The sequence below is a fragment of the Hyperolius riggenbachi genome, chromosome 1, assembly GCF_040937935.1.
Source record: "Hyperolius riggenbachi isolate aHypRig1 chromosome 1, aHypRig1.pri, whole genome shotgun sequence".
Classification (NCBI taxonomy): Eukaryota; Metazoa; Chordata; class Amphibia; order Anura; family Hyperoliidae; genus Hyperolius; species Hyperolius riggenbachi.
The window spans coordinates 172,893,591-172,965,679 of NC_090646.1; the positions used below are offsets into that span (position 1 = coordinate 172,893,591).

Genomic DNA, 72,089 nt, shown 5'->3' on the forward strand with positions numbered 1-72,089 from the left:
CTGCCACTCTGTGTCTCTGCTGGGAACAGTAGTACACCGCTCACCCACCACTGTATAGCATTGTGCTCTGTGTCGCTGCTGGGGACAGTAGTACACCGCTCAGCCACACTATATAGCATTGTGTTTACTGCCACTCTGTGTCTCTGCTGGGAACAGTAGTACACCGCTCACCCACCACTGTATAGCATTGTGCTCTGTGTCGCTGCTGGGAATAGTAGTACACCGCTCACCCACCACTGTATAGCATTGTGCTCTGTGTCGCTGCTGGTAGTAGTAGTACACCACTCACCCGCCACTGTATACCATTTCTGTACTGCCACTGTACTGCTGCCAGTCAGCGTGTACTTTAAGGATAAGTGAAATAAAGAAGAAATCCTGTGAAAGAGGGAGGGGCAAGGGAAGAGGTGTTTCCCCTGACGGTTCACGTACAGGCCACAGTGGAGCACCGAAGAAAACCCACTCAATACCGCCCATGTTGTCCAGGAAATCAACCCTCACAAATCCAAAAGAACAGGACCAGATAATTACTTGGATGACCTCTCAAGCGTCCAGCAGTGGGTTAAGCAGCACCAGCACATCACGTACGAGGTCCGAGTCCTCAGCCAGTTACAAGGAGCCAGTGGGCACAAAGCTGACACAACCGGCAGCGACACCACGCACACAACTGCCAAATAACCAGTCCGAAGAATTTCCTCAGGACACAATGGGGTATTCGCAGGAGCTATTCCCAGCCCAACAAACTTCTACCTTTCAAAGGTCAATGGAACAGCCAGAAATGTTGTGCCCGGATTCACAACCATTGACTGTGGGAAATGCCCCGCGCACTGAAATGCAAGGCGAGTCCGAGGAGGACTTTGAAACCCAAATCCCAGAGCAAGTTGGGCAGGAGGGGTTTCAATTGCAGGAGGTCGGCCGAGAAGATCTTGAAGACGAGGTTGGAGTGTGCTGCGCAGAGGTTGTTGTGGGGAGCTCTACTCCACGGCGGCGGCCCACAATCACATATGACGAGTTTGAGGAGATGGAAGAGGAGGAGGGTATGGACAATGTTGACAGAGACCCAGATTTTATATGTGAAGGAGAACATCGCCGTCGTAGCAGCACAGATGAGTCTGTTGAAGAACCCACTGCTGCACGAGTTCGCCTTTTGCCACAAGGTAGGCGGCGCGAAATTTCAGGCACCACAAGCGTGGAAGTTACAGTGAGACGCAAAAGAGGCACAAACAGAAATCGCCAGCAAGGCAGGTGCTCCAAAGTCTGGCCTTTCTTTGAAGACTGCAGTGAGGATGGTACCATGGTGATTTGCAAGGTGTGCAAGACCCGCCTGAGCAGGGGGAAACATATTAACAACCTCTCCACCACCAGCATGACCCGCCACATGGTATCCAAACATCCCACTCTGTGGCTGCCAGGACAGGGTACCAGCAACACTGCCTCCCTTGGGGTCACCATACTCACCACCAGACCCTCCTCAGCAGCAGCAGTAGCCCAGCCATTGCGTGGTTCACAACAACATTCACAAACATCAGACGACGCTGACACTGTCACTTTCCGGAATAGTGCTCTTGAGGTCTCCCAGTCTTCATCAAACACAACAACCAACAGCCCTTCAGTGTGCAGCCCTACGGTTCAGTTGTCTGTCTCGGAGATGTTTGAGCACAAGAGGAAATTGCCAGCAAATGAGCCCCGGGCCGTGGCACTAACAGCCAGCATAGCCAAGCTTCTGGCCTGCGAAATGCTGCCATATCGAGTGGTGGAGACAAACAGCTTCAAGGGCATGATGTCAGTGGCCATCCCACGTTATGTGGTTCCCAGCCGCTACCACTTTGCGCGCTCTGCAGTGCCTGAGTTGCATGAGCACGTGGTCAGCAAAATAACCCGAAGCTTGAAGAATGCCGTTGCCTGCAAGGTTCACCTCACCACTGACACCTGGACGAGTGCGTTCGGCCAGGGTCGATACATCTCCCTTACCGCGCACTGGGTGAACCTTGTGGAGCCTGGCAGCGATTCCTCACCTGCTACGGCGCGGGTGTTGCCCACACCGCAAACAGCTGCACCGCCGTCCCTCCCACTGGATAACAACAGCAGCACCTACCTCTCTGACTCCTTCTCCTCCAACGCATCTCAAAGCTGTACCTCATTCAGAAACGCTAACCCAGCAGCAGTAGGATTGTGGAAGCAGTGCAGCACAGCTGTTGGCATGCGTCAGCAAGCGTTGCTGAAGCTGATCTGCCTTGGGGATAAGCAGCACACAGGGGAGAAAATTTGGAGGGGAATAAAGGAACAGACGGATTTGTGGCTGGCACCGCTGGACCTGAAACCGGGCATGGTTGTGTGTGATAATGGGAGTAATCTCATTCGTGCTTTAAGGTTGGCTAAGCTGACACACATCCCTTGCCTGGCGCACGTGATGAACCTAGTAGTTCAGCGGTTCCTGAGGACATACCCAGGCGTGGCCGATCTTCTGTTGAAGGTGCGACGAGTGGCCAAACATTGTAGAAATTCCAGTACTGCTTCGGGGGCACTCGCCAAGATGCAGGAGCGCTTCAATCTCCCCTACCATCGCTTGCTGTGTGATGTCCCTACGCGCTGGAATTCTACGCTGCACATGCTAGCCCGCTTTTGCAAGCAGAAGAGTGCAGTGGTCCAGTACATGACAGCGCAGTACCGAGGCGCATCCGGACAGCTGCCAAGCTTCTGTGGATCCGATTGGGCCAACATGTTGGACCTCTGCCAAGTCCTCCAAAATTTTGAGCAATCCACGTTGCTTGTGAGTAGTGACAACTCTTCAGTCAGCATTACCATACCACTGCTGTGTTTACTGAAGAAGTCAATGTTGAAAATTAAGGAAACAGCTGTCATGATGCAACTGGGGAAATCTGAAGGAGAAAACGATCAGCGTGATGATACCAACATCAGGCCATCTGCTTTAGGAAACGCTGGCCCCAGCAGCTATGACGAAGAAGAGGAGGAGGAACAGCTGGAGTTGGAGCAGGAATTTCATGCCACCACTGATGAGGGCCAGAGCGGTGCACGTTGGACTTCCACAATTCAGCGTGAATGGTCAGCAGAAGCAGACCAGGAAGAAGGTGACGACTATGATGCATCACAACAACTATCACAACGCTCACAAGAGGATGATGAGGATTCTGGCAGGACTCTGGCACACATGGCTCAATTCATGCTAGACTGCATTGAACGCGACCCACGCATTGTGCGCATTCTGGACAACATCAATTACTGGGTTTATACCCTTCTGGATCCACGGTACAAACACAATGTTCCAAAACTGCTTGAAGAAACAGGTCAAAATGGAAGAATACCAGCAGGCCCTTGTGAAGACTTTAGAGAGGAGATTGACATCCTCCCCCTCCTCTAGCCAGTTGTACGCCGACAGACTGACTTTCGCAAACCCAGGACGACCAGGAGGGCAGCAAACAACACAAGCCGTAGCTAGTGCCCAAAAGGGAATGGTATCGGCAGTGTGCTTGGAGTGGGAACATTTTCTGACACCCATGCAGCAGCCCACAGAACAGCAAGCGTGCAGATCCACCTCCAACACCGATCGCCTGGAGAAGATGGTCAAGGACTACATGTCAGATGGCGTAGCTGTGTTGAACAATCCATCTGCACCCTTCAACTATTGGGTATCGAAGCTAGACACCTGGCACGAACTGGCAATGTACGCAATAGAGGTGCTGGCTTGCCCGGCAGCCAGCGTTATGTCGGAACGCTATTTCAGTGCTGCCGGAGGCATCGTCACAGATCGGCGTATCCGCCTCTCCACAGAAAATGCAGACCGTCTGACTCAAATTAAAATGAATCAATCCTGGATTGGAAATGACTATGCAACACTCCTGGACCCCAACCAAGTAACATGAACAATGACCATCTGTGATGGGTTAGCGTTTCCGGTCCCTGTTTATTGAACCTCTTATCTGTATTACATTTATGACTGCATGGCGGCAAAAAGCATGCTATCCGCACGCTTTTTGTCCTCATGCAAGGCCTGGGTTGTTGTGTCTGAAAGCGTGGCCTTCTCCTCCTGCGCCTCCTCCTGTTCCATCACGTGTGCTGCTGCTGGGTTAGCGTTGCTGGTCCCTGTTTATGGAACCTCTTATCTTTATTACATTTATGACTGCATGGCGGTAAAAAGCATGCTATCCGCACGCTTCTTGTCCTCATGCAAGGCCTGGGTTGTTGTGTCTGAAAGCGTGGCCTTCTCCTCCTGCGCCTCCTCCTGTTCCATCACGTGTGCTGCTGCTGGGTTAGCGTTGCCGGTCCCTGTTTATGGAACCTCTTATCTCTATTACATTTATGACTGCATGGCGGTAAAAAGCATGCTATCCGCACGCTTCTTGTCCTCATGCAAGGCCTGAGTTGTTGTGTCTGAAAGCGTGGACTTCTCCTCCTGCGCCTCCTCCTGTTCCATCACGTGTGCTGCTGCTGGGTTAGCGTTGCCGGTCCCTGTTTATGGAACCTCTTATCTTTATTACATTTATGACTGCTTGGCGGTAAAAAGCATGCTATCCGCACGCTTCTTGTCCTCATGCAAGGCCTGGGTTGTTGTGTCTAAAAGCGTGGCCTTCTCCTCCTGCGCCTCCTCCTGTTCCATCACGTGTGCTGCTGCTGGGTTAGCGTTGCCGGTCCCTGTTTATGGAACCTCTTATCTTTATTACATTTATGACTGCATGGCGGTACAAAGCATGCTATCCGCACGCTTCTTGCCCTCATGCAAGGCCTGGGTTGTTGTGTCTCAAAAAGCGTGGCCTTCTCCTCCTGCGCCTCCTCCTGTTCCATCACGTCTGCTGCTGCTGCTGCTGGGTTAGCGTTGCCGGTGACGGTCCCTGTTTATGGAACCTCTTATCTTTATTACATTTATGACTGCATGGCGGTAAAAAGCATGCTATCCGCACGCTTCTTGTCCTCATGCAAGGCCTGGGTTGTTGTGTCTCACAAAGCGTGGCCTTCTCCTCCTGCGCCTCCTCCTGCTCCATCACGTCTGCTGCTGCTGGGTTAGCGTTGCCGCATGGTCCCTGTTTATTGAACCACTTATCTTTATTACATTTATGACTGCATGGCGGTAAAAAGCATGCTATCCGACGGTCTGACTCAAATTAAAATGAATCAATCCTGGATTGGAAACGACTACGCAACACTCCAGGACCCCAACCAAGTAACATGACCAATGAACATCTGGGATGGTTTAGCGTTTCCGGTCCCTGTTTATTGAACCTCTCATCTGTATTACATTTATGACTGCATAGCGGTAAAAAGCATGCTATCCGCATGCTTCTTGTCCTCCTGCAAGGCCTGGGTTGTTGTGTCTCAAAGCGTGGCCTTCTCCTCCTGCGCCTGCTCCTGTTCCATCACGTGTGCTGCTGCTGCTGGGTTAGCGTTGCCGGTCCCTGTTTATGGAACCTCTTATCTTTATTACATTTATGACTGCATGGCGGTACAAAGCATGCTATCCGCACGCCCCCGGCAGCACTGAAACACCGTTCCGACATAACGCTGGCTGCCGGGCAAGCCAGCACCTGTATTGCGTACATTGCCAGTTCTTGCCAGGTGTCTAGCTTCATGCCCGGTTTCAGGTCCAGCGGTGCCAGCCACAAATCCATCTGTTCCTTTATTCCCCTCCAAATTTCCTCCCCTGTGTGCTGCTTATCCCCAAGGCAGATCAGCTTCAGCAACGCTTGCTGACGCATGCCAACAGCTGTGCTGCACTGCTTCCACGATCCTACTGCTGCTGGTGCTGGGTTAGCGTTTCCGGATGAGATACAGCTTTGAGATGCGTTGGAGGAGAAGGAGTCAGAGAGGTAGGTGCTGCTGTTGTTATCCAGTGGGAGGGACGGCGGTGCAGTTGTTTGCGGCGTGGGCAACACCCGCGCCGTAGCAGGTGAGGAATCGCTGCCAGGCTCCACAAGGTTCACCCAGTGCGCGGTAAGGGAGATGTATCGACCCTGGCCGAACGCACTCGTCCAGGTGTCTGTGGTGAGGTAAACCTTGCAGGCAATGGCATTCTTCAAGCTTCTGGTTATTTTGCTGACCACATGCTCATGCAACTCAGGCACTGCAGAGCGCGCAAAGTGGTAGCGGCTGGGAACCACGTAACGTGGGATGGCCACTGACATCATGCCCTTGAAGCTGTTTGTCTCCACCACTCGATATGGCAGCATTTCGCAGGCCAGAAGCTTGGCTATGCTGGCTGTTAGTGCCATGGCCCGGGGGTCATTTGCTGGCAATTTCCTCTTGCGCTCAAACATCTCCGAGACAGACAACTGAACTGTAGGGCTGCACACCGAAGGGCTGTTGGTTGTTGTGTTTGATGAACACTGGGAGACCTCAAGAGCACTACTCCGGAAAGTGACAAAGTCAGCGTCGTCTGATGTTTGTGAATGTTGTGAATCACGCAATGGCTGGGCTACTGCTGCTGCTGAGGCGGGTCTGGTGGTGAGTCTGGTGAACCCAAGGGAGGCAGTGTTGCTGGTGGTACCCTGTCCTGCCGCGTTTGCCCACAGAGTGGGATGTTTGGATAGCATGTGGCGGCTCATGCTGGTAGTGGAGAGGTTGTTAATACTTTTCCCCCTGCTCAGGCGGGTCTTGCACACCTTGCAAATCGCCATGGTAACATCCTCAGTGCAGTCTTCAAAGAAAGGCCAGACTTTGGAGCACCTGCCTTGCTGGCGATTTCTGTTTGCGCCTCTTTTGCGTCTCACTGTAACTTCCACGCTTGTGGTGCCTGAAATTGCGCGCCGCCTACCTTGTGGCACAAGGCGAACTCGTGCAGCAGTGGGTTCTTCAACAGACTCATCTGTGCTGCTGCTACGACGGCGATGTTCTCGTTCACAAACAAAATCTGGGTCTATGTCCACATTGTTCATACCCTCCTCTTCCATCTCCTCAAACTCGTCATATGTCATTGTGGGGGGCCGCCGCCGTGGAGTAGAGCTCCCCAGAACAACCTCTGCGCAGCTCACTCCAACGTCGTCTGGTTATATGGCAGTTGTGTGCAGTGCGTGGTGTCGCTGCCGGTTGTGTCAGCTTTGTGCCCACTGGCTCCTTGTAACTGGCTGAGGACTCGGACCTCGTGCGTGATGTGCTGGTGCTGCTTAACCCACTGCTGGACGCTTGAGAGGTCATCCAAGTAATTATCTGGTCCTGTTCTTTTGGATCTGTGAGGGTGGTTGTCCTGGACAACATGGGCGGTATTGAGTGGGTTTTCTTGGGTGCTCCCCTGTGGCCTGTACGTGAACCGTCAGGGGAAACACCTCTTCCCTTGCCCCTCCCTCTTGCACCGGATTTCTTCCTCATTTCACTTATCCTTAAAGTACACGCTGACTGGCAGCAGTACAGTGGCAGTACAGAAATGCTATACAGTGGTGGGTGAGCAGTGTACCACTATTGCCAGCAGCGACACAGAGCACAATGCTATACAGTGGCAGGTGAGCGGTGTACTACTGTTCCCACCAGACACAGAGTGGCAGTAAACACAATGCTATATAGTGTGGCTGAGCCGTGTACACAGAGTGGCAGTAAACACAATGCTATATAGTCTGCTATATAGCCACCCCGAACGGGATAATGTTCTGCAGAACCAGAACAGTGGGGAACACTGTTCGCCCAACACTACTGGGAACGCAGATTTTAGTACCTAAACACACGATACAACATGTTTTCCGGGGTCGGACTCTGAGGCACATACAGATGGTCCCGATCATCATCCTCATCATACAACTCTTCTCCTGAGTCTGACCCACCCACCACCTCTGCCACCCCAACATCCCCAGACACAGACCCCTCATCGTCCTCAACATTAACTTGGGATGCTGGCCTGAGCCAGACCTCCTCCTCCACATCAGGCCCCATCATCTCCTCAATGGCAGCCCTCATTAATCGCTCTGGCGACGGACCGATGGACACAACGTTCTCCTCCGGGGAGGGCTGCTGCTGACCACTGGCTGCTGGGGTGGATGTTATAGCTTGCGTGGGGCGTTGGCTGTTGCTGTTGTTGGGAGTGCTGCTCACAGCGGAGGTCTCTGAGGAACTCATGGTGAGCTCATATAGTGGTTGGCGGTGAGTGGAGTATTACTGATCCCAGCAATATACACACTGACTGGCAGAGTACGCAATGCTATATAGTGTGGCTGAGCGGTGTACACAGAGTGGCAGTAAACACAATGCTATATAGTCTGGCTGAGCGGTGTACACAGAGTGGCAGTACACACAATGCTATATAGTCTGGCTGAGCGGTGTACACAGAGTGGCAGTACACACAATGCTATATAGTCTGGCTGAGCGGTGTACACAGAGTGGCAGTAAACAATGCTATATAGTGTGGCTGAGCCGTGTACACAGAGTGGCAGTAAACAATGCTATATAGTCTGGCTGAGCGGTGTACACAGAGTGGCAGTAAACAATGCTATATAGTGTGGCTGAGCCGTGTACACAGAGTGGCAGTAAACAATGCTATATAGTCTGGCTGAGCGGTGTACACAGAGTGGCAGTACACACAATGCTATATAGTCTGGCTGAGCGGTGTACACAGAGTGGCAGTAAACAATGCTATATAGTGTGGCTGAGCCGTGTACACAGAGTGGCAGTAAACAATGCTATATAGTCTGGCTGAGCCGTGTACACAGAGTGGCAGTAAACAATGCTATATAGTCTGGCTGAGCGGTGTACACAGAGTGGCAGTAAACAATGCTATATAGTGTGGCTGAGCCGTGTACACAGAGTGGCAGTAAACAATGCTATATAGTCTGGCTGAGCAGTGTACACAGAGTGGCAGTACACACAATGCTATATAGTCTGGCTGAGCGGTGTACACAGAGTGGCAGTAAACAATGCTATATAGTGTGGCTGAGCCGTGTACACAGAGTGGCAGTAAACAATGCTATATAGTGTGGCTGAGCCGTGTACACAGAGTGGCAGTACACACAATGCTGTATAGTCTGGCTGAGCGGTGTACACAGAGTGGCAGTAAACAATGCTATATAGTGTGGCTGAGCGGTGTACACAGAGTGGCAGTACACACAATGCTATATAGTCTGGCTGAGCGATGTACACAGAGTGGCAGTACACACAATGCTATATAGTCTGGCTGAGCGGTGTACACAGAGTGGCAGTAAACACAATGCTATATATAGCGTGGCTGAGCGAGGTACACAGTGGCAGTACACACAATGCTATATAGTCTGGCTGAGCCGTGTACACAGAGTGGCAGTAAACAATGCTATATATAGTGTGGCTGAGCGAGGTACACAGTGGCAGTAAACAATACTATATATAGTGTGGCTGAGCAAGCGGTGTACTACTGTTCCCAGCAGCGACACACAATGACTGGGGGGGACCCTGGCTAGTGTGGCTGGAGAGCGAACTACCCTGCCTGCCTACCCAAAGCTAAACCCACAGAGAAATGGCGGAGATATGACGTGGTTCGGGTATTTATTTACCCGAACCACGTGACCGTTCGGCCAATCAGAGCGCGTTCGGGTCCGAACCACATGACCCGTTCGGCCAATCACAGCGCTAGCCGAACGTTCGGGGAACGTTCGGCCATGCGCTCATAGTTCGGCCATATGGCCGAACGGTTTGGCCGAGCACCATCAGGTGTTCGGCCGAACTCGAACATCACCCGAACAGGGTGATGTTCTGCAGAACCCGAACAGTGGCGAACACTGTTCGCCCAACACTACTCCCTGGTACATAAAGTTTGTGGTTTGAGCCCGGGGACACTGCTTTTTCTTCAGAACAGCACAGAGGGTGCCTTCGCATATGAGGCAGTAGAAGTGTGATTCCTTTCTGACTTTTTTCACTTTGCTATCAGTTGTTGGCGGCAGGCAGAGAGTAGTCAAAATTCAGGCAGAGGTCGGTACAGGTGACAGACAGAGATTAGTAAAAATCCAGGTAGAGGTCGGTATAGGCAGCAGGCAGAGAGTAGTCAAAATCCAGGCAGAGGTCAGTACAGGTGGCAGGCAGAGAGTAGTCAAAATCCATGCAGAGGTCGGTGCAGGCAGCAGGCAGAGAGTAGTCAAAATTCATGCAAAAATCGGTAACAGTAAGGCAGATCATCAGAAGCACTTAGCTCAGAAGCACTTAGCTCAGAAGCAGTTGAGAACCAAATGGCTGTATTGTTAACATCCTGTGCTTTCATATGAGCTTATCTTCCATTTCTGCCATGGCAGTCAGCTGACACAGGAAGAGATCAAATTACAACTTGTTGTTAGAGACAAATGAGGAGGAATAAGACAGGCTAAACTCTCTAGATACATACCAGGTGCCTTTCTATATGTTTGCCTTTTGTCCTGTGCAAGAGTTATCCCACACGTATCGTTGGTCACTGGAGATCTGCACACTACCCTATAGTGAACAATAACAAAATCTAAAAGTTGCTGAGTGGTACAATAGTGTGAAACTGATTGTTAAATGAAGTGCTAAAATGTGCATTTTTAAAACTTTTCTATAAAAAAAAGAAAAAAAAAAAAAGCTCGGAAATTCTATGAAATTCTAATTCATTTTTAAAAATCCAGTGTTCCCTCTATTGGACTTACATAAAAATCAAAAATCATCTTACAATAGGCAAGATCCTATGTGTCTTTGTGAGTTTACACTCAGCTGTGAAAAACCTGTTGAATGATACCCTGTGCCCCTATAGCTCATTAAAACGCTGGTGATCTAGACAGGGGTGTAGCAATAAGGGGTGCAGAGGTTGCGACTGCATCGAGGCCCTTGGGTTTACTGAACCATAAACTGTGAAATGTAAATAAGTACAATTTTCTATTTGGAATGCATTAGTAAACCCCTTCATTTCTCACTACTGCAGCACAGTGGCACAGTGGTTAGCACTCTCGCCTTGCAGCCAGGGCACTATCTGCATGGAGTTTGTAAGCTCTCCCCATGTCTGTGTGAGTTTCCAACAGGCCCTCCAGTTTCCTCCCACATCCCAAAAACCTATAGATAATTTAATTGGCTTCCCCCTAAAATTGGCCCTATACCGTGATACATGCACTACACGATATATACATAGACAAATAATTATGGTAAGGATTAGATTGTGAGCCCCTCTGAGAGACAGTTAAGTGACAAGACAATCACTAACAAGACAATATACTCTGTATAGCGTTGTGGAAGATGTCAGTGCTATATAAACACTAAATAATGATACATCAAATATCTAAAATTAGAATCAAGTGTATATTGAAATGATGAGAACAGCATCAGAGACAATCTTATTTGATCTTAAAGGGATACTATAGGGGGGGTCGGGGGAAAATGAGTTGAACTTACCCGGGGCTTCTAATGGTCCCCCACAGACATCCTGTGCCCGCGCAGCCACTCACCGATGCTCCGGCCTGCCTCCGGGTCACTTCTGGAATTTCAGACTTTAAAGTCTGAAAACCACTGTACCTGCATTGCCGTGTCCTTGATCTCGCTGATGTCACCAGGAGCGTACTGCGCAGACACAGACCATACTGGGCCTGTGCAGTACGATCCTGATGACATCAGCAGGAGCGAGGACATGGAAACGCAGGCGCAGTGGTTTTCAGACTTTAAAGTCTGAAATTCCAGAAGTGAACTGGAGGCGGCGCCGGAGCATCGGGGAGTGGCTGCATGGGCACAGAATGTCTGCGGGGGACCATTAGAAGCCCAGAGTAAGTTCAACTCATTTTCCCCCGACCCCCCTACAGTATTCCTTTAAAGCAACTAGTTTAATGTGCACTTTGCCGTTAAAGTGTTTGGTATCATCATGAATAGTGTAAAAGGTTCCCTAAGCCTTCAGAAACAAGTTAATTGATGCCTCTGGGGAGGGATTTAAAAAGGATCACCAAACATTTGGATATCAAACTTTCCTGTGCCTACAAGTGCAAATGATTTCAAGCAAGTACCATCTTGCCCTGGTCAAGAAGAAGAAGACTGAACATGACAGCATAATGAAAAAATGCTGTAAAGATATTTAGAACTCATTACATGACTACTATCACTGAAGTCATAATGCTAGAGTTTACCATTAGCTGCACAAACTAGATTTTTGGCAATCTTTGCTGAATAAAAGTATCAGGGCAAGGCTAAAGATTATTTGTGCTTGGAAAATGGGGAAATGTTACCAAGAGCCCAATATAGTGTAGGAAGTTTGTGTTATTGTGTGGTTGTAGAGTTAGAAGAGGAGTAATACAAACATGGGTTACCTCAAAGGTAACCACTGTGTAGGCAAGTGGGGGGATAAAGCCTGATCCCACTTGGGTTAAAACACTACTCTTCGTAGAATAAGTAAAAATGGGATAGCACCCGTCCATAAGGTGCCACTTATGCTAAGCAGGGCTGGATTTACAACTGAGAGGCGTGTAGGCAAAGGCGTTCTTGCACCATAAACTCCGCCCCTGAACACAGGCCACACCCCCAAGTAAAAATATTCTGAACTCTAATCCCTGCCTTATGTCACTAAGGGCTGGTTCAGACGGACGTTTGGAGGCGTTGCGTTCATTGGCGTCGCGGCGGCAATGCGTTCGGGCTTTCAGCAGCGTTTGCATTGCGTTCGGATGCGGTCGCGTTTTTTCTTCCCCTAGGGGGACATTACCCGTCACAGTTAACCGCCCCTGGAAGCTACATGTAGCTTCCAGGGGCTCCTTGAACGCCAGGGAAAATTGGGATCCGAACGCCGCGTTCGTGTAAACGCATATGAAAGCTTGGTACAAACGCTCCCATTCACTTGAATGGGAGAGTTTAACGCCAAGCCCCGAACGCTGGCAGTGAACGCTCTGCAAGCGTCCATCTGAACCAGCCCTAACTGTCCATAGAATTTTACATTTGAATCACTGTCTCATATCATCCTTGGTGACATGAGGCAAGGATAAGGGTGTAAGTGCCTGAGGTCAGTGATATGAGGCAGGGATTAGACTGCAAGCTCCTGAGGTCAGTGATCTGAGGAGGAGAGGCTGCCTTTCCTACATAAGGCGCCTGTAGGCTGGTGCCTACAGTGCCTTATGGAAAATCCGGCTCTGATGCTAAGTATACACAATGCAATTTTCCATCAATTTCTGACATGTCTAGTCTGTTCCTGATTGATAACGGCATTGATTTTCAGATCACTACTGTACAAAATTGATCACCTTAGAGCAGATCAAACATCTCAGAAATGATTGTTGCCTTGCGCCGATCTGACAGAAAATTGCATCGCATCTACCTAGCATTAGGATAAGATACAGTAAAAAATTTAAAAAAACTATAGTGGTGGCCTTTCCTCTAGGTATATTTTCTAAAATAGCTTTTAATGATGACATGATACAGTCTAACTGCAACACGTTTCAAATAAATTTTGTGTTTCCTCACGCAAAAATGTAGGAGTTTGTAGCACAGCAAGTGTAGGCTCCATGATGGAGGCCCTGAGCCAAACGCCAAGCTGATTGTGTTGCAGTTGGAGTGTTTTTATACATTTTTTTCATAATTAAATGCTATTTTAGAAATTTGACTACCCGCGTCATATACCCAGAGGTAAGTCCACCACTACTTCCTTTCTAACCAGATTTTAATGTATCTTACCCTAAATGGCACCTCTGTTTACCTACGCTATTTTGTTTAAAGAATAAAGATTATTTATGAAGATATAGTCACTATGACTTCTGAAATAATGCACTGTAATAATGGACAGACAAGGCAATTATAGAGTTCTTTGGCAACACTATCAGAAGACATCTTTTCAAACACTGAAAACAGCATTTTCTCAAAACAACCTGATATTATCTATAAAGAAAGGTATAAATGTTATGATTTAGGGCTGCCTTACTGTTTCAAGACCTGGATATTGCTGTTATTTCAGTAGAAACCACAGCACTTTTTACACACCCATATTGATAAAAGTTGAAACCACCAACACTTTTAAAAGAGATCAGTACTTTTCTCATTGTTGCAAATTCTTCATAAGTGCTATTTTTGTGGTTATCAACACATTTATAAAGAGACAATCATCCCAATTGGCTGGGGGGTTAGGGTTGGGGACCATAGGGGTTAGGGTTAAGCAACGCTGGTGGGGGGGTTTTGGGGGTTAGTTTTAGGCAGCACCAAGGGAGTGGTTAGATTTAGGCACCACCAGGGGAGGGTTCTGTGTGAGAGTATGGATGGGTTAATCTGTATTGTTGAATTATGTAATGATTTTTAAAGTTAATATCTTTTCGATTTCATCTCCCATGTGCTTTAAAATGGTATTTATCGTTAATGATGTTTATCGTTATTGAGATTTCGTTATCCAGCCGTGCCAATTTGTTATCCAGCCGGGCCCTTTTTTATCATAGGCACCCATTACAAACTTCTTACAGTGATCCCTTCCCTTCCAGTTCTGACAATATTTTGTCAGAATTGAAATATACCAGTTGCTGTCAGTTATATATCAGCTGCTGTCAGTTACAACTGAATGTGCAAGGTAATCCATGTTTCCCTATGGCGCAACTGGGTGATATTACAGTTTAACAGTGTGCTGACCAGGAAGCTGTTGTGGGGTAATGGCCATTTTTAAAATGAAAGACGAAGAATTCCATCGATCACAGTGGACAAATGGGATGCAGGAGAGGAGAAAGAGATTGAGGAGTAGACTACACGGTAGGTAAGTATGACCTGTTTATGGTTATTTTGACTTATTATTTTCAGTTCTGGTTGTCTTTAAAATATAGGTCCCTCTATAGCAGGGGTGTCAAACTCAATCACGTAAGGGGTCCAGAATCTGAAATATACTCCAAGTCATGGGAAAAATGTTTATTAAGATTTAATATTTATTAGTCTCCAACTAAGTGACGCAACTGTAGCTCCCATGGGGGACCACTCCTTCTCCTTCTGCAGATGCAAGGAACATGCTTTACTACTTACTGTGTCTGTGCATTTGAAAATACATTTATAATTAGTAAGTAATTCGGATTAATTACAACCTTGCTTCTTTCAGTTATTCATAAAAGTTTGATTTTTTTGTTTCCCAGTAATTTTTTCATCTGTAAAAATCACAGTGACCAAAATAAAAACTCAGTTATTACAGGTGTGTAAAATAAGCTACAACAGTTCAATTTATTCACACAGGAAAAGGAAACAGCCTAGACTTTTTTTTAAACTGTAAATTACTAAAAAAAAGTACAGATTCTATATTTAAAAAGTAGTGCTTACAGTTAGGTTTGGAAATTCAGGGCTGGCTGCAAATTGGAGTAGAAAGGTAATTAAAATAAATAATATTACAATAAAAATAGAATGATTACACACTAAAAAATGTGAAGGAAATTTGCACAACCCTCACTGATAACTGCTTACAAGCAATGAAAACCTGGCGTGACAAAGAACAGCCTCTGATTGTAGGGAATAGATAAAAAAAAACTCAATAGTTAATAGAATGTGGTTCTAGAGTTCTAAAAGACTGCATCACTTAGCTGAGAAAAAAAATAACATTATTTTTACACACAAAAATAAATCTGCGTGATTCCAAAAAAAAAAATCATATTTAGGATTGGGAGAATAAGTATACAATTGTTTATTTTCTCAGTTTATTTTCAGCTTAGGTTTCCTTAATAAAGAGGCAGCAGCTGAGGATTGGGGATCTCTGTACAAACAGTAACTTGTCACCTGAAAAGATTATACATATGGAGACTCTAGTCTGCTGTCAGCTTACCGGTACTTCTTGTGGTTAGAGATGGCCCAAACGGATCGCCGGTGAAAGGTTCCAGGTGAACTTCTGGTGGTTCCAGATCGCGGAGAACCGCAAACTTTACCGGAAGATTGATTCGCCCCCGTAGCGCACCATTAGGGTCAACTTTGACCCTCTACATCACAGTCAACAGGCACATTGTAGCCAATTAGGCTACACTCTCTCTTGGAGCCACTCCCCCCTTATAAAAAGCAGGCAGCGCTGGCCATTTTACTCACTCGTGTGCCTGCAGTAAATAGAGAAGGGATAGCTGCTGCAGACTCTCATAGGGAAAGATTAGGCTTTTGTAGGCTTCTTAGCTTGCTCCTTGCTGATTCTTATTGCTAAAGTAGCACCCCACAACAGCTCTTTTGAGAGCTAATCTTGTTCTTGTGATCTATTTTTTTTTCTGTGTGTCCCACTTACACTTGTGTTGCACAGACAACCTTGATAATTCATACTATGTGTGCCACTGCCAGGCCCAGCACATTCAGTGACTACCTGTGTGTGTGACAGGTGCACATTGTAATACCCATTACTGCATATACCTACCTACCTGTTGTTCACAGTGCACCCACCTACCTACGTGAGCTGAGCGCATGCAGTGTCACTGTGCCTGTCCGCTACCTGTCTGTGTGTGACAGGTGCACATTGTAATACCCATTACTGCATATACCTACCTACCTGTTGTTCACAGCACACTCACCTACCTACGTGAGTTGAGTGAATGCAGTGTCACTGTTAGAGTTGGGCCGAACGGTTCGCCTGCGAACGGTTCCATGCGAACTTCCGTGGTTCTCGTTCGCGTCCCGCAGGCGAACGTTTGCCAAAGTTCGGTTCGCCCCATAATGCACCATGGAGGTTCAACTTTGACCCTCTACATCACAGTCAGCAGGCCCAGTGTAGTAAATTAGGCTACACTAGCCCCTGGAGCCCCACCCCCCTTATATAAGGCAGGCAGCGGCGGCCATTGCGGTCACTCATGTGCCTGCATTAGTGAGAGTAGAGCGAGCTGCTGCAGACTGTCTCTCATAGGGAAAGATTAGTTAGGCTTAGCTTGTTCCTGGCTGCATACCTGTTCTGTGAACCCACCACTGCATACCTGTACTGTGAACCCACCACTGCATGCCTGTTCAGTGAACCTGCCACTGCATACCTGTTCAGTGAACCTGCCACTGCATACCTGTTCTGTGAACCCACCACTGCATACCTGTTCTGTGAACCCACCACTGCATACCTGTTCAGTGAACCCACCACTGCATACCTGTTCAGTGAACCCACCACTGCATACCTGCTCAGTGAACCTGCCACTGCATACCTGTTCAGTGAACCCACCACTGCATACCTGTTCAGTGAACCTGCCACTGCATACCTGTTCTGTGAACCCACCACTGCATACCTGTTCCGTGAACCCACCACTGCATACCTGTTCAGTGAACCCACCACTGCATACCTGTTCGGTGAACCTGCCACTGCATACCTGTTCTGTGAGCCCGCCACTGTATACCTGTTCTGTTCAGTGAACCCGCCACTGCATACCTGTTCTGTTCAGTGAACCCGCCACTGCATACCTGTTCTCGCCATGGTGCGCACCAGTCCAGCACGGCCGTCACTACACAAACAGCTGTTTGCGGTGCGTTACACGATGAGTTTGGTGTGTCAGTGTGAAGCAGTACCTTAATTACACTACTTGATTGATGTATACACATGCAAGATGTTTTAAAGCACTTTAGGCCTGTCATTTAGCATTCAATGTAATTTCTGCCCTTAAAACGATGCTTTGCGTCAAATCCAGATTTTTCCCGGGGACTTTTGGCATGTATCCCACTCCTCCACCTGGGGGTCCAGGTGTTAGACCCCTTGAAACATCTTTTCCATCACTTTTGTGGCCTGCATAATTTTTTTTTTTCAAAGTTCGCATCCCCATTGAAGTCTATGGTGGTTCGCGAACTTTTACGCGAACCGAACCTTCCGCGGAAGTTCGCGAACCCGGTTCGCGAACCTAAAATCAGAGGTTCGGCCCAACTCTAGTCACTGTGCCTGTCTGCTACCTGTCTGTGTTTGACAGGTGCACATTGTAATACCGATTACTGCATATACCTACCTGTTGTTCACAGTGCACCCACCTACCTATGTGAGTTTAGCACATGCAGTGTCACTGTGCCTGTCCGCTACCTGTCTGTGTTTGACAGGTGCACATTGTAATACCCATTACTGCATATACCTACCTGTTGTTCACAGTGCACCCACCTACCTACGTGAGTTGAGCGCATGCAGTGTCACTGTGCCTGTCCGCTACCTGTCTGTGTGGGACAGGTGCACAGTATAATACCCACTGCATATACCTACCTGTTGTTTACTGTGCACCCACCCACCTACGTGAGTGCACACAGTGTCACTGTGCCTGTCCGGTACCTGTTTGTGTGTGACAGGTGCACACTGTAATACCCACTGCATATACCTACCTGTTGTTCACTGTGCACCCACCCACCTACATGAGTGCACACAGTGTCACAGTGCCTGTCCGTTACCTGTCTGTGTGTGACAGGTGCACATCGTAATACCCATCACTGCAGATACCTACTACTACCTGTTGTTCACTTCAGTGCACCCACCCACCTACGTGAGTGCACGCAGTGTGATATACCACTCCGTGCAAACCTGTTAACTGCACCTGTGTGACTGCACATTGTATTAGTCAAGTCAGTGCATACCTTTCACTTCATCCCCCCAATATGTACAATACTGACAAAACAGCTAGAGGCAGAGGTAGAGGTAGACCCAGAGGAAGGCCACCCGGCAGGTATGTGCGAGGTCATGTTGATGTGATTTTGTGCGGCCCTGGACCAAAGTACAGTGCTCAGAAGAAGGCACATCCCATCAACTCCCGAAAATTATCAAGACGTGGTTGACTATTTAACACTGAACACCTCAACTTCCGAAGCCATCAGCGCTACTACAAGTACCACATCCGCTACATTTGACAGTTCACAGGAGTTATTTGGTGGGGAAATCACTGATGCACAGCCATTATTGTTACAACCAGATGAAGGCGATAAGCAAGTTACACCACCTCATATGTCTGAGTTAGGCGACACTATGGACGTAACATGTGCGGAGGGGGATGATGAAGTACCTTATTGTGTGTAGTTGCCACGACTACAGCTATTTCAGGTGTACTCAACCTGATATTTTGCCAGTGCCAAGTCTCAAACCGGACGGCTCACACGGTTTTGAGGTAACCTCCAACCAAAGAAAAGAGACGGCACTCCACTGGCTGCAATTCAAATTGATATATTCAGGAACAAGACATGTCTTGTTCCTGAATATAGCTATTTGAATTGCAGCCAGTGGAGTGACGTCTTTTTTCTTTGTTTGGAGGATGATGAAGTACCTGCTGTTGGTGCAGTTTTGGAGGTGTCTGAGGCAAGCAAAGCTGGGCAGGATGATTATGATGATACGGATCCCACATGGGTTCCTAAGAGATAAGATGACCAAGGGGAAAGTTCAGAGGGGGAGTCAGAGAGGAGTAGGAGGAGACAAGTTCCTGAAAGAAGCAGGGGGAGCTCATCCTCAGAAACAGCTGGTGGCAGTGTCCGGCGCCATGTATCGCCACCTATGTACAGCCAGCCAACATGCCCTTCAACGTCAGCTGCTGATGCCACCATAGTGCCATCACCCCAGGGTGGCTCAGCGGTTTGGAAATTTTTTAATGTGTCTGCCTCAGATTGGAGCAATGCCATCTGTTCTCTCTGCCTCCAAAAATTGAGCCATGGAAAGGCCAACACCCACGTAGAGTCAAGTGCCTTACGAAGGCACATGGAGAAAAGGCACAAACTGCAATGGGAAGAGCACCTGAGCAAAGGCAGCAAACAAAAGAAAAGCCACCCTTCTTCTACTCTTCCTCCTTCAGGTGCATCATCTTCAGCCGCTTTCTCCCTTGCACCTTCACAGCCACCCTCCTCCACTCCGCTTCTGACCTTGAGCGGTTTCTGCTCCTCTGCCCAGAGCAGCCAGGTGTCTGTGAAGGAAATCTTTGAGCGGAAGAAGCCAATTTCTGCCAGTCACCCCCTTGCCCGGCGTCTGACAGTTGGCTTGGCGGAACTGTTAGCTCGACAGCTGTTACCATACCAGCTGGTGGTTCCTTCTGTAAATTTGTGGCCATTAGGACACCGCAGTGGAAGATGCCAGGCTGCAATTATTTCTCTAAAAAGGTGATACCCAAACTGTACCGTGAAGTTGAGAGGCAAGTAGTGTCATCTCTGGCACACAGTGTTGGGTCAAGGGACCGCCTGACCACGGATGCCTGGTCTGCCAAGCACGGTCAGGGCAGGTACATTACTTACACAGCCCATTGGGTCAACCTGGTGACCGGTGGCAAGCAGAGAGTACGTGGCTGTGCAGCGGACCAACTTGTGACACCTCCACGGATTGCAGGCAGGCCTCCTGCCACCTTCTCTCCTCCTGCTACATCCTCTTCGCTGTTGTCATCCTTTTCCTCCTCCTTGGCTGAGTGTCAGTTCAACTATACTGGTGCTGCGATCTCCTCTCCAGCTACAAAGCCCCAGCTCCCCAGGGCCTATGCTGCATGTCAGGTACGACAGTGTCACGCCATCTTAGACCTGTCTTGCCTCAAAGCGGAGAGTCACACTGGACCAGCTCTCCTAGCTGCTCTTAGCAAACAGGTGGATCAGTGGCTGACCCCACACCAGCTGGAGATCGGCAACGTGGTGTGTGTCAATGGCAGCAATCTCATTTCCGCTTTGAATTTGGGAAAGCTGACACATGTACCCTGCATGGCATGTGCTGAATCTAGTCATTCAAAGATTTGTGTCAAAGTACCCAGGCTTAGAGGATGTCCTGAAGCAGGCCAGAAAGTTGTGTGAGCATTTCAGGCGGTCTTACACGGCCATGGCAATCTTTGCCAAGATTCAGTGGAGAAACAAGTTGCTGGTGAGACGCCTCATTTGCGATAGCCCAACTCGCTGGAATTCGACCCTCTTTATGTTCTCTTGCCTGCTAGAACAGGAGAAAGCCGTCACCCAGTACCTCTACAATTTCAGTAGAAGAACACAATCTGGGGGAGATGGGGATGTTCTGGCTTAACAACTGGACACTGATGCGAAATGCATTTCAGGAGGTGACCAACCTGGTGAGTCGCAGTGAAGGCACCATCAGCGACTTGATCCCGTATGCTTACTTCCTGGAGCGTGCCGTGTGTAGAGTGGTGGATCAAGCTGTGGAGGACTGTGAAGAGGAACAGTTATGGGAGGATTAGTTGTGGGAGAAATTTTCAGCAGAACCAGTTGTTTCCTCAACACCTGCGGCAGCACAGAGGGGGGAGGAGGAGGAAGAGTCGTGTGGGGAAGAGGAGTCAGACTCAGATGACGTGAAAGGTTTTTCTTTGGAAGAGGAGGCGGCTGCAGAAGAACAACTGCAGCAGGCGTCACAGGGGGCTTGTGCTGCTCAACGTTCGCGTTGTATTGTTTGTGGCTGGGGGAGGAGGAGGACTTACCTGACGTCACTGAGGAAGAGCAAGAGGAGTTGAATAGTACGTCTGCAGATGGCATCTTTCATGCATTTCAGCCCCTGTCCAGTCCCTGTTGAGGGACCCCAATATAAAAAAACTCAAGGGGAATGAGCTGTACTGGGCGGCCATGCTACTAGACCCTAGGTATAGGCACAAAGTAGTGGACATGTTACCAACTAACCTGAAGGCAGAAAGGATGCAGCACCTGCAGAACAAGCTGGCAACTATGCTTTACAGTGCGTTTAAAGGTGATGTCACAGCACAACGTTACAAAGGTACCACTGCCAGTAATCCTTCTCCCATGTCCACGCAGGCAAGGACAGGACGCTCCAGCGATCTCATGGGGATGTCGGACATGCGGACATTCTTTAGTCCAACGTCTCGCCTTAGCGCTTCCGGATCCACTCTCCACCAACACCTGGACCGGCAGGTAGCCGACTACCTGGCCTTAAGTGTGGATGTAGACACTGTGAGCAGCGATGCACCCTTGGACTACTGGGTGCGCAGGCTTGACCTGTGGCCAGAGCTGTCCCAATTTGCCATCCAACTTCTGTCTTGCCCTGCCTCAAGCGTCCTATCAGAAAGAACCTTCAGCGCAGCTGGAGGCATTGTCACTGAGAAGAGAAGTCGCCTAAGTGTTCAGTACCTGACTTTTATCAAAATGAATGAGGCATGGATCCCGGAGGCCTACTGCCCGCCCCAAGACTAAGTCAGTCCCCACACACAGCATCTCAGCCTGCACGCTGTGTGACTGCCTGCCCCAAGACTAAGTCGCTCCCCACACAGCACCTCTGCCTGCAGGCCACTTGACTGCCTTCTCCGCCACCACCAACAGGGTCTAGGACTCCAGGTGGATTCCTGAATTTTTAAGGCCGCTATAATAATTTTTCTGGTGTGTGCACATGCCTGCCTAATTTTTATGGCTGCACTGCAACTGCAACAACAAAACAAAAGGCATGTACATGTGCCAATTCCCCTTCATGATCATTACCTTGCCGTGGTGAAGGGGCTTGCGTATCACAATGAAGCAATGACCGCAGGCTATATGAGTGTCTCAGAGGGGGGGCACACCCAAGATAATAAGGTTGTTACTTCATTGTGGACAGACCAAATTTGATCAGCTGGACAGTCACTGTTCTGTCATTCAGCTACCTCAGCCCGGCGACCATATGGGCTGGAGAGCCGCCTTTACCTGCACTCTCGTCATGATGTTGCGCACCAGTCCAGCACGGCCATCACTACACAAACAGCTGTTTGCAGTCACTGCATACCTTTCACTGCATCTGTGACTGCACATTGTATTATACCTGGCAGTCAGTGCATACCATTCACTTGAATGGATGGCAGACTTGCCCTCCATAACTGATTCTCATTACAGGTAGTAAAGTCGATCAGTGTCATATACAGCAGGGCCTCGAAAGTCCTCCTGTATTGTTATTTATGGTCACTACCTCAGGACGTGCATGCCATGCCTGCTGCCTTCCTTGGATGTGTGGTAGCTGTTCCTGCTCCTTTGCCCACAGCGTGCCTGCTGCCTTTCTTTAATGTGTGCTGGTGGTAGCTGTTTCTTAGGCTCCCACTCCGGACCGGAATCGAACCCCGATTCCCCGGCCATTACCCGTGGTCACCCACAATGGCAGACTTGCCCTCCATAACAGATTCTTGTTGCAGGTAGTGAACAGCAAACAGCAAGTATTTGAAAAAATAGATGTAAGCTTTAACAATGGTAGAGAAAGAACCATCGAAAGTTGATAAGGCAGTCAGACATTACCTGATATCACTGAGGAAGAGCAATCTCGCCATGGTGCACACCAGTCCAGCAAGGCCGTCACAACACAAACAGCTGTTTGCGGTGCGTTACAAACTGAGTTTGGTGTGTCAGTGTGAAGCAGTACTCTAATTACACTCCCTGATTGATGTATACACATGCAAGATGTTTTAAAGCACTTTAGGCCTGCAATTTAGCATTCACTGTGATTTCTGCCCTTAAAGAGAACCCGAGGTGGGAATTACTTTTACTATTGGGGCACAGAGGCTGGTTGTGCGCACTAAGACCAGCCTCTGTTGCCCCATCGTGTGTCTCCATGTCCCCCCTGCTCGCCGCTATACCCCCCGCATTGCTGGCGACACGCAGCGTGTCGCCAGCTCAATGTTTACCTTGCGCTGTCAGTCAGCGCTGCTCCCCTGCCTCCTCCGCATCGGCGCACCCGCCCGTGTCCCTTCCCTCCCGCTGATAGGAGGGAAGTGACGCGGCGGGTGGCGCCGATGCGGAGGAGGCGGGGGAGCGGCGCTGACTGACAGCGCAAGGTAAACATTGAGCTGGCGACACAGCCAGCAATGCGGGGGGTATAGCGGCGAGCAGGGGGGACATGGAGGCACACGATGGGGCAACAGAGGCTGGTCTTAGTGCGCACAACCAGCCTCTGTGCCCCAATAGTAAAAGTAATTCCCACCTCGGGTTCTCTTTAAAGAGACTCTGTAACAACAAAAACCTCCCCTGGGGGGTACTCACCTTGGGTGGGGGAAGCCTCCGGATCCTAATGAGGCTTCCCACGCCGTCCTCTGTCCCACGGGGGTCTCGCCGCAGCCCTCCGAACAGCCGGCGACTGTGCCGACTGTCAGTTCAATATTTACCTTTGCTGGCTCCAGCGGGGGCGCTGTGGCGACTTTCGGCACGGAAATAGACGGAAATACCCGATCTCCGTCGGGTCCGCTCTACTGCGCAGGCGCCGGAAACTTGCGCCTGCGCAGTAGAGCAGACCCGACGGCGATCGGGTATTTCCGCCTACTTCGGCGCCGAGAGGCATCAGAGTGCCTGCGCAGGAGCCAGGAAGGTAAATATTGCGTCACGGCTGTACGGAGGGCTACAGCGAGACCCCCGAGGGACGCAGGATGGCGTGGGAAGCCTCATTAGGATCCTGAGGCTTCCCCCACCCGAGGTGAGTACCCCCCAGGGGCCGTTTTGTCGTTACAGTTCCTCTTTAAAACGCTGCTTTGCGTCAAATCCAGTTGTTAGACCCTTTAAAACATCTTTCCATCACTTTTCTGGCCAGCATAAGTGTTTCTAGTTTTCAAAGTTCGCCTCCCCATTGAAGTCTATTGCGGTTCACAAAAGTTCGATCGAACCAAACTTTTGCGGAAGTTCGCAAACCCGGTTCGTGAACCGAAAATCAGAGGTTCGGGCCATTTCTACTTGTGGTGTCTGTTGTGAGCATGAACTTTTTAAACAGTTTATTGTAGTACCTATTGTAGTTAAAGCAAATCAGTCTGCTCATCTCTGCTAAGGCTAGGTCCACAATTGTCCATTGTCTGATCATTTTGTTTTCCTCCATTTTATACTCTTGTAATGCATTTGCAGCATACGTTTCCAGTCCGTGGAAACATATACCCTGGCCGAGGTGGGGGCGCCAAACTGGAGGCAGAAGCAGCCAGGACGGGGGTGGCAGCGGATGACGGGGAGAGGTTCGTCCCCCCCCCCTAACCTGGGTCCCCCGTCCCTACTCCCCTCCAGCTATTTGCGCAAAAGGTATTAAAATGTAGCAGCGAGTGGGAATGCTTACCTTCCTCTCTTGTGTTCCACCACTCGCTGCTTGACTTCCTGCAATGCTGCTCTCTATACTTCAGAGGGCTGCATTGCAGGATGTGACGTGGCGAGCAGAGGAAGTAAGAGAGAGAAGGTAATCTTCCCCGCTCGCTGCTACATTTTAATCTTTTTGCGCAAATAGCTGGAGAGGGAGTGGGGGCAAGGTGAGGGGGTGACCCCCTCCCCGCCGACCGCTGCCACCAACGTCCCAGCTGCTTCCCCCTCTAGCCTATACCTGGGGGGAGCAGGCAGTAGTGGGAGATCTGCTATTTTGCATTGCCTGCCACTACGCCTACGTGTATCCGGTTCCATGTGCGGTCCGTGAAGTCCGGACAAGTCCAAACCCTGCGTTCAGTTTTTCAAACCGTATCCCCCGGAATGCACATTGATCCGTTTTGAAACTGAAGACTACTGCTATTTTTAACATTGTATACGTTTTTAAAATAAGTGTGAACCTATTCTTACACTAGAGACTGTTAAAGGGAACCTGAAATGCAGGGGTGCAACTGCAGGGGAGCAACCCCTGAGACCACAGGGGGTCCAGAGCTCTAAAGGGCTAACTGTTACGTCACTCTCACTGATCCTTCAGATCAAGTGTCTTTATGATTACACTTGTAATGGATGTGAAAATTATGATGTTCAAAGTTTTGCTGGGGGCTCATGATTTGTAGTTACACCCCTGCTGAAGTGAGAGGGCATATTTATTTCCTTTGAAACAATACACAATGGGCTTGATTCACTAACGGCGCTAAGCCGGTTAGTGTGCCTTATCACTTAGTGGGCACAAACTACAGTGCTAACCTTATCTGAGCTTAGTGTGCCTTATCTGAGGTATAGACTAACCAGCAAGCCCATGGTGACCCAGAACTTATTGGAGTGTGTAAGGGACTACAATGGTCCCAAAAGCCCCCTTACTAAGATGTTAAGAAAAACAAAAGTTTGCTTTCTTAAAACAGAAATAATTTCTGTTCTGTTTTAAGAAAGCAAACTTTTGTTTTCTTATCTGAGTTAGTGTGCCTTATCTGAGGTTAGTGTGCCTTATCTGCAGTGTGCGATGCAGCTTTGTGCATCTTTTAGTGTGCACAAAGCTATTTAGTGTGCACAAAGCTACTTAAGGGGCACTAAGTTCAGATAAGGCACACTAACCTCAGATAAGGCACCCTAACCGGCTTAGCGCCAGAAAACTCTTTTTTACTCCTGTGCTAACACTTAGCGCCAGTTAGTGAATCAAGCCCGTTGTCTGCTGATCTTCTGCCTAAATACTTTTTACCTTAGACCTTGAACAATCTTGCACATCAAATGGTTTGACTGGATCTGCTATATGCTTGTTTCAAGTGTGTGATTCAGACACTACTGATGCCAGAGAGAACTTGCTGATATAGGAATGAAAAGGTTGTTTAACCACTACAGTTGTACCTGTATCAATTGCTGGTCACTCTAACCTCCTTCTCCCCCTCTCTCTGGCAAGCCAAACATTCAGGAATGGAACACATTAAGCAAAAACGCTAGCGTTGCAGAAAATGTTAACGTTTTGCTAATGCAAGTCTATAGGTCACATGTAAAACCGCATACAAGTGTGTTTTACATTGGGTGTTTCTGAAAACGCACAACTTGCTGCAAAACGCTTGTAAAATGCACACAATGTATCTAAATGGGGATGCAGGTGGATACATTTTTAAATATGCTACTTTTTATGTCATTGATTATTGCATACAGTAAAAAATGCAAATGTGAAAAGCAACAAAAAAATGCATAAAAAGCATGACAACTGCACACACAAAACTCAAATGCATAGAAAATGCAGCAACAAATGAAAAGTACACACTGCAGAAAATGCATGATTTTCTGCACTGCCTAGTGTGTGCCCAGCCTCAAGGTTGCTTGGCAGTACTTGCAATTCATATCTCCAGTTCATACTTCAGGTTTGATAAAGCTGAATGTGTTGTACTTAAGTGGAAAAGCAAGATCTGAAAATAGAGAAAGAAATAGAACAGAGGAAACATTTGTTGTTAAAATAAACAGAAAATGTTTTCTGTGTGAAACAGAGCAGCATACTGTGACAGCACTCATTATAGATCGATAACATACTGTATGTTTTCAAGACAACTGTCTCTTTCTAATATAACTTTCTGAGAACACTCACTATAAACTGACAAATGTGGCAATCTATACAAGATACAGACATAAGCAGCAAGGAACACGCTTTACCATTTTCATACTGTGTCTGTGCATTTAAAAGTACATTTATTTCTGTTTTTGCCACAAAAATATAGCTGCATGTGAACACTTTTCAGTTGGTTACTTCTTTCTGAATGAGACCAATAGAGATGAGCAAAATGTTAGAATCTTTCTTTATTCCGTTTTTTATAAAAGTTAGATTTTTTTTGTTTGCTTGTTTGTTTGTTTCCTAATACTTTTTGCATCTGTGAAAATCACATTGACCAAAGTAAAGACTCAGTGACAACAGTTCAGTGACATCTAACCAGGAAGAGGAAACTACATGGGCTGTCTTAAGGGCCCGTTTCCACTATCGCGGACCCGCATGTGTTGCCCGCATGCAGATTCGCACAACCAATACAAGTGAATGGGACTGTTTCCACTTGTCAGTTTTGCTGTGCGTTTTTCTGTGCAGGATTTTTCTGCACGGCAGAGCCCTCAGAATTCGCTTGCGTGTGGAATGCAGGCGAATCGCACGCAATGTATTTAATAGGGAAATCTCATGCGTATTCCCCATGCATTTTTTGCCGCGAATTCGCATGCGATTTCGCATAGGTACCCATGTTAATTCACACAGGCAGTGACATGGTTAAAATCGCATTACCCTAACCTATGCGAAATCGCATGCAAAATCGCACCCGCATGCGATTTCGCTGCAGTGATTCGCCGGCGATTCTGCAACGCAATAGTGGAAACGGGCCCTAACTGCAAACTACTGAAAAAAGTACAGATTCTAGAATTAAAAAGAAGTGCTTAAAGTTAGTTTTTAGAATTCAGGGTTGGCTGCAAATTGGAATAGAAAGGTAATTAAAATAAATAATATTAAATTAAAAATAGAATGATTATACACTAAAAAGTAGAATTTCAGTCAGGGAGGAAACCCATGCAGACGCAAGGACAATATACACACTCCATGCAGATAGTGCTCCGGCCCAGATTAAAATTGGGGACCCTATTGCTGCAAGGCAAGAGTGCTATCCACTATGCCACAATGCCAACTATAGTCTTAAGATAACTATTGTACATGCAGAACACATGCATGTAGTCAAGCAACCATTGCAATAATCATTGTATCAAGCCATTATGATTTATTTCATACTTTCAATCTGAGATGGGGTCCTGAAGGGTGCAAACAGGAGCCCACCCAGAAATAAGCATAAATGATATGACATTGTTGCAGACACCACAAAGAACTACATAAAATTTTCTCTGATGTCCAAGCGGATAACAAGGTTTAGTTTTTATAAGATGGCCCACACAAACATTGATGATGATTCCAGATCATTGCAGGAGGATTAAGTAGTTCTGATTGAGTCCTATTATAATCTGCATAATTCAAAACTAACAACTTTTTCTGTTTCAAGGGCAAAGTGGTCAGAAAAAAAAACTAGATCAGACTGGTGGTGGATAAACCCACGAAGCAGTCGTTTTATCTTGCAACAAGCTTTAGGAAACCATATATATAGTGTGTGTGTGTGTGTGTGTGTGTGTGTGTGTGTGTGTGTGTGTGTGTGTGTGTGTGTGTGTGTCTGTGTGTGTGTGTGTGTGTGTGTGTGTGTGTGTGTGTGTGTGTGTGTGTGTGTGTGTGTGTGTGTGTGTGTGTGTGTAAACAATCTGCAAGCTGGATCGCTGGCTGGCTGCTTACTTCCTTACACAGGCAGGATTCTCTGCAGAAGCTGTTTGTTAATAGTGATGCTCTCACGAGTAATCACGAGTGCTTACTCGTGATTCAAATGATCTTCATTGCTGCATGAAAATTGGTTATTTACCCATAATTCTGCCGTCCGCCCTGTGTTCCAACAGCTTGCACGCGTCCTGTTGGTCGTGTTGCAAGCCTCACCAAGCCGCACTTCCTCCTTCCGGAAGTGCCCGCAGTGAGGCTTGCAACACGACCAAAAGGACGTGTGCAAGCTGTTGGAACGCAGGGCGGACGGCGAAATTATGGGTAAATAACCCATTCTCATCCAGCCATTCAGCTGTAGCAATTAAAGCTCATTTGAATCACAAGCTAACACTCGTGATTACTCGTGAGAGCATCACTGCTTGTTAATTGACAGCTGCCTCAGCGAAGTTTTATCTAGCATATGTATGGACCTTAAGGGCTATAGTACACAATGGGAATGAAGCAGCGCCACATCTCTAGCTGTAGTTGCTGCTAATGTCATCCAGTGTAATTGTTACCCACTGTGTGATACTTGCAGCAACTTGTAGCTGCATAGACTTGTATTGTAGTCAGGTAAAAATCCCTCTATATGCTATAGTCCTAAGGTGGCTCCATGTATATGATGGAAATGATTATTTATCAGTTATCTGCAGAAAAATGTTTCAGAATTCATATCGTTATAGTTCTCTGCCACACTGTTTTCTAACAGAAGCCTATCTGATACTTCATCGTGTTCATTTAACTAGTCAGTCGTTGTTACCTATTCTATAGCTACACGTAAAACAGACTTCCAGCACTGTAATCTGTCAAGTAACTTCAAAGACTACTTTGATGAAGTAGGGGGGAATGATCAAAGTGTAAGCTTTATAACAAAAAAATAGCACAGTGGAAAAGTTTCTTATTCAAGTAAAATCTATTATCGTATACAGCATGCCTATTTTCCTTTGGGTTTTTGGAACTCATTGAAGTATACAACATGGTGAAGTTTGATAACACCCAGCTCCTGACTCCTGCTGATATGACAATATTGGGAAAAGAGCTGATGCCTCTGAGATAATGCTTGAGAGATTCACTGCGCTGCTGTAGAGTTGCAGTTTGTAAAGAAAGAATTCTAGTATGGTATAAAAGAATGAGATTGCTCACTTTTATCTAATCTAAATCAATATAATTGTGTTTTAAGAAAGGCAAGAGAATTGAAAGGCAAGAGAGAGTTTTTAGACAACAGTGTTCAATTGATAACACTTATGCAAGAGAGTTTGGTTTGATTTGCCAAAGGCTGAAGAAAAATGAAGAACATACTTTAAAGAAGCCATCAATTCAGGACTAAAGTTTCTAAAGACTGTTTGCTATAAGTTGGCAAAAGTTTTCAACTCTCGCCTGGTTCATGTCAGAATATAGTCAGGATTGCTTAATGGTTAGTGAAAAAGAGTTTGTGTGACTGAATGTGCATAAAGACTCCTTCAGCAAAAACATAGTATCAATAAATCCAGGACCATCTGTATTTGTTAAAAATAAATAAACAAATTTGGGGTAAACGGGTAAAATATTAGACTAGTAAGCTTCCAATCAAATACATTATTTTAAATTATCTTGCAAAGACATTAATAAAACACACCTCAGTCATATTTAGCACACACTAACATATATTACAGGAAAAGTAGGACCTTCCTCTAGATGCAAAAATGCAACATGGCAAATTAGAACCAAAAACAAAATCCCAGTCCAAAGAACCGCCGATACATCAAGAAAGACCTAAGAAACCGTTTTTGATAAAGGTTTAATAGTTTTTGTTTCATCTACTAATGTACTGCCACATTTCAGGGTCAAGGACAAATATCATCAAAGAATGTGTAAGAACCATTCACACCTAGGGAAGCTAGCAAAAAAAGCTTCATAAAACTGCCCAGGCTCAACTCCATCTAACATTATTGCATGACTGAAGATGCACTTACCCCCCCCCCCCTCCTCGCCATTCCCATTTGCTTTCATGGTATCTTCTCCTCAACTGGTAAAGGTATGGGACCCTATATATTTGAATGATGGGCAAAGGAATCTTCTACTTCCATCTCAAAAATATTTCCAGAATCCGTCCCTTCCTTTCACAAGAAGCAACTAAAATGCTTGTGCATGCCCTAATCATCTCCCGTCTTGACTACTGCAACACCCTACTCTGTGGTCTACCAAAAAGCAGACTGGCACCTCTCCAATCCCTACTAAACTCTGCGGCCCGTCTCATCCACCTCTCTTCTAGATCCTCTGAGGCAGCCCCTCTCTGCCAATCCCTCCATTGGCTACCAGTTGCCCAAAGGATCCAGTTTAAACTTCTCACACTTGCATACAAAGCTCTACACAAGCTATCGCCTCCATACATTTCCTCTTTAATCTCCAGATACCTCCCCGCCTGGACCCTCCGTTCCTCACAGGAGACCCTTTTGTCCTCCAGCCTAGTCACCTCCTCTCACTCTCGCATCCAAGACTTCTCACGGGCTGTCCCTCTCCTTTGGAACTCCCTCCCTCAGCCGGTTCATCATGCCACGAGTCTGGAAACCTTCAAACGTACTCTGAAAACACACCTGTTCAGACAAGCCTATGATTTGCTATAGGCAGCACTGAAGGCACACTGGCTCACCCACTAATCCTTGTGTTTCCTTCCCTTTTGTTTCCTCCCCACTACCCTCTAGATTGTAAGCCCGCAAGGGCAGGGACCTCCTCCTAGTGTTTCTCATACTGCTGTTATTTTAACATTTGTACATGTACCAACTACATATCAACTATGTATTTATCTATATTTATTCTATTCAATGTCATGACTGTACAGTGTCTTGTATTTCGTATGTATATTTGTTCCCCATTATTTGTTTGTATTATGTACAGCGCTACGGAAGATGCTGGCGCTATATAAATAAAAAATAATAATAATAATATATCAACACAAGAGAGGATAGGATGGGGGCCGGGGTTGCTAATTCTTTAATCAACCAAATATATTGCAGATAAAGAAAATAACACAGATGGATTCGAAAGAAGGTGAACACATTATTATATTGTATTTAGGACAACCAAATAGTAGGCAGCAGCACCCAACCATCCAAGTGTACGCTAAAAGGTTATATTTAACCTTTTAACAGCCCTGCACTAGTTGTCTTGTTTGAGACAACAGTTTTCCCTAGTAATAAAGGACTAATTTGTACCAAAAAACTACACATTGAACAGCATGTCATCAATCAAACACTTTATTGAAACACTTGCTCCAGAAGTTACATACAAAAACATCTAAAAACAAGGCGTGGCCTTCGGATTCTCCATTGTAGTAAACAATATAGGTAGTGGAAAATATAAAAGTTGGATTCTTAGAAGTATGACACATTAACCAATGTAATATTGCCTGGAGTGCCACTGATCCCTGGGGCACCATGCCCCCTGAATGAAGCCTCATCCCCTGACTAAGCTACATCCCACAGGTGTTCCATCACCTGCTTCTGCTGCGTGTGTGTTTAGCAGCAGGAAGCTTGGTGTCCTGAGGATCAACAGCATTGCAGGTCCCTGGAGAGCAGACATTGCAATGTCCTGATAGTGTACGTTGCAGGCCAGGCAGCCTCCACTGTGTCCATCTGTGCCAAACCTCCCCATGCCTCCCTCTGTCCCTCTGTGCCTCCTTCTGTACCCCTTTGGGTGTCCTTCAGTACCCCTATATGCCTCCCTCATCAAAGCTCAGGCTAAGGTTGTACACTAAGGCAATCTAAAATAATCAAACCCAGCAGAGTATCACACAGATAAGTTAAATGCTATCATGTTCAAGGTGTAATGGACAAGGGCAGAGTTTTATTTGAGCTGGGACCAATCAGGTGGGACTACAAGACCCAGTATACCATTGGCTGACAAAGTAACAGATTTGGCCATTCACTAAAGCTCAAATAGTAATTTCCCGTCTCGCAGCTAGTGCCACCGCCAGAGGGAATAAGACTTGCTCTTACCTGCATGCCTATCCATGAGGACACCATTAGGCCCGGTTCACATTAGCGGTTGCTATCCGGAATCGCCGTGCCGGAGCCGTGCCGGAGCCGGACCGCATGCGGACCGGACGAAACGGACGCACGGCATAGCAATGAAAGTCTATGCGACCGTTCACATGCGTCCGTTTCGTCCGGACCGGAGCCGGACCGGATCCGGACTCCGGCGTCCGTTCCAACATGCGCTATTTTTTGGTCCGGCTGGTCCGGCTGGTCCGGCTGACGTATCCGGACCGGAGCCGGAATGTTGCATCCGGCCGATGGAAACCAATGAGAACCGGAGAGCGCACAACACACTGGCTATAAAAACCGGATGTTGTACCACACTTCCTATGCTGACTCTATGGTATGGTGGCCATTTTGGATGGGGACCACATGGCACCAGCGTTCACAGAGTGGAGCAGCAGTGACTTCATGCTGGAGCTCTTTGGCAGCAATATGGAGCAGGATCTGTCTGATAGCGAGGGGGTGAGGCCCTACACATCAGAAGACCTCATCCTACAGGTGCAGCAGGTACCAGCCCTGTGGGACAAGGGGGATGCGGACCACAGCAACATCAAAAAATGCAGAGGCCTGTGGAAAAAAATTGCCAAGCTGTATGTGGAGGACTTTGAGAACTTGAGCAAGAGACAGCAAGGCACAGAGGGTATGTTGACTAGAAGTTTTTGGGGGGGGCTTGTGGTTTAAGCTTGTGATGTATTCCACTTTTGCTATGGATTTGTGTCACCCACGTGTTGCCCACCCACCTGTTCCCCACCCACCTGTACCCCACCTGTGATGTATCCCACCCACCTGTACCCCACCTGTGATGTACCCCACCTGTGCTGTATCCCACCCACCTGTGATGTATCCCACCCACCTGTACCCCACCTGTGATGTATCCCACCCACCTCTACCCCACCTGTGATGTATCCCACCTGTGATGTATCCCACCTGTGATGTATACCACCCACCTGTACCCCACCTGTGCTGTATCCCACCCACCTGTGATGTATCCCACCCACCTGTGATGTATCCCACCCACCTGTACCCCACCTGTGATGTATCCCACCCACCTGTACCCCACCTGTGATGTATCCCACCCACCTGTACCCCACCTGTGATGTATCCCACCCACCTCTACCCCACCTGTGATGTATCCCACCTGTGATGTATCCCACCCACCTGTACCCCACCTGTGCTGTATCCCACCCACCTGTGATGTACCCCACCTGTGATGTATCCCACCCACCTCTACCCCACCTGTGATGTATCCCACCCACCTCTACCCCACCTGTGATGTATCCCACCCACCTCTACCCCACCTGTGATGTATCCCACCTGTGATGTATCCCACCCACCTGTACCCCACCTGTGCTGTATCCAACCCACCTGTGATGTACCCCACCTGTGATGTATCCCACCCACCTCTACCCCACCTGTGATGTATCCCACCCACCTCTACCCCACCTGTGATGTATCCCACCCACCTCTACCCCACCTGTGATGTATCCCACCCACCTGTACCCCACCTGTGATGTATCCCACCCACCTGTACCCCACCTGTGCTGTATCCCACCCACCTGTGATGTACCCCACCTGTGATGTATCCCACCCACCTGTACCCCACCTGTGATGTATCCCACCCACCTCTACCCCACCTGTGATGTATCCCACCTGTGATGTATCCCACCCACCTGTACCCCACCTGTGCTGTATCCCACCCACCTGTGATGTACCCCACCTGTGATGTATCCCACCCACCTCTACCCCACCTGTGATGTATCCCACCCACCTCTACCCCACCTGTGATGTATCCCACCCACCTCTACCCCACCTGTGATGTATCCCACCCACCTGTACCCCACCTGTGATGTATCCCACCCACCTGTACCCCACCTGTGCTGTATCCCACCCACCTGTGATGTACCCCACCTGTGATGTATCCCACCCACCTGTACCCCACCTGTTATGTATCCCACCCACCTGTACCCCACCTGTGATGTATCCCACCCACCTGTGATGTATCCCACCCACCTGCGATGTACCCCACCTGTGCACATAAAACATACACAATGACCAATTATTATACATCAATTTATTGTAAAAAATTAATACATTTAAAATCACTCAAAAACTTGAAACTCCAAAATAAACACATTTCAACAAAACATATTAAAAACCAAACATTCACCCTCGTCCTGGTGGTGTGGTAAAATAAAGTCTCAGTTGGTCCCTGTTCCGCAGTGACACTACCCTTGGCCTGGTTGCATACCTCCGCAGGGGCATTAGTGGAAGCACATTCGGGGGTTCCGGAGTCTCTCTTTCCTCCTGCCGCACAAAGTTGTGGAGGATGCATGCTGCCTTCACCACGACAACTGCGTTGCCCGGTTTTAGCAGCATGGGCGTGTGGAACACCCTCCACTTTGACACCAGGATCCCAAATGTGCACTCCACCATTCTCCTTGCACGGCTCAACCGAGCATTGAAGTGTAGCTGGCTGGCATCAAGTCCCCTGTCTGGGTACGGACGCATTACATGGTCGGACAGGGCGAAGGCCTCGTCCCCCACAAACACATAGGGGTAGGCCGGTGCCCTTGTCCCAGGCCAGGGTCTGTCACGGGGGAGACGCAGTCTGCCTTCCTCCATCAGCCGGCAAAGGGTCGTACGCTGGAAAATTCCAGAGTCATTGGAACTACCGTACGACCCCACATCCACGTACACAAACTTGTAGTCCGCATCTGCCACTGCCATTAGAACAATGCTGAAGTATTTTTTATAGTTGAAATAATGGCTGCCACTCCCCACGGGTTTCTGAATCCGGATGTGTTTCCCATCCAGTGCGCCAACACAATTAGGAAACTTGCACTCGGTCCAGAAGCCCTGGGCGATCTCCTCCCATTTCGTGGTGTCCGGCACAGGCATGTATCTGGCCCTCAGTCGCGTCCAAAGGATCCTCGAAGTCCTCACGACGATGCCTGCCACCGTGCTCTTCCCAATACGAAATGTGACATGTAGCGATGTATATGTTTGTCCAGTTGCGATGTACCTACAAGAGAAATAATCGAAATCAATTTTTCATGTCGTTACAGGAGAAAGGTTCAAGACAAGGTGGCGCAATATACGGGATGCATACGTGAAATGGCTACGGAAGAAAAAACTTGCCGAACGAAGTGGCAGTGGCGGGGGAAGGCGACAAAAAGACTACCAATTTGCCAAGCAATTGTCTTTCATCAATGCAAGCCTGGAACCTAGACTGTAAGTACCACTACTGTGGGCAGGAACTGAGAGCTCATACCATGACTTCGGCCATGTATTGCTATGGCCTCAATTCCCATGGCTAGCGAACTTTTCTCACAAGCTTTATCAAATGTTGGGTAGAAACGGTTGATAAAGTGATTGCTAGTGTTTGCTAGCTCTGTGAATTGACGCCACATGCTGTTTGGCACACCAATAAATATTGTTTTTATCTACAGGACTGAAGACAATTTGGAGCAAGAGGAACCGACCCAGGAGGCACGGTTCAGCAGTGAGGAGAGCTTGGTGGATGATGACGTCGCCGATGTAAACTATTGCCCCGAGGAGAGGAGTAGGAGGAGGGAGTCCTTAATCCCAACTCTCTCCTTTGATGATGACTTGGCAGAAGAGAGCTTGGATGTTGAGGTTGCAGGACCGAGTGTGGAAGAAGCTGAACCTCCACAATCGACCGCTATGGAAGCTCCAGGGGAACAAGAACAAAGTGAGGAGCACCGAGAGACTGCAGCACAACCAGCGCGCAGGGCAACCCCGACACAGGCCAGAGGACGGGAAGATGCTGCCACACCACCAGTAAGGACCACCACACCAGTGAGGCGTCGAGGTACCCTCCCCCCAACAAGGAGAGAGACAGAGTCCGAGATGTCCGGGGCTGTCTCTGGACTTCTCGGGATTCTTCAGAGCCACCAAACTCTCATAACCCGGCAGTTGCAAGATGAGGACAGGGGCCACATCATGGAGCAGTACAAGTCCCACATCACTTCACTGCAATGTGAGCTCGACGCTGTACATGGGCACTACAGGGACGAGCTTAAAATGATGCATGAGATGCACAGAGGAGAAATCGACCAACTGCGTGCGCAGCATCATCAGTCGGTGGGCCAGCTGCAGAACATGATGCAGCAAATGCATCAACAAAGCAAGGAACTACTGAAATTGCAGGCACACCCGTGTTTTCACACTGTGATGTCTCTAATACCATATCTGGAAAAGGTGCCTTCCCAAAACCTGATGGCGTGCCATTCCAATTTGCTGGAGGTGATTAAACAGCACATGGACACGCCATTATTGCAACCACCAATTTTTAGACCCCCACAACCAACAGCGGTGCCCACCTGGCAATCATCACAGATGTACACCGGCTACAGAGGCAGTCAATATGGGCCACCGCTGTCAGGGTCCAGCTCATCCACGACCAGCACCCAAGAGAGTCCATATTTCCAGGCAGCAACTCCCACCTTTTCGAGTAGTGGTGCCGATACAATTTGAAAAAAAAAGTCAAATTGTTCCTGGACATGCTCCTCTGAATACCTCCGATCCGCGGAGGAAGGATACCATCACAGGGCTTTTTAACTTTTGGTTTTGCTGGACTTGAACTTTAGGGCCTGGTGTCCCCGAAAGACACTACCTGGGTCACAACCTTGTGCCTGTTGCACTGCACCTGTACTCCTGCACCTGTGCCTTTGATTCCTCTTGTTCCTTACTTTGTTGATCCTAATCACTTGCACAAGACCCTTGGAGCCATGGGTGAAGGACACCTTCACTGGTCGGTGAGAGGCCTAGCCTTTTCACTGACCTGTGTCCTTCATCCATGGCTCAGAGGGTCCTGTGCCAGTGGTTAGGTTTTAGAAGCACTAATAATTTAGGGCCTGGTGTCCCCGAAAGACACTACCTGGGTCACAACCTTGTGCCTGTTGCACTGCACCTGTAGTCCTGCACCTGTGCCTTTGATTCCTCTTGTTACTTACTTTGTTGATCCTAATCACTTGCACAAGACCCTTGGAGCCATGGGTGAAGGACACCTTCACTGGTCGGTGAGAGGCCTAGCCTTTTCACTGACCTGTGTCCTTCATCCATGGCTCAGAGGGTCCTGTGCCAGTGGTTAGGTTTTTGAAGCACTTCAATTTTAGGGCCTGGTGTCCCCGAAAGACACTACCTGGGTCACAACCTTGTGCCTGTTGCACTGCACCTGTAGTCATGCACCTCTGCCATCGGTTCCTCTTGCTCCTCACTTTGTTCTTGTTCCTAACCACTTGCACAAGACCCTTTGAACCATGGATGAAGGACACCTTGACTGGTCGGTGAGAGGCCTAGCCTTTTCACTGACCTGTGTCCTTCACCCATGGCTCAGAGGGTCCTGTGCCAGTGGTTAGGTTTTTGAAGCACTTCAATTTTAGGGCCTGGTGTCCCCGAAAGACACTACCTGGGTCACAACCTTGTGCCTGTTGCACTGCACCTGTAGTCATGCACCTCTGCCATCGGTTCCTCTTGCTCCTCACTTTGTTCTTGTTCCTAACCACTTGCACAAGACCCTTTGAACCATGGATGAAGGACACCTTGACTGGTCGGTGAGAGGCCTAGCCTTTTCACTGACCTGTGTCCTTCACCCATGGCTCAGAGGGTCCTGTGCCAGTGGTTAGGTTTTTAAAGCACTTCAATTTTAGGGCCTGGTGTCCCCGAAAGACACTACCTGGGTCACAACCTTGTGCCTGTTGCACTGCACCTGTAGTCATGCACCTCTGCCATCGGTTCCTCTTGCTCCTCACTTTGTTCTTGTTCCTAACCACTTGCACAAGACCCTTTGAACCATGGATGAAGGACACCTTGACTGGTCGGTGAGAGGCCTAGCCTTTTCACTGACCTGTGTCCTTCACCCATGGCTCAGAGGGTCCTGTGCCAGTGGTTAGGTTATTAAAGCACTTCAATTTTGGGGCCTGGTGTCCCCGAAAGACACTACCTGGGTCACAACCTTGTGCCTGTTGCACTGCACCTGTAGTCATGCACCTCTGCCATCGGTTCCTCTTGCTCCTCACTTTGTTCTTGTTCCTAACCACTTGCACAAGACCCTTTGAACCATGGATGAAGGACACCTTGACTGGTCGGTGAGAGGCCTAGCCTTTTCACTGACCTGTGTCCTTCACCCATGGCTCAGAGGGTCCTGTGCCAGTGGTTAGGTTTTTAAAGCACTTCAATTTTAGGGCCTGGTGTCCCCGAAAGACACTACCTGGGTCACAACCTTGTGCCTGTTGCACTGCACCTGTAGTCATGCACCTCTGCCATCGGTTCCTCTTGCTCCTCACTTTGTTCTTGTTCCTAACCACTTGCACAAGACCCTTTGAACCATGGATGAAGGACACCTTGACTGGTCGGTGAGAGGCCTAGCCTTTTCACTGACCTGTGTCCTTCATCCATGGCTCAGAGGGTCCTGTGCCAGTGGTTAGGTTTTTGAAGCACTTTAATATTAGGGACTGGTGTCCCCGAAAGACACTTGGGCAGCTATGCCCTGCAACTCTTCCAGCACAAAGTTGGTGGTTGGTGTTCCTTAAAACTGACCGGGCTATACCATAGATATGTTATTTTTTGTCTTCCATGTTGGAAGAATGTTTCCATGTTGGAAAGTGGTAGTTTTTGCAATAAAAAAATTTGTTTTTACATACCTCAGTGTGATGAGTAGTTGTTCTTGTGGTGTGACTGCTCTCCTGAACGTGGTATCCTTCTTCCTAAGGTCATCCTTCACCATCTCCAAAAGGGTATCAAACCTGTCAGGAGATGGAAAGGAAGAAGCTGTAAAGTATGTTGTGGGACAAGGTGTTGGGTGGAGGATGGGGGAGGTGTGTTTACAGAGGTTTGGGAGTGTTGTGGAGGGTGGGGGTGTAGTGTATAGCTAGGTATACAGGGGTGTGGGGGTCAGGGTGGTGTGTTTAGCTAGGTATACAGGGATGAGGTGTTGTGGGGGTGAGGGTGGGGTGTTTAGGGATGGTGGGGGTTGGTGTATTTAGGCCTAGATACTTACAGGGGAATAGACATCCGAGTGTAGCTGTAGAACTTCTGTGGGTGTCGTCTGAGGTCCCGGTAGAGGGCCTGGAACTCTCCCTTCCTCTGCCTCCTGGCTAGTAGAGGGTGCACCCACCATCTCCTGCGAGGAGCACGCCTTCTCCCCACATAGTAGTAGGTAAACAACAGGAAGGAGAGAATTCCCAGGTAATAAGCGTAAAAAATGACTGGATCCATGGTCCCAACTGCTGTCTCTGTATCCAAGGATGGTCTCCACACGTCCAGCTGTCTCCAACAATGACCCCAGAGCTTCTGCTGACCTCCCAGAACCCCAGGTATTTATACAGGTTGTTATCTCTTTAAGAATCCGGAACCGGACCGCAACCGTGTTCATACCGCACGGAAACCGTATGCAACCGGACCGGATCCGGACCGGATCCGGACAGGAACCGTACGGTTCAGGTCCGATCCGGCTCCGGTGCGGTCCGGACATCCGGTGCGGTTTTTGCAAAACCGCAAGTGTGAACGGGGCCTTAGGGATGAAGCACTTTCCCATGGAATAAGCTGACTGGACATTGGAATGCCAACTGGGTGACTATATTAAAATAGGGCTGTTTGTGGATGTAGGAGGGCTTTAATTTGCTTATCCAGATAGTTTAATGATGTGGAAGGAAACTGAAGTGTCTGGAATAAACCTACTGAAACACAGTTACAGCATATAAACCCCATGAAGATCGTGTACTCACCAAAATAAGTACTTGTTGGGCTACAATGCCACAATTGGAGAGCCCCAGCCGTACTGCTGCTGAGCTCCCCTGGACATTCTTAAAGTGTATCCGAGGCGATATGTGTCAAGATGAGATAAACGTATATGTACAGTACAAAACATATTAATAACCAGGCTGTTTTACTTCTTTTAATTTGCTGCTTGTAAGAGTTAATTTCTAGGCATGGAAGTGACGGTTTCTGTCTTGTCGGTGCGTACGAGAGGAATCGGTGTGGTAGACTTGGGCGCAGGATACAGCCGGTATATGGCTGATCCTACTGCTGCACAAGTCTCGTCCGTGTTAAATACTATTCCCCTTCAGGCCACCATGGGTGGTGGGGAATGAAATAGTTAGGCTTACAGCAATTCCTAAAAGCCGAATTATTGTGTTTTAAAAGCAACTTCAGCTCCGTCTTCTGATGACGCCAAAGTTACTCCCTGTGTGCCCAAGTCTCCTGCGCTGGATTCACGGGGCCTGATTCACAAAGCGGTGCTAACAGTTAGCACGCGGGTGAAAAGTCCTTTATCACGCCTAAACTCAGTTTAGGCATGATAAGTTTAGGTGTGATAAGTTTAGGTGTGATAAGTTTAGGCATGATAAGTTTAGGTGTGATAAGTTTAGGCATGATAATTTTAAGCACCAACTGCGTTAGCACCGCAGTGCACAGCTGATCAAAAGTTTTGCGCTAGCAAAGTCTGGTGCACTTTGCATAGAGTTTAATGGCGCTGCTTTGCGTGCGGGACTTTGCACGCTATCTACACTTATCTAAACTTAGCATGCCTAAACTTATCACACCTAAACTTATCACACCTAAACTTATCACGCCTAAACTGGCTTTTCACCAGCGTGGTGCAATGGTTATCACGCCTAAAGTCTCTAACTGGGTTAGCACCGCTTTGTGAATCGAGCCCACAGTGTTCGCTTGTGGGTACCTTGTAATATAGTAACATCACTGATAAGCAAATTATGACCATAAAAGTTTTCCTTGCAGAATACAACTTCTGAGGACAGGGAGAGATAAAATACATGAATGATTGACCTTTTTCTAACTCTGGGACACTTAATAGGCTGCCACTGATACCAGACAGTAAAACATACAATCTACTGTGCAAATGTTTAAATATAAGAGAAAACCCTGGGATACTTAAAAAAAAGGTTATTTTTAGGAGTAGGAGGATAATTATAATTCTTTATCTCATCAGTTTATTTTCATCTTGGGTTCACTTTAACTACTTTGGCCTCCTGGACGTACTAGCTACGCCCAGGAGGCCATGTGCGCGTCCGCGCGCTCCCGCGGCCGATCACGCGCGTGCACGCGCACTCCCGGCCACGGATCGTTAGCCCACGAATCAGTGAATCGGGCTATGGTGCCCGATCACTGATTCCTCTCCCCCGCAGAAAAAGCGACAGCTTCTCTCAGAAGCTTTGCTTTTTCTGGCTGTTGCGTCCCCCATGAGTCTCTCTAAGCGTATGTTATGCTTAGAGTGACGTCATGTAAACAAACTCATGGCCGCCATCTTGTGGCCAAAAAGTAAAACTACAACTAAAAGTGAAAAAAATTAAACTCAACACACATTTACATTACAAAACTACTGTTTACATCCCACCCTCCCAAAAAATACCCAAATAAAATGTTTAATATAAAAAATAAAAAAACAACAACATTACAATAAAAAAAACATGTAAATATTTGCCTAAGGGTCTAAACTTTTTAAATATCATTGTAAAGATGAAATATTTCTATATTTTTTTATTTTAAACTTGTAAATAGTGATAGATGCAAAATAGAAAAAATGCACCTTTATTTCCAAATAAAATATTGTCGCCATACATTGTGATAAGGACATAATTTTAACGGTGTAATAACCGGGACATATGGGTAAATACAATACGTGAGTTTTAATTATGGAGGCATGTATTATTTTAAAACTATAATGGCTGAAAACTGAGAAATAATGAATTTTTCCGTTTTTTTCTTATTCTTCCTGTTAAAATTCATTTACATTAAAGTGGCTCTTAGCAAAATGTACCACCCAAAGAAAGCCTAATTGGTGTCGGAAAAAACAAGATATAGATCAGTTCATTGTGATAAGTAGTGATAAAGTTATAGGCAAATGAATGGGAGGTGAAAATTGCTCGGATGCATAAAGTGAAAACGACTGAAGGCTGAAGTGGTTAATGAACAAAACAATGAAAGCCTCCCATATTCCTCTTAGGTCAGGTTTCCCTTTAATAAACACTTTCCCAGCTTATTGCAATGTGCCTAGTTCAGTAACATTGCAATAACTAGGATCTTAATTTTAACTGTGGCGATTAAAATATATACATACAAATATATTGCATTTATATGAACTGTCCCTTCATGTATTGTGTTGCAAATGTTGACATTCTGTTAAAGCTCCACAAAACTTGAATCTACATAAATCATTCATCATTCAATTTACCAACGGAAATGTCAGCTCTGCTGAGAGCACTATGGTTATTTCCTTTTATAAAATATGAGACATTCTGTATTTTGTGCTCTGCTTTGATAATGCCATTGTTACTGGTCCACAACATAAAGCATGGAATGCATTTGTCATTGACCTATTATTAAACACTCGGCTGAATATTGTGCAGCTTTACATTATTACCTAACTGAAGGCCTTGAGAAGTTAAGAAAGTTAAATTTTATTAACTATATTGAGTTCAGCAGTTGTACTAAACTGTGAGGAAATGTACATTACCAGTTAAGCTATGTTCATCATATTTAAGATCAGAAAATGTGTCCATCTACTGATTATTTTTTTATATAGTATACATAGTTTTTTCACATTTATTAAATGTATACAGTACAGTAATCTGTCAAGAAAATTGCAGCCATAAAAGTTTACCTCAAGCAACCCAGTTTGAAACAGAAAAAGGAGAAGGGTGCTCTAAGTGGATATATTTCAGGCAAATTTTATTGGAAGTAGTAAAATCAATGAATAAAATTGCCGTATAATCACTCACATCATGAGGGTCCTAAACCAATTAGGACACTCTCCAGCTAGATCGCTTACCACCCCTGTGGTACTCAGCAACAATTTCGATCAGAGATGCATAGCCCGCTCTCATCCCTCGGCCATCCGCATTTGTATGCGTTGCATGGCTGATCCCATTCACTGAAAAGTGAATGGGACAGCCATGCGTTTTGGGAAAAAATGCGTGCAACATGCGTTCCCGGACCGCACAGGTCCGGAACGCATGCAGTATGAACATCAGACAGTGCAGTCTATGCACTGTCTGATGCCGTGCGTGTCGGCCTCCCGCACGCGTTTCCGAAACGCGGATGGGAACACGTGCAGTGTGAACGGGGCCTAACCTAGTACTGCATAGTGAAAAATTTTTGGTTTGCAAATATCTATTGTATCATATACTGTATACTCAATCTCTGCTTTGTTGACTAGGTTTTTTGTGTTCATTATTTTCTGTATTTTACTGCATACATTAGTTTATATGCTTGAAGAAGATGAATACATTTGTCATATAATGCTGTTAATTATCCTAATTTGTTATATTCTTTCTCTACATATCAAGGTTTTAAAGCAGATATCACTGATTGATTTCTTTGCTCTACCTGTTATTGCACTGTAAGTGATATGGTAGCATTTTATGAATGAGGCTATTAGCAAAGCATCAATTTAAGCAAAATTCATAGCACACGTCAGCCACTTTTTGAAAAACAAATATATATGTATGTATATAAACAGATATAATTTTTATATTGCATATCCTTATGCTGTTATTGGTTACTGTCTGTATCTATTATTCAGTTTGTGTTACTTTTGCATTTATTCAGGTTCACTGAATTGTGTATGATCCCTAAAAAGGCCATTTGAAATAAACTGCTTGCACTTTGCTTGGACGTAGGGAATGGGAAACTACAATTTTCATAAATTGGATCTGAAAGCCTGTTCAGTGACATGCTGCAAAGAAAATGAAAGTCCAGCCATGAATGCTAGACTCAGAGAGTTGCCCATTACAGAATTTGTTCCCTATGCTGAACATCAATCAATGTACATAGATGTGTGTGACCTTGTGCTGTCTTTAGGAAATGACCCAGAAAATTCTGCTGTTGCTGTTACTATTTCCTTATCAGTTTTGTGTGCTGGCTGGCTCAGTATGTATTTACAATTGAAGCATTAAAAAAGTTGATCAAAAGGTTTTTTGATTTCTGTTTACAGAATCTGCATGTTAAATTATTATTATCATCATCAATTAAAGCCAAGGTAAAAGCAGTTCATAAGAATATCATAGAGCTAACAAAACCTCAAAGACAAACAGCCTAAAAACTAACAAACAGTACAGTCATGCCAGTGTCCACATAAGGAAAGAAAGCCCATCATCTGGATTTTAAAAAACATTTTTTTTTTAAATTTCTATAAATTAGTATTTTTTTACCTTTTGTGATGGACTTAGTCCTTACAGATATAAACAGATTAAGTGACGTAGTTGAGGAGATTGGGGCCCCAGTTTTAGATGGGGCCCCAAGCACTCTCTTGGGGCTCGATTCACAAAAGGGTGCTAACTTGGTTAGCACGCCTAAAAGCTTTGGGCGTGCTAACTAGGGTGCTAAGCAGTTAGCACGCCCAAAGCTTTTATTGATCGCGCGCAAAGTTTAGCGCTGCACTGTGTGCGTGAAAACGTCCCACCGGGTGCGCCTAAAACGTTGCACGGGGTGCGCTGCGACGTTTGAGCGCACCCCATGCAACATTTTAGGTGCACCCGTGTGACATTTTGATTATGCAGCACTAAACTTTGCGCGTGCTAACTTAACGCACAAAATTTTGCGCGCCCTAAAGGGCTTTAGGCGTGTTAAGGGGCTTTTAGGCGTGCTAACTAAGTTAGCACCCTTTTGTGAATCAAACCCATGAAATGATGTCCCAACACTTACCAAGGACAGTTTCAGTGTCAGAGAAGTGTAAGAAAACAGTTAATGATTACTTCTATTCAATGTACATATAGAGGTTTTCATTACCAGCATAGCACCAATTAGAAGTTAATAAGACGGATCAAGGAGGGCCCCTTATGGGGCCCTCTGGTGCAGGGGCCCTGGTTTGGTCACAACCTCTTCATCTCATATTGCTATGCCACTGGATCTATATCCGTTGTAATAAGTTTGCGCATCCATATATTGAGTGATTGCTTGATCATCTTTCCATTATTATATTAATACTGTGGAATAGCAGATTGTCTTGCTAATTTCTTCTTTATCAGCAGAGAAAGATGCACAATGCGGAACTTCTTTTATCCCTATAACTACAGGTGTGTTTTTCAAGAATCATAGAGAGGAATTGCTGCTTCATGTGAAAAAAAGAATCTGAAACCCTCTAAAAGTTGCTCTGCTGGTTATATACCAAATCAGCATCTTTGAACATTTTTTTGCTATCTTTAGGCACCTCAACAATAGGACAGCCCATGTTCTGTACAGCAAATGAGATGATTGGTTGGAGTGCTTTTATTTTATTGACAAGAGGGACCGCAAATGTATGAACAACATTACCACTGTAAAAATAACCTGTTATGGACTTATTAGGAGTGTGGCACATCTCCATAAAATGGAATTAGTTTAATAATAATCATGAGGATAAAAAGAAACACGGTACGGGTTTCTTCACCTCGATGTCACTAACAGTGACACCCAAATTGGTAAACATCTCTTCCAGTTCATATACCAATTCTAATTGGATGACCCAGCCCAGTAAAATTAACACACCCACTTCCTGTTAATTAAAAACAATAGAGTACTGCAACAAAATGTAATTTGCCCAACTTAATCTGCATAGCTGGCAATAACTTGCCTTTATCACAGTCAACATATCATTCCACTGTGTATAAATTTGTAATAGATAGATAGATATGCCAAATCTCTGAGGGGAACAAAGTAAGTAATGAAAACTACAATACATATACAAATTTTTAACAAAAAAAAAAAAGTTTTAAGCTATGATCACAGTGGTGCAACGTAGCAGATGCACGTTTATGCAGCTTGTCACACTGCAATATGCTACCTATATGACGTTCACAGAGTGGTGGGTGTGGTGTGGTATAAACGCATGCAGCATCCCAACACACTACATGCAGTATGTTACTGCAATACATGTGCATTAACAGTGAAGGGAAAGCATACTTTACATTGACTGACTTTACTGTATGCCACGCAACAGGCATAACATGTGGTGCTACTTTCTTGTTCCATTGCGGTGTGTTCCTGCTGTTACAGGGAATGCAACAAAATGGCCACTGAGAATCTAGCCTCAAGATAAATCCATGCTACAGTGTTTTTCAGGCTTTAACTAGCCTACATTTTAGACCTTTATATTTCCAGCAGGAGAGATTGATAATTCAGGAGTAAATATATATATTTTTTAAGTGCAGCTATAAATATAAAGCTGTGGTCTTTACAAATACATTTATTTGCCTGCTCTTTTCTGTGTGGTGTCTAGAGATGGCCCGAACCTCCAATTTTAGGTTTGCAAACCTTCGGCAAACGTTCGATTCGCGAACTTTCGGCGAACTGCATTAGACTTCAATGGGGAAGCGAACTTTGAAAACTAGAAACACTTATACTGGCCAGAAAAGTGATGGAAAAGATGTTTCAAGGGGTCTAACACCTGGAGGGGGGCCATGGCGGAGTGGGATAAATGCCAAAAGTCCCGGGTAAAAATCTGGATTTGACGCAAAGCAGCATTTTAAGGGCAGAAATCACATTGAATGCTAAATTGCAGGCCTAAAGTGCTTTAAAACATCTTGCATGTGTATACATCAATCAGGGAGTGTAATTAGAGTACTGCTTTAAACTGACACACCAAACTCACTAAGTAACGCACCGCAAACAGCTGTTTGTGTAGTGACGGCCGTGCTGGACTGGTGCGCACCATGACAAGAGTGCAGGTGATGGCAGTTTTCCAGCCCATATAGTCGGGTTGAGGATACGCAAGCCCCTTCACCGCGGCAAGGTAATGATCACGAAGGGGAATGGGCACATGTACATGCCTTTTGTTTTGTTGTTGCAGCTGCAGTGCAGCCAGAAAATTAGGCAGGCATGTACACGCACCAGAAAAATGATTATAGCAGCTGCTAGCAGTGGCCTTAAAAATTTAGGAATCCGCCTGGAGTCCTGGACCCTGTTGGTGGTGGCGGTGAAGGTAGTCAAGCAGCCTGCGGTCAGACGTGCTGTGTGGGGAGCGACTTAGTCTTGGAGCGTGCAGCTAGTCACACGGCGTGAAGGCAGAGATGCTGTGTGTGGGGACTGACTTAGTGTTCAGGTGGGCAGTAGCCCTCCGGGATCCATGCCTCATTAATTTTGATAAAGGTGAGGTACTGGACACTTTTGTGACTTCTCAGTGACAATGCCTCCAGCTGTGCTGAAGGTCCTTTCTGACAGGACACTTGAGGCAGGGCAAGACAGAAGTTGGATGGAAAATTGGGACAGCTCTGGCCACAGGTCAAGCCTGTGCACCCAGTAGTCCAAGGGTTCATCGCTGCTCACAGTGTCTATATCCACACTTAAGGCCAGGTAGTCGGCTACCTGCCGGTACAGGCATTGGTAGAGGGTGGATCCAGAAGTGCTAAGGCAAGGCGTTGGACTAAAGAATGTCCGCAAGTCCGACATCACCATGAGATCGCTGGAGCGTCCTGTCCTTGCCTGAGTAGACATGGGAGGAGGATTACTGGCAGTGGTACCTTTATTGCGTTGTGCTGTGACATCACCCTTATACGCATTGTAAAGCATACTTGCCAGCTTGTTATGCAAGTGCAGCATCCTTTCTGCCTTCAGGTGAGTTGGTAACATGTCCGCCACTTTGTGCCTATACCGAGGGTCTAGTAGTGTGGCCACCCAGTACAGCTCATTCCCCTTGAGGTTTTTTACACGGGGGTCCCTCAACAGGCTGGACAGCATGAAAGACGCCATCTGCACAAAGTTGGATCCAGACATACTATCCATCTACTCTTGCTCTTCCTCAGTGACGTCAGGTAAGTCCTTCTCCTCCCCCCAGCCACGAACAATACCAAGGTAACATCGAGCAGCACAAGCCCCTGGCGACGCCTGCTGCAGTTGTTCTTCTGCCACCACCGCCGCCTCCTCCTCCTCCAAAGAAACACCTTCCTCAGCATCCGAGTTTGACTCCTCTTCCCCACACGACTCTTCCTCCTCCTCCCCTCTCTGTGCTGCCGCAGGTGTTGAGGAAACATCTTGTTCTGCTGAAAATTGCTCCCACAACTGTTCCTCCCATAACTGTTCATGTTCACGCTCCTCCACAGCTTGATCCACTACTCTTGCGCACGGCACGCTCCAGGAAGTAAGCGTACGGGATCAAGTCGCTGATGGTGCCTTCACTGCGACTCACCAGGCTGGTCACCTCCTCAAACGGCCGCATGAGCCTGCATGCAATTTCCATCAGTGTCCAGTTGTTGGGACAGAACATCCCCATCTCCCCAGATTGTCTCCTTTTACTGTAATTGTACAGGTACTGGGTGATGGCTTTCTCTTGTTCTAGCAGGTGAGAGAACATGACCAGGGTCGAATTCCAGCGAATCAGGCTATCACATATCAAGCGTCTCACCGGCAAGGTGTTTCTCCGCTGAATGTCTGCAAAGCGTGCCATAGCCGTGTAAGATCACCTGAAATGCCCACACAACTTCCTGGCCTGCTTCTGGACGTCCTCTAAGCCTGGGTACTTTGACACAAATCTTTGAATGACTAGATTCAACACATGTGCCATGCAGGGTACATGTGTCAGCTCTCCCAAATTCAAAGCGGAAATGAGATTGCTGCCATTGTCACACACCACGTTGCCAATCTCCAGCTGGTGCATGGTCAGCCACTGATCCACCTGTTTGTTAAGAGCAGCCAGAAGAGCTGGTCCAGTGTGACTCTCCGCTTTGAGGCAAGACATGTCTAAGATGGCATGACACCGTCGTACCTGGCATGCAGCATAGGCCCTGGGGAGCTGGGGCTGTGTAGCCGGAGAGGAGATGGCAGCACCAGTAGAGTTGAACTGCCACTCAGCCAAGGAGGAGGAGGATGATGACAGCGAAGAGGATGTAGCAGGAGGAGAAGAGGTGGCAGGAGGCCTGCCTGCAATCCGTGGAGGTGTCACAAAAAGTTGGTCCGCTGCACGGCCACATACTCCCTGCATACCATTGGTCACCAGGTTGACCCAATGGGCTGTGTAAGTAATATACCTGCCCTGTCCGTGCTTGGCAGACGAGGCATCCGTGGTCAGGTGGACCCCCTTGACACAATGCTGTGTGCCAGAGATGACACCACTTGCCTCTCAACTTCATGGGACAGTTTGGGTATCACCTTTTTAGAGGTATAATTGTGGCCTGTTTTTTTCCACTGCGGTGTCCCAATGGCCACAGATTTACTGAAGACTTCAGAGTCCACCAGCTGGTATGGTAACAGCTAGCGAGCTGTCAGATGCCGGGCAAGGGGGTGACTGACAGAAATTGGCTTTTTCCACTCAAAGATTTCCTTCATGGACACCTGGCTGCTGTGGGAAGAGGAGCAGGAACCGCTCAAGGGCAGAGGCAGAGTGGAGGAGGGTGGCTGTGAAGGTGCAAGGTAGAAAGCGTCTGAAGATGATGCACCTGAAGGAGGGTGACTTTTCTTTTGTGTGCTGCTTTTCCTCAGGTGCTCTTCCCATTGCAGTTTGTGCCTTTTCTGCAGGTGCCTTGGTAAGGCACTTGTCCCTACGTGAGGCGCCAGGTGTTACCCGGACAGACTGCTGTTGTGTACTCCTATTAACTATTGCCTGAGGAAGCGGGTTGAGACCTGCAAAACGTGTTGTGAATACCTCCTGGAGTGTACCAATAAACTGCCTAACTCAGACATATGAGGTAGTGTCACTTGCTTGGCGCCTTCATCTGGTTGTAATAATAATGGCTGTGAATCAGTTAATTCCCCACCAATTAACTCCTGCGAAGTGTCAAATGCAGCGGCTGTGGTGCTTGTAGTAGCACTGGTGGCTGCAGAATATGAGGTGTTCAGTGTTAAATAGTCAACCACGTCCTGACAATCTTGGGAGTTGATGGGACGTGCCTTCTTCTGAGCACTGTACTTTGGTCCAGGGCCGCACGAAATCACATCAACACAACCTTGCACAGACCTGCTGGGTGGCCTTCCTCTGGGTCTGCCTCTACCTCTGCCTCTACCTGTTTTGTCCGATTTGTCCATATCGGGGGGGGGGGGGGGGGGATGAAGTGAAAGGTGACTTGACTAATGCAATGTGCAGTCACACAGGTGCAGTTAACAGGCATGCATGGAGTGGTATACCACACTGCGTGCGCTCACGTAGGTGGGTGGGTGCACAGTGAACAAAAGGTAGGTATATGCAGTGGGTATTGCAAAGTGCACCTGTCACACACAGACAGGTACCGGACAGGCACAGTGACACTGTGTGCGCTCACGTAGGTGGGTGGGTGCACAGTGAACAACAGGTAGGTATGTGCAGTGGGTATTACAATGTGCACCTGTCACACACAGACAGGTACCGGACAGGCACAGTGACACTGCGTGCGCTCATGTAGGTGGGTGGGTGCACAGTGAACAACAGGTAGGTGTATACAGTGATGGGTATTACAATGTGCACCTTTCACACACAGAGGTAGTCACTGAATGTGCTGGGCCTGGCTGGCAGTGGCACACGCAGTAGGAATTACCAAAGCTGTCTAAGCAACACAAGGGTCAGTGGGACACACACAAAAAAATAGATCACAAGAACAAGATTAGCTCTCAAAAGATCTGTTGTGGGGTGCTTTTTTAGCAATATGAATCAGCAAGGAGCAAGCTAAGAAGCTTACAAGAGCCTAACTAAGCTTTCCCTATGAGAGTCTGCAGCAGCTTTCCCTTCTCTAATTACTGCAGGCACACGAGTGAGTGAAAAGCCTGACGCTGCCTGCCTTTTATAAGAGGGGGAGAGGCTCCAGGAGAGAGTGTAGCCTAATTGGCTACAATGTGTCTGCTGACTGTGATGTAGAGGGTCAAAGTTGACCCTATTGGTGCACTATGGGGGCAAATCGAACTTCCGGTAAAGTTTGCGGTTCTCCGCGATCGCGAACCCCGGAAGTTTGCCGGCGAACCGTTTGGGCCATCTCTAGTGGTGTCATAAAAACGAGGATATTTGCACTTTAATCTCTCAAAAAGTAAGATTGATCTGCCAATAAAAGTATGTTTATGTGCCTAACCTATGATTTCTCTTGGTTACTGTAATTGGAAATTTATAAAATTACAGCAAGAATGCAGTGAAATATAAATGCTAAAACAGCTAAAAGCGTGAAATTAAGTACTTTAATTCATTATTTTTATTCTCTCTATATATACACTAATAAATGTCATTATATGTAAGAGTTAATGAATGGCAATGATAAAAGGGGTTATATTGTTTTTTTAACAGGCTAATAATAACAGGTTATTCTACCTAATTAACCTTTTTACTGCCACATTACATATTTGTAGATAAGTGTAGGCAAAACCCATTTAGTATGAATGATCATGTCGTCCCAAAGGGTGGTGAAAATGAGAGAGTCCATTGATACAAATTGGTCCAGGAAAAGATGTCTGTGTAGGTTAATCATGACTGGCCCCTATCTGGACAGTGTAATTACCTGAGAAAACAGCAGAATCTCAGTTCCCCATTTCATTCAGATTGACAGTGTTCAATAGGAAAATCCATTTCACATCTCATTAGTGCATGAACTGAATTTCCATTTCTTGAAAATGGGTTATGAACATTTACTGTCTCTTACACTGAACTTAGTGAACCAATTTTAGGTTAAATGCTGTTGGTGTACGGGATCAAAGCAGCTTTTTTCCAGGTTAAAATAAAATCAGACCTCCAACAACTGTTGACACTTTCCACAGCACTTGTTTCACTAGAAACTAGAGCCCCAACTCCAAATATTTTGGATCCTTCCAAAAGGAATCCTGAAGGATCCTTTGGATCCTTCCATTGAAGGAAGCCTGTAGGGGTAAAAAGTGCCTACTTTGGATATTTACCTAGTAGAGGGAAGCTGTTTCCACCAAAGCCCGAGCGGATCTGTGCTACTGGGCAGGTACAGTGTGCAAGTGTCCCAGCGTTAGATCAGCCTGGCGGAGGTGGACAGGGTAAGCCTGTGGTGGATCCCCTGCCCCTCTCCAGAGGTAAGTATCTAAACATATGGTATGGAAACCTCACAGGTTTGCTTTAAGAACTATCAATGGGTCATGTTTTTACGCCTTAAAAGCTTTGTTTTCCTGTCAAAAGTAAACAAAGTGCTATAAGGGTGGTGGGGCGGGACAGGGCTGCGTAGGGAAGAGGCAACTGCTAATCATACCTGCTTCTGCTACAAGGGACACCCCACCAAAACACATTTTTGCTGCTTCAGGTGTTATGGTTGGGGGTAGACATGGTAGAGAATACATGATTCCTGGCTGATTGGTCTCCTGGCTGTAGGGGTCACAATGGTAGAAGGGGATTTGAACTTTGTATGAGTGCACCAAAGTTTTTGTAGGGGCCCATTATATTATTTGTATGTATGCTACTGATAGTTTGATTGTTTAGAATAACATTGGAGGAGTTTCACAGTTTTTATCTGAAGCAAAAAAATATTTTAAAAATGACACTCATTATTAGAGATGGGCCGAACGGTTCGCCGGCGAACGGTTCCAGGCGAACTTTGGTGGTTCGCGTTCGCCTGGACCAGGCGAACTTTTGCGGAAGTTCAATTCACCCCATAATGCACTATGAGGGTCAACTTTGACCCTCTGCATCACAGTCAGCAGGCACATTGTAGTCATTCAGGCTACATTAAGCCCTGGAGCCCAACCCCCCCTTATATAAGGCAGGCTTGCCGGTCATTACACCCCTTTGTGTGCCTGCTAGAGACAGACTAGGGACAGCTGCTGCAGACTTGTTCTCCTAGGGAAAGCTTAGTTAGGCTCTTGGCTTGCTCCTGGCTGATTGTTATTGCTAAAATAGCACCCCTCAACAGCTCTTTTGAGAGCTAATGTTTTCCAGATGTGTTTTTTTTGTGTGTGTTGCTCACTGACATTATACAGCCCTATCTGTTGCAGCTGGACCTTGGTAATTGTTATTACTGTGCCAGCCAGGCCCTGCCCAACTATCTATACTGGGACACCTACCTATGCCTACCTAACTACTGGGGCACCTACTTACCTATACGGGGACACCTACCTACCTATACTAGGGGACCAACCTATGCCTACATACTTATACTGGGTCTCCTACCTATGCCTAGCTAACTACTGGGTCTCCTACCTATGTCTAGCTAACTACTGAGGCACCTAGCTATGCCTAACTACCTATACTGGGACTCCTACCTATGCCTAGCTAACTACTGGGACACCTACCTATGCCTACCTACCTATACTGGGACTTTTACCTATGCCTACCTACCTATTCTGGGACTCCTTCCTATGCCTAGCTAACTACTGGGTCTCCTACCTATGTCTAGCTAACTACTGAGGCACCTACCTATGCCTACCTACCTATACTGGGTCTCCTACCTATGCCTACCTACCTATACTGGGACTCCTACCTATGCCTAGCTAACTACTGGGACACCTACCTATGCCTACCTACCTATACTGGGTCTCCTACCTATGCCTAGCTAACTACTGGGACACCTACCTATGCCTACCTACCTATACTTGGACTTCTACCTATGCCTACCTACCTATACTGGGACTCCTACCTATGCCTAGCTAACTACTGGGACATCTACCTATGCCTACCTACCTATACTGGGACTCCTACCTATGCCTACCTACCTATACTGGGACTCCTACCTATGCCTACCTACCTATACTGGGACTCCTACCTATGCCTACCTACATACAAGAAGATAATAAGGTCGTTGCTTCATTGTGGACAGACCAAATTTGATCAGCTGGACAGTCACTGTTGTTCTATCAATGAGCTACCACAGCCCGGCGACCATATGGGCTGGAAAACTGCCACGGCCTGCACTCTGGCCATGTTGCGCATCAGTCCAGCACGGCCGTCACTACGCAAACAGCTGTTTACGGTGCGTTACACAGGGAGTTTGGTGTGTCAGTGTGAAGCAGAACTCTAATTACACTCCCTGATTGATGTATACACATGCAAGATGTTTTAAAGCACTTTAGGCCTGCAATTTTGCATTCAATGTGATTTCTGCCCTTAAAACGCTGCTTTGCGTCACATCCAGATTTTTCCCCGGGACTTTGGGCATGTATCTCACTCCGCCATGCCCCCCTCCAGGTGTTAGACGCCTTGAAACATCCTTTCCATCACTTTTGTGGCCAGCATAATTTTTTCTATTTTTCAAAGTTCGCATCCCCGTTGAAGTCTATTGCGGTTCGCGAGCTTGTTCGCGAACCTAAAATCAGAGGTTCGACCCATCTCTACTCATTATGGTCTCATGATCAGAGGTTGAGAAATATCAACATTTGTTTTCTACAACTATGAAGTGATTATTGTGTATGTTGCATTGGCAATTTATTAATTTATGTATTTATTTACATCAGTAATTTTAAAAACAATGCATGAATAGAACTAAACATGCATTGTTTTTAGCATTTAGCCCACACATTTATTCTGCACTGCTGTAAAAAGAACAATTAACATGTCACATTACAATCTGTCCCTCAGCAGGGCTTCCTCTCATGTGAGTTTTCTTCCTAGACTCATTATATTTAATAAATGAAGCATAGAAATCAGTAGATATTGGTGAGTATTTACATATTTAAAGAACGTACATATTTAACCACTTCACCACTTAGGGGTTTTACCCCTTGAACACCAGAGCAATTTTCACCTTTCAGCGCTCCTTCCATTCATTCGTCTATAACTTCATCATTACTTATCACAATGAAATTAACTATATCTTGTTTTTTTCACCACCAATTAGGCTTTCTTTAGGTGGGACATTATGCCAGGAATTATTTTATTCTAAATGTGTTTTAATGGGAAAATAGGAAAAAATGTGGGAAAAAAATGTATTATTTTTCAGATTTCGGCCTTTATAGTTTTTAAATAATGCATGCTACTGTAATTAAAACCCATAAAATTTATTTGCTCATTTGTCCCGGTTATAAAACCATTTAACCACTTGCCGACCGCCTTAAGCCGGGCAGCGGCAGCGGCAAGGGCTGGGCCCAAACGACTGCAATACGCCCATCGGCGGTGGCGGCGGCGGGCGTGGTTATGCGGCGATCGCGTCACTTGTGATGCGATCAGCCGCAGGCGACAGGCTCTGTTCCCCTCGCGCTGTAACCCGCCGGCCTTTTGGAAGCGCAGGCGGGTTACTAGCACCCGGATCGCCGCATGAAATAGGTATAATAGGCTTTGTAATGTATACAAAGCCTATTATACAAGCTGCCTCCTGCCCTGGTGGTCCCAGTGTCTGAGGGACCACCAGGGCAGGCTGCAGCCACCCTAGTCTGCACCCAAGTACACTGATCTCCCCCCCGCCCCCTGATCACCCACAGCACCCCTCAGCCCCCCCCTGCCCACCCCCCAGAACACTGTTTACACTCAATCACCCCCCTAATCACCCATCAATCACTCCCTGTCACTATCTGTCAACGCTATGTTTTTTAACCCTAAACTGCCACCTGCTCCCTCCTTATCACCCCCCACCCCTCAGATTCTCCCCAGACCCCCCCCCGACCCCCCCCCCCCCTGTGTACTGTATGCCTCTATCCCCCCTGTAATAACCCACTGATCACCTGTCAATCACCTGTCAATCACCCATCAATCACCCCCTGTCACTGCCACCCATCAATCAGCCCCTGTCACTGCCACCCATCAATCAGCCCCTAACCTGCACCTTGCGGGCAATCTGATCACCCACCCACACCATAAGATTGCCCGCAGATCCGACGTCAGATCACCTCCCAAGTGCATTGTTTACATCTATTATCTCCTCTAAACACCCACTAATTACCCATCAATCACCCATCAATCACCCCCTATCACCACCTGTCACTGTTACCCATCAGATTAGACCCTAATCTGCCCCTTGCGGGCACCCAATCACCCACCCACACCCTCAGATTGCCCTCAGACCCCCCCCCCCCCCCCCTATCAATTCGCCAGTGCAGTATTTACATCTGGCTGAAAAGTGTACTGGTTAAGGGCTCTGCCTTTGACATGGGAGACCAGGTTTCAAATCCTGGCTACCTCAAGTATCTATTCAGTAAGGAGTTCAAGGCAAGACTCCCTAACACTGTAGGGTGGCCTCTTGAGTGCGTTCCAGTGGCTGCAGCTCTTGAGTGCTTTGAGTCCAACAGGAGAAAAGCGCTATACAAATGTTCCGATTATTATTATTATTACATCTGTTATTCCCTGTAATAACCCACTGATCACCTGTCAATCACCTGTCAATCACTCCCTGTCACTGCCACCCATCAATCAGCCCCTTTCACTGCCACCCATCAATCAGCCCCTAACCTGCACCTTGCGGGCAATCTGATCACCCACCCACACCATAAGATCGCCCGCAGATCCAACGTCAGATCACCTCCCAAGTGCATTGTTTACATCTATTATCTCCTCTAAACACCCACTAATTACCCATCAATCACCCATCAATCACCCCCTATCACCACCTGTCACTGTTACCCATCAGATTAGACCTTAATCTGCCCCTTGCGGGCACCCAATCACCCACCCACACGCTCAGATTGCCCTCAGACCCCCCCCCCCTTATCAATTCGATAGTGCATTATTTACATCTGGCTGAATAGTGTACTGGTTAAGGGCTCTGCCTTTGACATGGGAGACCAGGGTTCAAATCCTGGCTAGGTCAAGTATCTATTCAATAAGGAGTTCAAGGCAAGACTCCCTAACACTGCAGGGTGGCCTCTTGAGGTCGTTCCAGTGGCTGCAGCTCTTGAGTGCTTTGAGTCCAACAGGAGAAAAGCGCTATACAAATGTTCCGATTATTATTATTATTACATCTGTTATTCCCTGTAATAACCCACTGATCACCTGTCAATCACCTGTCAATCACTCCCTGTCACTGCCACCCATCAATCAGCCCCTGTCACTGCCACCCATCAATCAGCCCCTAACCTGCACCTTGCGGGCAATCTGATCACCCACCCACACCATAAGATCGCCCGCAGATCCGACGTCAGATCACCTCCCAAGTGCATTGTTTACATCTATTATCTCCTCTAAACACCCACTAATTACCCATCAATCACCCATCAATCACCCCCTATCACCACCTGTCACTGTTACCCATCAGATTAGACCCTAATCTGCCCCTTGCGGGCACCCAATCACCCACCCACACCCTCAGATTGCCCTCAGACCCCCCCTCCCTATCAATTCGCCAGTGCAGTATTTACATCTGGCTGAAAAGTGTACTGGTTAAGGGCTCTGCCTTTGACATGGGAGACCAGGTTTCAAATCCTGGCTAGGTCAAGTATCTATTCAGTAAGGAGTTCAAGGCAAGACTCCCTAACACTGTAGGGTGGCCTCTTGAGTGCGTTCCAGTGGCTGCAGCTCTTGAGTGCTTTGAGTCCAACAGGAGAAAAGCGCTATACAAATGTTCCGATTATTATTATTATTACATCTGTTATTCCCTGTAATAACCCACTGATCACCTGTCAATCACCTGTCAATCACTCCCTGTCACTGCCACCCATCAATCAGCCCCTGTCACTGCCACCCATCAATCAGCCCCTAACCTGCACCTTGCGGGCAATCTGATCACCCACCCACACCATAAGATCGCCCGCAGATCCGACGTCAGATCACCTCCCAAGTGCATTGTTTACATCTATTATCTCCTCTAAACACCCACTAATTACCCATCAATCACCCATCAATCACCCCCTATCACCACCTGTCACTGTTACCCATCAGATTAGGCCTTAATCTGCCCCTTGCGGGCACCCAATCACCCACCCACACGCTCAGATTGCCCTCAGACCCCCCCCCCCCCCTTATCAATTCGATAGTGCATTATTTACATCTGGCTGAATAGTGTACTGGTTAAGGGCTCTGCCTTTGACATGGGAGACCAGGGTTCAAATCCTGGCTAGGTCAAGTATCTATTCAATAAGGAGTTCAAGGCAAGACTCCCTAACACTGCAGGGTGGCCTCTTGAGGTCGTTCCAGTGGCTGCAGCTCTTGAGTGCTTTGAGTCCAACAGGAGAAAAGCGCTATACAAATGTTCCGATTATTATTATTATTACATCTGTTATTCCCTGTAATAACCCACTGATCACCTGTCAATCACCTGTCAATCACTCCCTGTCACTGCCACCCATCAATCAGCCCCTGTCACTGCCACCCATCAATCAGCCCCTAACCTGCACCTTGCGGGCAATCTGATCACCCACCCACACCATAAGATCGCCCGCAGATCCGACGTCAGATCACCTCCCAAGTGCATTGTTTACATCTATTATCTCCTCTAAACACCCACTAATTACCCATCAATCACCCATCAATCACCCCCTATCACCACCTGTCACTGTTACCCATCAGATTAGACCCTAATCTGCCCCTTGCGGGCACCCAATCACCCACCCACACCCTCAGATTGCCCTCAGACCCCCCCTCCCTATCAATTCGCCAGTGCAGTATTTACATCTGGCTGAAAAGTGTACTGGTTAAGGGCTCTGCCTTTGACATGGGAGACCAGGTTTCAAATCCTGGCTAGGTCAAGTATCTATTCAGTAAGGAGTTCAAGGCAAGACTCCCTAACACTGTAGGGTGGCCTCTTGAGTGCGTTCCAGTGGCTGCAGCTCTTGAGTGCTTTGAGTCCAACAGGAGAAAAGCGCTATACAAATGTTCTGATTATTATTATTATTACATCTGTTATTCCCTGTAATAACCCACTGATCACCTGTCAATCACCTGTCAATCACTCCCTGTCACTGCCACCCATCAATCAGCCCCTGTCACTGCCACCCATCAATCAGCCCCTAACCTGCACCTTGCGGGCAATCTGATCACCCACCCACACCATAAGATCGCCCGCAGATCCGACGTCAGATCACCTCCCAAGTGCATTGTTTACATCTATTATCTCCTCTAAACACCCACTAATTACCCATCAATCACCCATCAATCACCCCCTATCACCACCTGTCACTGTTACCCATCAGATTAGACCTTAATCTGCCCCTTGCGGGCACCCAATCACCCACCCACACGCTCAGATTGCCCTCAGACCCCCCCCCCCATCAATTCGATAGTGCATTATTTACATCTGGCTGAATAGTGTACTGGTTAAGGGCTCTGCCTTTGACATGGGAGACCAGGGTTCAAATCCTGGCTAGGTCAAGTATCTATTCAATAAGGAGTTCAAGGCAAGACTCCCTAACACTGCAGGGTGGCCACTTGAGGTCGTTCCAGTGGCTGCAGCTCTTGAGTGCTTTGAGTCCAACAGGAGAAAAGCGCTATACAAATGTTCAGATTATTATTATTATTACATCTGTTATTCCCTGTAATAACCCACTGATCACCTGTCGATCACCTGTCATTTACTCCCTGTCACTGCCACCCATCAATCAGCCCCTAACCTGCCCCTTGCGGGCAATCTGATCACCCACCCACACCAATAGATCGCCCGCAGATCCGACGTCAGATCACCTCCCAAGTGCATTGTTTACATCTATTGTCTCCTCTAAGCACCCACTAATTACCCATCAATCACCCATCAATCACACGCTATCACCACCTGTCACTGTTACCTATCAGATTAGACCCTAATCTGCCCCTTGCGGGCACCCAATCACCCACCCACACGCTCAGATTGCCCTCAGACCCCCCCCCCCCCCCCCTATCAATTCGCCAGTGCATTATTTACATCTGTTCTTCCCTGTAATAACCCACTGATCACCTGTCAATCACCTATCAATCACCCATCAATCACCCCCTGTCACTGCCACCCATCAATCACCCCCTGTCACTGCCACCCATTAATCAGCCCCTAACCTGCCCCTTGCGGGCAATCTGATCACCCACCCACACCATCAGATCGCCTGCAGACCCGCCGTCAGATCACCTCCCAAGTGCACTGTTTACATCTGTTCTCTCCTCTAAACACCCACTAATTACCCATCAATCACCCATCAATCACCCCCTGTCACTACCTGTCACTGCCACCCATCAGATTAGACCCCTATCACCCACCCACACTCTCAGAACGACCTCAGACCTGCCCCCAGACCCCCCCCCCCTGTGTACTGTATACATCTATTCTCCCCTGTAATCACCTGTCAATCACCTGTCAATCACCTGTCATTCAACCGTCATTCACCCGTCAATCACCCGTCAATCACCCGTCAATCACCACGTGTCACTCCCACTTATCAGATCAGACCCTAACCTGCCTCTTACGGGCATCTGATCACCCTCCCACACCATCAGATTGCCCCAGACCTACCCTCAGATCACCTCCAAAGTGCTTTGTTTACATCTGTTCTGCCATCTAATCACCCACTGATCACCCATCAATCAGCACCTGTCACTGCTACCCTTTAGATTAGACCTCTATCTGCCCCTAGGGCACCCAATCACCCGCCCACACCCTCAAAACACCCTCAGACCCCAGCCCTGATCACCTCGCCAGTGCATTGCTTGCATCTATTTCCCCCCTCTAATCACTCTTGAGACACCCATCAATCACCTCCTGTCACCACCTGTCACCCCGGCACACCTACCCATCAGATCAGGCCCTAATTTGCCCCGTGTGGGCTCCTGATCACTCAACCAAACCCTCAGATCCCCCTCAGACCCCCTTCCGATCACCTTCCCAGTGCATTGATTGCATCTATTTTCCCCTCTAACCACCCCCTGAGACACCCATCAATCACCTCCTGTCACCCCCCTAGCACTCCTATCCATCAGATCAGGCCCAATACAACCTGTCATCTAAGAGGCCACCCTGCTTATGACCGGTTCCACAAAATTCGCCCCCTCATAGACCACCTGTCATCAAAATTTGCAGATGCCTATACCCCTGAACAGTCATTTTGAGACATTTGGTTTCCAGACTACTCACGGTTTTGGGCCTGTAAAAATGCCAGGGCAGTATAGGAACCCTACAAGTGACCCCATTTTAGAAAAAAGACACCCAAGGTATTCTGTTAGGTGTATGACGAGTTCATAGAAGATTTTATTTTTTGTCAAAAGTTAGCGGAAATTGATTTTTATAGTTTTTTTTCACAAAGTGACATTTTTTACTAACTTGTGACAAAAAATAAAATCTTCTATGAACTCACCATACACCTAACGGAATACCTTAGGGTGTCTTTTTTTCTAAAATGGGGTCACTTGTGGGGTTCCTATACTGCCCTGGCATTTTAGGGGCCCTAAACCGTGAGGAGTAGTCTAGAAAACAAATGCCTCAAAATGACCTGTGAATAGGACGTTGGGCCCCTTAGCGCACCTAGGCTGCAAAAAATTGTCACACATGTGGTATCGCCGTACTCAGGAGAAGTAGTATAATGTGTTTTGGGGTGTATTTTTACACATACCCATGCTGAGTGGGAGAAAGATCTCTGTAAATGGACAATTGTGTGTAAAAGAAATAAAAAAATTGTCATTTACAGAGATATTTCTCCCACCCAGCATGGGTATGTGTAAAAATACACCCCAAAACACATTATACTACTTCTCTTGAGTACGGACATGTGTGGCACTTTTTTGCAGCCTAACTGCGCTAAGGGGCCCAAAGTCCAATGAGCACCTTTAGGCTTTACAGGGGTGCTTACAATTAGGCACCCCCCAAAATGCCAGGACAGTGAACACACCCCACAAATGACCCCATTTTGGAAAGTAGACACTTCAAGGTATTCAGAAAGGAGCATAGTGAGTCCGTGGCAGATTTCATTTTTTTTTTTGTCGCAAGTTAGAAGAAATGGAAACTTTTTTATTTTTTGTCACAAAGTGTCATTTTCCGCTAACTTGTGACAAAAAATTAAATCTTCTATAAACTCACCATGCCTCTCAATGAATACTTTGGCATGTATTCTTTCCACAATGGGGTCATTTGGGGGGTATTTATACTATCCTGGAATTTTAGCACCTCATGAAACATGACAGGTGGTCAGAAAAGTCAGAGATGCTTCAAAATGGGAAAATTCACTTTTGGCACCATAGTTTGTAAACGCTATAACTTTTACCCAATACAATAAATATACACTGAATGTTTTTTTTTTTTTTATCAAACACATGTAGCAGAATAACTTTCGTGCTCAAATGTATAGGAAATTTTACTTTATTTGAAAAATGTCAGCACAGGAAGGTAAAAAAGTCATTTTTTTTGACAAAATTCATGTCATTTTTGATGAATATAATAAAAACTAGAACTCGCAGCAGCAATCAAATAGCACCAAAAGAAAGCTGTATTAGTGACAAGAAAAGGAGGTAAAATTCATTTAGGTGGAAGGTTGTATGACCGAGCAATAAACTGTGAAAGCTGCAGTGGTCTGAATGGAGAAAAAGGCTCTGGTCTTTAAAGGGCGAAAAGACTGTGGTCCTCAAGTGGTTAAATTATGTCCCTATCACAATGTTTGGCACCAATATTTTATTTGGAAATAAAGGTGCATTTTTTTCAGATTTGCATCCATCCCTAATTACAAGCCCACAGTTTATAAAGTAACAGTGTTATACCCTCTTGACATAAATATTCAACAAGTTCAGTCCCTAACGTAACTATTTATGTATTTTTTTTAATTGTATTTTTTTTTTAATTACAAAAAAAAATTGGGGAGTGTGTGAGGTAATGAGTTAATTTTTAATGTTTAACTAATGTATTTGTATATGAAAAATGCTTTAGGGTGTAGTTTTACTATTTGGCCACAAGATGGCCACAGTGAGTTTTTGTTTATGCGACCTGCAAGCGTACAGGAAGTACACTTGCAGGAAGTTCAGGGAGGCTGGGCAACTTTTTTTTCACAATGATCGAGCTGCTGCTCGTAGAAGCAGCTGATCATTGTGGGGGACTGAGATCAACGAACTGGAAAGGTTTTTCCCATTCATTGATCTCTGGGCGAGCGGGCGGCGGTGTGCATGAGCGTGAGGGCGCGCGGTCGAGCGAGCGGGAGCACGGACAGTGGCGGGTGCGGCGTCAGGTATGGATTTCTCCGTCCCTTGGTGGTGACAGGGTGGAAAAAGGGAAGGAGAAATCCGTACCGCCGGGGGTAAAGTGGTTAATATATAATCTTACACAATCGTATCTTACTCCTTTCACATCCAGCCAAATACATTTTTAAAAATTAGTTTAATCTAATAATGAACATCTAACTTTGACAATTTTATTTATGTACAAACAATGCTCATTCCAAGACGTGCTACTAAACCAGACTTCAGGTGCATATACATGTCCAACTTTATGCATGATTGTGGTTTAAACTGGTCATTTGAACGACTTGAAGTGCATACAGCAAGTCGTTCAAACGTCATATACACACTGAACAACAAAGCGTCTGATATGCTAATTTACCTAATTTACTTGTTGTTTAACCAACTTGATAATGGACAATGGACTGGATAGAATAAGGGACTAGATTGCATGACTGATTAAACAACTGTATGTTTGAACATCTATTAGTTGGACAAATGACTAGAAGTCGTTTGTACACACGTACGGACCTGACAGTCATTTGAATGACAGTTGGCCCAACGAATCTGCTAAGCGGATTGGGCAAACCGGCTGTTATCAGTTGCTCAACAACATGTACACACATCCAAGTCAGAGGACAAGTTGGTCGAAAAAGTTGGACGTGTGTACGTACCTTTACAGCTACTCCCTGATCAGGCAAACAATTTAACCAAACCACAAACAGACACACACTACAGGGTTAGAGATGGGCTGAACGGTTAGCCGGCGAACGGTTCCAGGCGAACTTTGGTGATTCGCTTTCGCTGGACCAGGCGAACTTTTGCGGAAGTTCGATTCGCCCCGCAATGCACTATGAGGGTCAACTTTGACCCTCTGCATCACAGTCAGCAGGCACATTGTAGCCATTCAGGCTCCACACCCTGGCGGCCATTAGCCTCACTTGTGTGCCTGCTAGCCTGCTAGAGACAGACTAGGGACAGCTGCTGCAGACTTGTTCTTCTAGGGACAGATTAGTTAGGTTCTTGGCTGCTTAGCTTGCTCCTGGCTGATTATTATTGCTTTTATAGCACCCCTCAACAGCTCTTTTGAGAGCTCATCCTGTACTTTTTTTTTCTGTGTGTAAAACTAACACTTTTGTTGCATGCACAGCCTTGCTAATTCATAGTGTGTGTGCCACTGCCAGCAGCCCAGCACATTCAGTGACTACCTGTGTGTGTTACAGGGAGCTGCACATTGTACTACCCAGTACTGCATATACCCAGTACCTGTTGTGTTTACTTAACCCACCTCATCACTGCATATACCTTGCTATGTGTTGAGTGAACCCAGCTCACTGCATCTAACTACCTGTTGTGTTGAGTGAACTCACCTCGTTGCATCTAAGTACCTTTACTGTTCAGTGAACCCAGCTCACTGCATCTAACTACCTGTTGTGTTGAGTGAACCCACCTCACTGCATCTAAGTACCTTTACTGTTCAGTGAACCCAGTTCACTGCATCTAACTACCTGTTGTGTTGAGTGAACCCACCTCACTGCATCTAAGTACCTTTACTGTTCAGTGAACCCACCTCACTGCATCTAAGTACCTTTACTGTTCAGTGAACCCACCTCACTGCATCTAACTACCTGTTGTGTTGAGTGAACCCACCTCACTGCATCTAAGTACCTTTACTGTTCAGTGAACCCACCTCACTGCATCTAACTACCTGTTTGTGAGAAAATGCGGAAAAGTCGCCGCATGTAACGACAGTAAGGTGGCTGGTTCCGCGTCCAGCGCGGCGGTTTGCACTGCAATTTACACTGAGCCAGATTACTTGTGTTATTATTCTGTTATACTCCAGACTAGTTCCAGGGTGTAGAGACCACGGACCTCACACCCAAGACTAGGGAACTTGTGTTATCATTCTGTTATACTTCAGACTAGTTCCAGGGTGTAGAGACCACGGACCTCACACCCAAGACTAGGGAACTTGTGTTATCATTCTGTTATACTTCAGACTAGTTCCAGGGTGTAGAGACCACGGACCTCACACCCAAGGCTAGGGAACTTGTGTTATCATTCTGTTATACTTCAGACTAGTTCCAGGGTGTAGAGACCACGGACCTCACACCCAAGACTAGGGAACTTGTGTTATCATTCTGTTATTCATCAGACTAGTTCCAGGGTGTAGAGACCACGGACCTCACACCCAAGACTAGGCATTGTTTGATATTTGTTATGACCTGTTGCTTTCCTGACTATCCCTCTGCTTTCTGATTCGGTACCACGCATATCTGATATTCCATTGCCAAACCCTGCCTGCCTTGGATACCGAATCAGCCTTCTGTCTTTGTACTTTGTCTATCCGTGTTGTTGTCGACCTGGCTTGCCCGACCTCGAGAACTATCTCTCTCCACTAAAGAGATAGTCTCCAGATCAGTCAGTGACATCCACCTTCAGGTGTCACTCACTCTCCAGTCCTTCCTACCTTCAGCCTGACTCCACCCCTTGGAGAGTCTCAGGCTGCAGGAAGGTTTCTTTACTCTCTATAGCAGCGTCTTCTGCACTGCCTAGGATCACCTGCTCGTCAGGTGGTTCACTCAAAGTCATACTGTTACACCAAACACTCACAATATATATATATATATATATATATATATATATATATATATATATATATATATATATATATATATAGGTGTCCAGAGGTTAGTACTATATCTGTATTATTGGTGATTCTGCAGATCATCCATAATCAGGTATAGATCTGTATTCTTGGTGATACTGCAGATCACCAATAATCAGATTCTCTCTGTGTGCTGACACAGATCGTTGCAGAACGGCAGACCAAACCCAAATGGACGCACTTAGCAGCCGTCTTGATGCACTCACCACTACGGTGGAGATTTACACCCGAGTGCTGGACAGTCACCAGACCCAAATCAACGCTTTGTCTGGAACTGTACAAGTCTATCAGACGGCTGTAGATACAGTGCGATCTCCTCCTAGCACAGACATATGCATGCCTGTACCTGAAAGGTTTTCTGGTCACAGATCTGACTTTCGGAATTTTAGAAATAGAGTGTTGTCATACTTTGAGTTAAGGCCTAATTCGTCAGGAACCATGGCACAGAGAGTAACTTTTATTAAGACCTTGTTGTCAGGGGATTCCCAGACTTGGGCATATAATCTTCAGCATCCGGCCCTAATTTCGGTGGAAGAATTCTTTAAAGCTATGGCTATAATTTATGATGATCCGGGCTTTGCCTCTACCGCTGAGCGGAAGCTCAAGACACTTCAGCAGGGCAAGAGTCCGGTAGAGCAGGGGTCCCCAACCTTTGTAAGCCCGGTGCCCACTATACTGACCAACATTTTCTCCGGGGCCCCCCGGGGCGGGGTGGAGGGGCGTGGCTAGTGGCGGCGGCAGTTAGCCCAGTATAGCAAGTATAGTTACCACAGTATAGCAAGTACAGTTAGCCCAGTATAGCTAGTAGTTAGCCCAGTATAGCAAGTACAGTTAGCCCAGTGTAGCAAGTACAGTTAGCCCAGTGTAGCAAGTACAGTTAGCCCAGTGTAGCAAGTACAGTTATCCCAGTATAGCAAGTACAGTTAGCCCAGTATAGCAAGTACAGTTAGCCAAGTATAGCTAGTACAGTTAGCCCAGTATAGCTAGTACAGTTAGCCCAGTATAGCCAGTAGGTACCCTAGTAAAACTGCCCCAGTGTAGGTAGGAGAGGTGCCCTCTCTGAACCCCACCACCAGCCCCCCCCCGCGGCCGCCGCTCCTGTTACCTTATGAGCGGGCGGGCGCTTTCTTCCTTATATTCCCCCAGGCGCTCCTGTCCATGGTTGCAGCATCTCGTAATACAGCAGCGCTTCCCGCGCGGCTGCTGTAAGGAAGGAAGCAGGGCAGCGGCTTCCTGTAGCGGCGATCGCCGTTACCATGGGAACCGCTGCCCCGCCTCCTTCTCTCCTTACAGCAGCCACACAGAAAGCGCTGCTGTAATAAATGCTGCAAAAAGGAGAGGGGCTAGCCGCTATGGGATTGGGGAATATAAGGAAGGAAGTGGCCACCCGCTCATAAGCTAACAGGAGCGGCGGCCACGGGGGGGAGAGGGAGAAAGGCCAGATCCGCCGCGGCCCCCCAGAAATTTGCCCACGGACCACCAGGGGGCCGCAGCCCCCAGGTTGGGGACCTCTGCGGTAGAGAACTATGCTGCAGAGTTCAGGAAATGGGCAGTGTCAGCTAGATGGGACTCATTCGCTCTTCTAGACTGCTTTTTGTCATGCTTGTCAGACGCAGTTTCTGATCTTATGTTGGGTCATCCTGAGCCAAATTTCATCGGCCATCAGGGTTGACCATCGCTTACGTTACCAAAGACAGACTCGGGGTAGGAACAATGTGAGATATGTGTCCTACACTGCACCTCTATCTGTTTCATCTCCACCCACTTCACCTCCACCGGAACCAATGCAGATTGGTCGATCGAGATTGTCCCGGGTGGAACGAAAGCGCAGAGAAACAGAGCAGCTCTGTCTATACTGTGCAGATGGTAGTTATAAAGTGCAGAATTGTCCCAAGAAGTCGGAAAACGCTGCCGCCTAGGTGTAGTCGGAGGTAGTACCCTAGGCGCGCAGTCGTTACCTCTAGATGATAAACGTTTGCTCCTCCCTTGTACTATATTTTGGAAGGATAAGACAGAAACCACTGAAGCTTTCATTGACTCTTGTTCAGCAGCCAATTTTATGGATTATGAATTTGCTAAGAAATTGGGAATTCCTATTTCCCCATTGAAGCAACCGATTCTGGTCACTGCGGTGGATGACTCCCCCCCGCAGAGTAACCACCCTCTGTCTCAAACCCCTGAGTTAAGGGTTACAGTAGGGGTGTTACATAGAGAGAATTTGCAGTTCCTGGTGTTGCGAATGACAACCTCCACGATCATTCTTGGTATGCCATGGTTACAACTTCACTCGCCTCAGATTAATTGGGCTACAGGTCAGCTAACGAGCTGGTCTACCCATTGTTATCATCATTGTCTAGAGAAGGTAACCTTGGGTGAAACCAAGATTCACATGGAGGGATTGACAGATCAGTATTCAGAATTCGCGGACGTGTTTTGTCCTAAGTCAGCCGACAAACTTCCTCCCCACCGTCCTTTTGATTGCCCCATTGATCTCAGGTCTGGTTGTATGCCCCCTAGAGGTCATCTCTATAATCTGTCTGGGCCAGAGAAATTAGCCATGCAAGAATACATCCGAGAAAATCTAGCTAAGGGTTTTATTCGTCCTTCTCGGTCTCCAGCAGGGGCCGGGTTCTTTTTTGTGAAAAAGAAGGATGGAGGCCTCCGTCCATGCATTGATTATCGGGGCTTAAATAAAATTACAGTAAAGAATCGTTATCCCCTGCCCTTGATAGACGATTTGTTTACCCAGGTCACCAGTGCTAAGATTTTCTCGAAACTGGATTTAAGGGGTGCATACAATCTTGTGTGTATCAGGGACGGTGATGAATGGAAGACGGCCTTTAACACGCCCGATAGGCATTACGTGTACCTAGTGATGCCCTTCGGGTTGTCTAACGCCCCAGCCGTCTTCCAAGAGTTGATTAATGAGGTGTTCAGAGAGGTATTGGGCAAATTCGGCTTGGTGTATTTATACGACATACTAATTTCTCTCAGAACACAGAAATCATGTTAAGTTTGTGTTGCGAAAATTAAGACAAAATATGCTGTATGCTAAATTGGAAAAGTGCATTTTTGAAGTGACCTCTGTCGCCTTTCTGGGGTACATAATTTCGACCTCTGGCCTCTCTATGGACCCTGGGAAAGTTTCAGCTGTCTTGGAGTGGCCCCAACCTGTAGAGCTGAAAGCTCTCCAGAGATTCCTGGGGTTCGCCAACTACCATAGGAGGTTCATAAAGGGGTACTCTACAATGATTTCACCTCTCACCAGTCTCACCAAAAAAGGGGCAGACAGACACTCACCACTGGTCTCCTGAGGCCCATGCTGCTTTCTCCACCCTGAAGAAAGTGTTCTGTTCTGCACCCATACTGAGACATGGTGACACCTCATTCCCCTTTATCGTGGAGGTAGATGCTTCAGAGGTAGGGGTAGGGGCTGTGCTGTCTCAGCGTTCCGGTTTGCAGGGAAAACTGCATCCTTGTGCCTATTTCTCCCGTAGGTTTTCACCCGCAGAGAAAAACTACGATATAGGCAATAGGGAACTTCTAGCCATCAAATTGGCCTTTGAGGAATGGCGACATTGGCTAGAAGGGGCAGAACATACCATTATGGTTTACACTGACCACAAGAATTTGGAGTACATTGAAGGCGCTAAGAGACTTAGCCCCCGACAGGCTCGGTGGTCATTATTTTTCTCAAGATTCAGATTTTTAATCACGTATACCCCTGGTAGTAAGAACATCAAGGCTGATGCTTTGTCCAGATGTTTTGAGCCTGAGACAGCACAGCCCTCAGACCCAGAAACCATTGTTCCTCAAAAGATGGTTCTGGCAGCCACTGAGACCTGGAAAGACTGGTTAGTCACACTGGGTCCGTTCCAACACGATGTACCAGAGGGCAAGCCTGAGGGGGTCATGTTTGTACCATTGCCTTTTCGCTTACAAATATTGTAGCTGTTCCATTCCCACAAGAATGCTGGGCATCCTGGGGCCACCAGAACTCAAGATCTCATTGCTAGATGTGCTTGGTGGCCGTCATTGGCAACTGACTGCAAAGAGTATGTGAGGGAATGTGCAGTGTGTGCTAGGAGCAAACCCTCCCGTCAGGCACCTGTTGAAACATTGCAGCCTCTGCCAGTCCCGAGTGAACCATGGACCCATTTGTCCATGGATTTTGTGGGCGAGCTCCCCAGGTCTGAGGGCATGATGGTCATTTGGGTGGTAGTCGATCGGTTCAGTAAGATGGCCTATTTTATCCCCCTGAAAGGACTCCCTTCGGCCCAGGAATTGGCCGATCTCTTCATCCAGCATGTTTTCCGGCTGCATGGCATTCCGGAAAATATAGTGTCAGATCGGGGAGTCCAATTTGTTTCCAAGTTTTGGAGGGCATTCTGCCATCAGTTAGACATGGAGCTTTCTTTCTCATCAAGCTACCACCCACAGACCAATGGCCAGACCGAAAGAATGGACCAGTCTCTGGAACAATTTCTGAGGTGTTATGTTGCAGATGCACAAACCGACTGGGTCAAAATTTTGCCGTCTGCAGAATTTGCACACAACAATCTGAAGAGTTCCTCCTCAGGATTTTCCCCATTTCAGGTGGTGATGGGAAGGTTACCTAAGTTCACCCCATTGCCAGTGGCTTCTACCCCATTTCCAGCACTGGAGAGCTGGCAGAAGTCTTTAAAACAGATTTGGGGAATGGTTGAAAGAAATCTGGGGAGGGCTTTTCAGAACCAGAAAAAACAGGCTGACAAGAGACGTTCCATTGAATGGGAATTTTTTTCCAGGAGACTTGGTCTGGGTGTCCACTTGACATTTGGTTCTAAAGCAACTGTCACCCAAGTTAGGTCCTAGATTTGTGGGTCCTTTTCCAGTAACCAGGAAAATCAATAATGTCACTTATGCCATTGATCTCCCTACCAGCATGCGAGGTGTGAGATCATTTCATGTGTCCTTGCTCAAGCCAGCAGTGCACGTGGATTCCGCTCCCCCCCCCCCCCCCCCCCCCCGTGTTGATTGATGACCAACCTGAGTATGAAATTGAGAAGATTCTGGACTCACGACTTGTGCAGAACTCTGTGCAGTATTTGGTTCACTGGAAGGGGTATGTGTGAGGAAACGCGGAAAAGCCGCCGCAAGTGCTCAGAGTGAGGCGGCTGTTTCCGCGTCTTACATGGCGGCACAACGCCGCATGCCGCATGGGCAGAGCGGTGGAGTCCGCGTTGGATGCAGCGGATTGGGCGCATAGCAATACTACTGACATTGTGGTTGGACGCGGGGAAGCCGCCGCTTGCTTGGAGAGCGGGGCGGCGGCCCCCACGCCCGAATTAGCGGATACATTGCAAGACATGTCTGGTGTGGCTGGGACTGCTAGTCCACACAGGTTCAGAAGTACGCGCGCGCGTGCTGAGAGGCAGAGCTTATATGACAGCCAGAGAAGAGTCAGCTGACCAAACGGGTCAGCTGACATTTTCACCACCTTCCATTGGTCCAGCATTTAGGGGTGGCGCTGGTGAGCGCTATAGTATATATACTGGGTGCTGGTCATTTCTCTGGTGTCTGGCGTTGCGATCACTACGTGGTAGCACTCAGACCTTGTCTGTATCTGTGTTCTAGCATAGTTTCCAAAGGTGTTGATGATCAAGAAACTCACACCTTAGCATTAGGAATATTGAACTGTATTATTTGTTATGACCTTCTTCCTGCCTGACTATTCCTCTGAACTCTGATTCTGTACCTTGCTACTTCTGATATCCTGTTGCCAAACTCTGCTCATTCCTGGACTCTGTATTTGCCTCCTGATTCTGTACCTTGCTATTCTGATACTCCGTTGCCAAACCCTGCCTGTTTATTGGATTCCGTATCTGTCTTCTGAAACTGTACCTTATC

The 72,089-nt window shown here is 47.1% G+C and overlaps 1 protein-coding gene across 1 annotated transcript; it reads right to left on the minus strand.

Moving 5' to 3' along the window:
* Positions 1-27,063: 27,063 nt before the first annotated feature.
* Positions 27,064-40,050, minus strand: LOC137563413 (uncharacterized). Its single transcript, XM_068275870.1, has 4 exons — positions 39,683-40,050; positions 39,327-39,389; positions 34,829-35,683; positions 27,064-27,073 (listed from the first exon to the last, which is right to left on the minus strand). The coding sequence occupies exons 1-4, from the start codon at positions 39,898-39,900 to the stop codon at positions 27,064-27,066; spliced, it is 1,146 nt and encodes a 381-aa protein (XP_068131971.1). The 5' UTR covers positions 39,901-40,050.
* Between the last annotated feature and the right edge of the window lie 32,039 nt (positions 40,051-72,089).

Excerpts from the sequence above, each read along its gene's own strand:
- LOC137563413 (XM_068275870.1), bottom strand. The coding sequence starts at position 39,900 with ATGGATCCAGTCATTTTTTACGCTTATTACCTGGGAATTCTCTCCTTC. Across the intron at positions 39,390-39,682 it reads ACTCGGATGTCTATTCCCCT|GAAGAAGGATACCACGTTCA; the intron begins GTAAGTATCTAG and ends GGATGACCTTAG. Across the intron at positions 35,684-39,326 it reads CAACTACTCATCACACTGAG|GTACATCGCAACTGGACAAA; the intron begins GTATGTAAAAAC and ends TTTCTCTTGTAG.